Source organism: Glossina fuscipes, unplaced genomic scaffold (genome assembly GCF_014805625.2).
Source record: "Glossina fuscipes isolate IAEA_lab_2018 unplaced genomic scaffold, Yale_Gfus_2 0, whole genome shotgun sequence".
NCBI lineage: Eukaryota > Metazoa > Arthropoda > Insecta > Diptera > Glossinidae > Glossina > Glossina fuscipes.
Window position 1 is genome coordinate 17,025,155 of NW_023998414.1, and position 72,089 is coordinate 17,097,243.

The 72,089-nt window shown below is 34.3% G+C and overlaps 1 long non-coding RNA gene across 3 annotated transcripts; it reads left to right on the forward strand.

Annotated features, from left to right (window-relative positions):
* The first annotated feature begins 9,270 nt into the window (after window positions 1-9,270).
* LOC119636059 lies at window positions 9,271-51,419 on the forward strand. 3 transcript variants are annotated; one of them, XR_005247118.1, is made up of 5 exons: window positions 47,258-48,122; window positions 50,085-50,188; window positions 50,299-50,495; window positions 50,574-50,663; window positions 50,944-51,419. It is a non-coding gene; the product is annotated as an uncharacterized LOC119636059 (long non-coding RNA). The 3 variants fall into 3 exon arrangements; XR_005247117.1 differs by lacking the exon at window positions 47,258-48,122 and adding an exon at window positions 9,271-9,753 and having other exon boundaries at window positions 50,085-50,495; XR_005247116.1 differs by having other exon boundaries at window positions 50,085-50,495.
* The last annotated feature ends 20,670 nt before the right edge of the window (window positions 51,420-72,089 follow it).

Consider the following 72,089-nt stretch of genomic DNA (forward strand, 5'->3'; position numbering starts at 1 on the left):
GGGTTGCTATGGAGATCTGCGCAAAAACCGCTTTTATAACAAAAGTTTTTGCATATTTTTCGTTAATACATAGAAGCGGTTTGGTCGATAAACAAATTTAATTGAAATGCCTCGATGCACGGACGGACAGACAGACAGACAGACAGATAGACAGTTAAAGGACATTTGGTATATGTGGTTGAAGGTATGCTTGCTTGCTTGCTTGCATATATAGTATATTTAGAAAACCAGAATATACAGGAAAAAAAACCGTGATGATAATGGGTGGTGGTGGTCAGGTGACGAGCAATATCACCGTTCGCACAGCGCACAGCAAAGTACAGCGTACAGGTGCAAAGTTATAACATTCGTATGATTGAATAAACAAATTTTATGCCGGGTAAGAGTATGTGTAACTTATAGTATGGATTTTTGTGATGGGTTCGGTAAGTAAGTAAGTAAGTAAGTAAGTAAGTAAGTAAGTAAGTAAGTACCGTAAGTACGTAAAGTAAATGAGTGATTGTCAAGGTAACGAATACACAAATATTCCACTGAGGTGTTGGTTAAAAATTATAGATAATAGCGTGACATACATGCATATAGCACAAATATATTGTTATTATCAAATTAGGTAACTAACTAACTAACTAACTATCTAAGCATATAAACATATATAAACATACATATATATATATACAAAATACGTTAACGTAAAATTGTTAAAAAAGACAGCACATACATGGCTTTTTTCATATCTGAAATTATTTAACAGAAAACAAATTAATTGAAGTTCTAGTTGGGTTCGGCTATCTCAAAAGCAATTGTTAGGGTCTTTTTCTTAACGGGTCCCACTTTTCACTTATGTTACAAATACCAAACAAATTGTAATTCCTGGTGCAAACAACAAAGATACGATAAGGCAACGCAGCTAAGTAAACAGCAAACACATGCATATATATATATATATATATATATATATATATATATATATACACAAACACACATGTAAACATACACGCGCGCTCGCATCTTACAAACAAACGCACATTAACAAACAAATGTATCTTTGCTTAGAAGAACAAAATAAAAATAAAAAAAAAAAATAAAAAAAAATTTATAAAAAAAAAAAAAACACAACTTGAGTAAACACAACCAATAAATGAGCATAAAATTTGTTGTTGGACCGACTGACAGACAAACAATGGATAAAGTGAAAATAATTAAATCATAAGTCGTAAGGTGTTCTAATGTTTTTGGTTCTTTTGTTTTTTGTTTTTTCTTTTATATATAGATATATATATATATGCATACATATATATATATACATATACATTAGGTGTTTGTTTTCTTGTTTATGTATTTGTGTAACGTTTATTTCTTATAGTTTTTTTTATTTTTTTTTATTTTCGCTTTTTCTTCTATTTATTTATTTACTTTTTTTTTTTCTTCATTCTTTTTATTATACTTTTAGCGACAAATTGCTTAGCGCTCTGAGTTTATCATAAAAGGAAGATAGAAACATCAACATTAGCACTCATGCTCGCACTCGCTCACACACAATTTCGTCTTTAATATGTTTTCCAAAATAACTTTGATTTCTAATGCAGGTAAACAATAACAACAAAGCGAACAAATATGTAACATGTCGTCGAGAAAGTACAATTTGTTGAATTGTTAGTTCTCATTGCCATTGTTAACCGCAACGGTAATAACAATACCGCACGTTACTACGAACGTTTCAATTTAGTTTAAAACGCACAAAACACACACACACACACACACACACATACACACATAAACAGACGTTCACACAAACGCTAACAAATATCTACACTGATAAGATTCAATTCATTTCAAAGAATTAAGGGCCAATTTTATCATATACACATCTGTATATAAAAAAGTGGATTTCCGCTTATGGCAAGACAAATAAAAAACGAAAATTTGAATGTCCACCATCTAGGGCCATCTAATTACATACATACATATAAGTATATATATATATACATATATATATATACAGTATAGATAGAGAAGATACAGAAGATATATATGTACGTGTATTTATAAACACATACAAAAAATAGTGAGTTTTTCAATAGAATTTTCATTAGCATTTTATTTCGTCAAAAATATCCGTGCATTTGAGTATGAATTTAGTTAACTATAAATTTGATATTTCCCCACATCACGTGCAGTTAAGCGTTAAATGACTAAAATGAATGTAGAATGTATTTTCATATTTTCAAAGCTCAACACTTTTTAGATTATTTCTCAAACTTACATGACGATACATATATATAGATTTTGATAGACTTCTAACAAACACTGGGACTTTTTAAGGAAATCTGTACGATTTAAATGAAAGAACGAAATGAATATCACAGGAGTTTCACACTTTGAAAAAGCTCAGCGCTGTTTACTTAAACAAATGAAATAAATATAAAGACTTTGGCACTCTATTGAAGTCGAGTAAACTTTCATCAGATATATAAACATAAGGGACCTTTCGAAGGATGATCGTTGTTATCACTTGCTTCCTTTGAGATTATGTCGTGATATTTTTCCTAACTTTTTTCTTATTCATAATCCCCGTAAACACTTTTCTAACGTTTTAAAGAACATGTTTTCCATACTTTTTATGAAAATTCGTTAGCAAGAAAAAAAAAAATCATTTATTGCAATAAAAACTCGATGGCGATATGATTAGGTCAAAATGGAAATGGAATTTGTAGAAGTTCAGCTCCTGTTAAGCTTTGCACGAGTGACTGCTTGCTCATACCAGCAGGATTTCGATCCCTAGGAGGGAGGAGAGTAAAACGAAATCTTCCTTATATTGTAAAAGAATATCCGAAAAGTATCCGAAAACCATCCGGAATTACTATTATCATCATCCATTGATTTATTTAGTGTATCTCATCAATTAATTTATAGTACATATGTATATAGAGTCTTTCGGCGAAACATCACAAACTATATTTCGCTCGATTTTTGAACTGTCAGCAAATAACTGTGATTACAATGACATTGCATTGCAAAGGAAAAACAGAAGCTATTTGAGTTACGCAGGTTCGAGCATTGGCTGATTTCAAACAAGAAATGCGTGGAGAAGATTATCATATTTTAGTCAAAATTATCGTCAGCGAAAATGTCTACTTTTATCTTGCCGGCTGGGTCTGGGTAAAGAAGCAAAACTCTCATATCTTGGGGGCCTTAAAAACTCAAAAGAAATACTTGGTCCGTTAATGCGTGCATTTTCCAAATACTGCTGACTCTACCGTTACAAGGAATAAATTGCGTCATTGAAAGATTGTTGGCCCGAAATTGAAGCTGTATGGAGGCGAATGGAGGCGAATGGGCGACGCCATTTGAGTATTTAAAAAATTACGACTCTTGCTAAAGGTATATCCTGTATATATAAGATTAGGTAATAAGGGCCGTGGCTACTATACTATATGAAATCATCTAATGTGTATTAGTCAGGATGCTGCACTTTTTTGCCTAGTTGCATACATTGTTTACGATAAGCAAGAAAAACATATTTTTCTTTCTCTCAGCGCCTAACGCAACTATATGACAAAAGTCATTACTATTCTCTACCTACCGAGCTCGAGATGCACTCATTGTTGATCACTTTTATACGAAGTAAATGTTTGTTAATGGTTGTGTTAATGCGCAGAGAACTATCTTGAAGCTATCGGTTACCAAATGTTTACCTAGGCTTTTAGGAAATATTTATGTATATTTATTTTGATCATTTCGCAAAGACCGAGAACTTGCATACGAGAAGACAGATGAACTTGTAGAACAAAATGAAATGGCATTACGAAATTATAAATTTGTGCCATCCCCTACTATTGCGTAATTCAATGAATTATTTTTCCACAACATATAATTGCATTTTTGCATTTTCGATTAACGAAAATGAGAGACCTATCGTGGACATAGTAGGCGCAAAGTGCGTAGTTCGCATTAGAATCAAGCGCGAACTGATAAGAATAGAAGAAGCAAAGTTGGTAATGCATCTAAATTGAGAAAAGACATTAAAAGGTCAATTATTCGGCCGCCCATCGGCGAGCGGATGGTAATTTACTTCTTTGACTTCTTTAAATCTCGTCGGTTTTTAATGTCTAGACACAGGCTTAGTTCAAAACTAATAAAAAGTTCATTAATTTGATTCGATTGATAATCTCTGGTAAGGTTTCTTTTCCATTTTAGATGTCTGTTACTTGGCTAATCTCAAATTTTTGAAAAGTTTCACTTTACTCGTTGTCTCAAGGTTAGCTTTCAACCATAGAACGACGTTTTAAATAATATTGTTAATAATAAACTTGAAGCTGTAACACAGTCTGTCTTCAAGTTTATTATATACATTTTTATAGGTGTATGGATATATAGATTAGTGTTCGCAATAGGTCTCAAAATCAAAAAAGAAAACTTTGTGATTCCATGCTTCAGGGCGACTACAGTTTTCTACTTTCTTCTTTCTTCAAATAGATATCTTATGTCGCTGGAGTAAGGAAACAGTGTACGCAACAATGCTTGGGAATAAAACTTTTTCTTACTTTTTTTTTTTTTTTGCTTTTTTCGCACGTGTAACTTAACTGGGAGAATGAAGGAAGCCATAGGCTCCACAATGTTCACCATTAGAAAGTTAAACTGCGCTTATCCAACATGTAATAAATTATATCTTATCATCTTTGGCCAATGCACAGTTCAGGATTGAATTCATCAAAGATTTAATAAACCATTACGAATCGTTACCTAGTTACGAGTAGCATTTGAATTTTTCAAAATTGTCTAATTCGAGCGAATTCAAGCCCGTACGCCAAGAAGAAAAACATTAAAAGAAATCAGTTTTACTTATTAGAATTTTGTGCTTAAACAGGATGACTGCACTCGTGTATAATTTGAAAAAAGTTTAAGAAGTCTATCCTCAAAGAAAACCTATTTGAATGTTTATAAATAATTTATGCTAACACGAACTGATTTATCACGCATATACTATATATATAAAAAGTGTAACATATATTAAACAAAACACTTAAAATAATTGAAATATTGAAAATTTAAAACAAATAAACTTTGGCCACCGTAACGATGAACGGCCCATTGTGCCGGATGCCGTTAAAGCAATTTATATATACAATTTTAATTCTTAAGCTTCATGAAGGCGGGCAAAAAGGATTAGGCAAAATGTGTATGACATTTGTGTGATGTCAAGAAGAAAACGCATATGGCATTACGTCTTCCAATGCTATGTAATTTGTGTGAAACGTTCCCTATGAAAAGAACAAATTCACATAAAAAAGCTATCCTGGCGCCTAATGATAATCGATAAAACGTCTACATCGCCGTTCAGGTGGTAATTTGATAAAGACAAACTTAAGTTGAAGATAATCCAAAAAGTGAACACGAATGCAATGCGCTTCTTAAGAAACTGCAATCAAATTCAGTGCAGTTGAAATAAAAACACTTTAAATCAATCAATCGACAGTTGAAGCCTTGTGTAGTTTCACTTAATTCATCTCAGAATACTCCAGTAATTGTTTTACATCTTCTTTGGAAATTAGAGACGAGAAAAACGGAAAAGCCTTTGCTTTCTAATATATGCGCTCGTAGTCGAAATCGATTATCATGCATTATTGCTGGTTTTTAATGATTGAACTTAACACCACATTTAAGTCATATTAAATTAGAATCCTAGATAATGCTTAATATTTGCACGTAACCTTTGAACTATTGCTGCATTTTTTCAATAATATGCAAGACACACTTTCAATTAGCAAGTTTTGAAGAAGAGATGCTGTCACGAAATATTTCGATATGAATTCATTATCTCAGCTGAGATGTGAAACTGTAAACAGTATTGATGGGAAAAGGGACTCCAACTGCTATATTAACTCGTGCGTTTTCTACATGCATACTTTTTCAATTTCTCACTTTCAGTTAGTTATTCTTTATATATGTATATACCGTCGGCAGAGTCTCTTGAAATATCTTCGTTTTTGTTTAGTTTAGTGGTACGCGAAACACAAATAGTGAAAAATAGTGTTATTCACATACAAAACGTAATGAATTATTTAATTAAATTGTTAATATTTTTCACACATAGACTCACGCATACACACGCACGTAGACACACACACACACACAAATACACACACACACAAATACACACATATATATATATATATATATATATATATATACGCGCGTACGCACGCATACACACACTTTGTACTCATACCGGGAAATGGCGATAAAGGCCAGAGAAGAAAACAAAAAATGAAAACACAAAAAACAAAAGACAAAAAAAAAAGAAAAAAAGAAGCAACAATAACAAAAAAAAAAAAAAACAAAAAACCAAACGAATTAAAAGAAAAATTACTAACCTTGCGCAATTCTAACTGCAGGCATTTTAATTCGCATTTTTGGTCCAAATTTAAATTTGTCCAAAAGTTCCTCTCGTGTCTCGCTTCAATTATTTTGGAGGATCTGAGGGTGAGGGTGAGGGTGAAGCACCCTCCGAAAATTTCCGCTCCTTCAACAGTGCGTTTTCTTCGTCGTCCTTTTTCCTATAGTTTGCGGTTTTCTTCAATGCAATGATAATGACGATGATTTTGTTTATCTTCACGCTATGTACGTGAGACCGGGGAGGGAGAGGATATTATGCCAGGACGGGAATGAGAAGCAAATAAATGCCGTACACACTTCACGGCGAGGTGTAAAATTTTACTTTCCGTCTTGCTTGATGGTCGCCGTTCTACTGATTATATATTTTGTATTAATAAATAAAACACAGCTTGTCACGCAATGCATTCAATGCATCCGGATTGCACTTAATTCCGAGTAATTGTAGTTTCGTTAGTTTAAAAACAAAAAGCAAATTTCTATTCGAATGAGTGTCGTTTCTATTTTCCTTATATTTATTTGGTTTCTCTTCTTAAAAAATGAATTTCTTTGCGGATTTTTGCATATTCGATGTTGTTTATTTGGTTTTCTTTTTTCTTTTTTTTTTGCAAGTTGTTTTTAATTTTTTAAAAACGATAGGAACCTTGTACACTTGATTTTTTATTTTTATTTTTATTTTAATTTATTTTAATTTTTTTACTTCAATGCAAATCCAAATACTGGACTTTCACAACAATTTTTATATATCGCTATACGTATGCATGTGTGTGAGCGCATACATGTTTTGTGTTTTCGTTTCCTTTAATTTTTGGCAAAGCATCTGCCCTCATCACACTTATTTCCCTAAATTGCCACAAATTTGAAGTCATCACTAGTTTGGACAAGGAAAATCCTTCAGAGATTGTATTAATTGTTACTCTGAGGAAGGATGTACATATATATATTTATTTATATATATTCATATATATATATAATTATATATATATATATATATGTCTCTCTCTCTCACTCTGTATACACACACACACACACACACATATATATATATATATATATATATATATATATATAAATATATCTGTATGTATATATGTGTGAACGTATGTAGATATATGCATGCAATACCTACAAGAATATGTTATGTTATGTTATTTTTATATTATATTATGTTAACATTGCGATTTATTTGCTATTATTAGTGATGTTGTTTTTGTTTCATTTTCGATGTAATTGTTAAATGTCCACAAGAAGAAGCGCACACGTCCAAACACGTCGATATCCTTTGAGTGACTGTGGACACATACGTGGAGATAATTCAATTTTATTTTCGGCGTTTGCACATTGATGCCAATTTCGAGATTTGAATTTGGCGTTTTGTGTGTTGGTTACGATAACGGTAGGCAATTGTGGGCCAGGAAGAGGAGGATTTGAGTTTAGAAAGCGAATTAGCGGGGAGAGGGTTACGTTAACATCCTCCCTACACAATGGTAGCAATCAGGCAAGCAGGCAGGCAGACAGGCAGGCATGCAGGTGGGTTTCTAATCTTCGTTATATATACACGCGTACTATCTGTTTATCAATTGTTGTTATTGTCGTTGTTGTTGTGGGTGGACATACACTCGCGTTCGCGACTACTCCACTTGGCGTTTAGAAAACGAATGTTATTTGTTGACGGCCAATGTGTCGGTGGAGATACGTTGACTCCACATACGCAACGGTGTGCAGTAGCAGCGTTAACCAACACCAGCACAGCGTAAGCAAGCATTCAAAGCACTAATAATAGCAACAACAGCAATCGCAACATAAACATTAAGTTATTTGGTAGCAACAGCGTCAGTGAAGAGCACGCGCTTCAAACAAAAGTTACCGTTATGCGTAAAGTCAACCACAACCAGCAGCCCAACATATGTATAAATATATGTATGTATATATATGTATGTATATATATATATATATATATATATATATGTATTTGTATTGAAGTTACGTGCATATACAAAACAATCATATATACAAGTCCCTCTCTATATGTATGCGTATGTTTGTGTGTCTATTAGTATGTCTATTAGTATGCCTATGTATTGGTGTTTATAAATGTGTGTTGATGTGTACACATGTGCTAAGGCTCTCCGATTGTGTTTGACAGTTAGTTTTTGTTATTGTTGTTGTTGGTGGTATTATTCAAATTCCGGCATAGATCGCTGTTGTTTGTTTTGTTGTCAATTTTTTTTTTTTTTTTTTCTTCATTTGCTATTATTAATTTTTCTCTCTCCTGATAACTTCACAAATCATGTAAAACTGATTGGCTGAGTGATTAACTGACTAACTTGACGTTCCTTTTTAGCCGTGTTATTAAACGTAAACATTTACACGTTGTCATAACAAAAGCAAGCAACAAAAATAAAACTGCTTATAAATACAACAACAATAATAGCAGTGATATTTAAATAATACACAAATTATTCTACCGTTAGGGTGTAAAAAAAACACGTTTTACGTCCTCACAACGCGACAGTCTGTATGCATCTAATAAACTCACAGTTGTCCAGTCAGCCAAACCATCCAGCCATCCAACAACACACAACAACAACCATTCTTCTTCGCTTCACTATATTGTGATGCGAATTACCAGCACTAGCTTTCGGTCGGTCGGTTGGTTGGTTACTTGCTCTGCTTTATTTTGGCTTTAGTACAGAGATATAGAGAAGGTTTGTTTCTTAAATTTACTCTCATGCATACATAAGCGTATACATACGTGCATACATACATACATGCATAAATATATACACACATTCACACACACACACACACACGCGCGCGGATCCATGCATATATTCTCGGTACTGTTTTTGTTTTGTTTAGTTTAGTTTCGGTTTGATTTCAACTTGATTCGCGTGCGCCGCGCTCACATAGCCAGAGGATGATGATTGTTAGTTAAATGAATGAGTGCGGATAAATGTACATGTGTACAACATACATATATAATGTATTATAGATGGATACATGTGTCCATATGTGATTATTGTGCATACACATACAAACGAATTCACATAAACACACTCGCACACGCAGTTATACATGCATGCATGGAAAATATGTTACATTGGATACAAGCAGAAGCTCAATATACAAGCCCATACACACAGCTACTGATTTTATATAAGGCTGCAGTCAACGACGTTGGCGACAACGACGGCAGTGACGATAGCGATGGCGGTGACGGCGTTGCTGATGTTTTAACCACAAGTTGACATCTTAATGCTCTCACATGTGTATCAGTTCAGCCATACTTGCTCTCTTGCTCATATTTGTTCTCTCAGTCGGCTTACTGCCTAAATTATATGTAAGCAAATTGGTGGGGTGAGTGTTGTTAAATTGTTTTGTTTAGTTGAAATTTGTAGCTACTCATATATGTACATGATATAAAAATAAAATCGACGACAACGTTTTTCCTCGTACGCTGCTCAGCTTATCGAGTGTGGGTGCTGGCAGCAGCGATATCGGCGACACATACCAATCTTAAGCGAGCGATGGCGGTTATTTGTTGAAGAAAATTGTATAGAATTTCAAATCATACAAGCACATTAGTACGTACGACTCTCTCTATGATTATCAACCAACTCAAAACAACATCATACCAAACAGTGTCATAAAACAATTCAGTAACACATATGACCGCATTCTAAAACACGCATACAAAGACGCGCAAGTATACCGTTAACTCTTTGAATTCGACTGCTTAAAATTCTCTCACCGCGTAACAGCAGCGTCCATCATTCTACTCGCATTTGTTTAGTTACACATATATACAAATAGACATATATATATATATATATATATGTAAACGCGCGCACACACACGCGCACACCGTATTGTATTCTTATCGCATTTTCTTGATAGGAAATAAAAACTTTACGTAGTGGACCAACATCCATATATTACACACATCTCTTCGATGCTCTTACAACCCTAAAAGCAATTTAACTCTACGACCATCTCCATTCCATTTCCCTAATGTTATCATACTATCCCACCACCATCACCACCACCACCAACACCATCACCATCGCCATCGCCATCGCCAACATCACTGCCGTCGCCACCAGCACCGCTACTACCATTACCACCGTCGGTAGCCACTTTATGGCTATTATGGCAACACATCACAATCTTATCAATTATGTACAAAGTAAAATATATATAAACTTATTTATATTCGCCCTCTTTTTCTCTCGTGCTCTCGCATACTCTCAGCAATGGTTTTAAGCTCTCTGAGAGCGCACTTTCTCACTGCTATTACTAACTCATTGAAAGGTACAAAACAATACAAAAGTATATCAAAACTGATGACCACATACTGACGGAGACCTCTACACAAATACAAATACACGACAATAAGAAAGCTTCCGCAACAAAGTTTAGATCCGCTCACAATATAGCACGCGGTGAAGAAGTCATAAGAATGAGAAAATGCCGCCTCATGCACACTCCTCAGAAAATTACGTGCATATATATGTATATATATATATATATATATGTTGTGTGTGTATATATATTTATATATATATATATATATATATATATATATATATATATATTCATATGTATGTATCCATGTGTCTGTATTTCGTTTTGTTTTGATTCTGTTGTTTTTAAACTCCATGCCATCCTACTGACATATTCCAGGTGGCATTTGTGAACAGCGACGTCGGTGTTCGACAGAATACGCGCAGCAAAGCATTTGCGATGATTGTTGGCTGGCTGGTTGTTAGTTGTTTAGTTCATGTCAAGATGTTGTTGAGGTGTCGATGTTGTGTATGGTATCGTGTAAACGTACTCTCGTGTTCAGCTTGTATGCAAATTTTGTAGAGTGTAATAGATGTACTCTTGTTCTCGTTGCTGTAATAAGTGGCATGACAAAGATTGCAGCAACCATGAGTTAACTTGAATGTCCGATTAATCGAGATGTTATGTTAGACATGTTTAATTGTTTTTGTTAGACGGACACGTGAGTAAACAACGAGGACTTTTAAGTAAATGACGGTCGATGAAACAGTACCGATGAGTGAGTAGGTGTGTGAAAATTATTCAAAACAAAGATGCCTTTATAAATACATTCTGCTTTCTACTTGTACATGCAACTAAGGCCAATTGTTTTCTCAATCTTTTATAGAAATGCATTAGATCAAGTAAACGAGGCCCGCGTATAACTTCCCTTTCCCACTTAAATATAATTCTGAACTTGGACCAAGGCACATTCTCGCTCTAGTTACCTCAATAATATCTTCTGAACATCTTTTGAATCGATTACACAAAAAAAAAAAAAAAAAAAATGGACAGTGGAACTTTTTATTAAACAATTATAAACAAAAAAAAGAAGAAAAGATAACACAATTTTCATTGAAGTCAATTACAATTATATTCATCCCTTAACCACCTACGCCTATTTGCAATATTACGTAATCGTTCAGAATTTTTTTTTTTTTTTGTCATTGAAATGTCTTTCTTGTTGATGAAAAGTAAACAAGAATTTTAAACTCACATAAAATCGAATTTAAGACTCCATTGTAAGTTCATTCGATCAGTTTTCCAAGTCCCTTTGCTCGAAAACCGCCATCATGTTGATGGGTATTTGAAAATTATTCAATGTGATTTACGTTGTGTTTCGGAAGGTTAAGGCACAGTAAAGCAGCCTTAATGCATATGCTCTATCTCTTAATATTCGGCGATTTTTCTGAATTTAACTTTTGTTTCGCGATGTTTAACAGGTGCCTGGACGTTTCTCTTCTGCTTACTATTGCGCCGTGTTGGCCTCCTTGCACGAGGATTGTTAGATGGCAAACCCATGCGGTAATGCTTACCTTGAATATGTTGTTATTCTCTTTATCGGCTAAGTCGCCAGCTTCGTATTCAATTCGACTTAAGTAAGCCAGTGGTGTTAATTTTCTCTGGCCGAGGTATGAATTATGGCATTAAACGTCACCATGGTAACAGATTGTGATATCATCACTTTTTGGTAAATTGTGTTCGTTTCTCGACTCTCTTGCATCAGTTCTTACAATGCCTTATCATATCTCCAATACCTGTAAAAAATAAAAAATCGCTATGGGTATTCCTCAATTTTTAGCTACACTCTCGATCACAGTGGCGATAGTTTCATTTGACCTGGCCGAACATATGTGAAAGACATCACCATTTATTGATTCAATTTAGTGCAGATGAGTCAAAAGGGCACTTGACGATGACGAAAGTCTTGATTATCATTTTTATAGTGAATTTTGAAATATATCAGTGCAAAAGACGAATTGTGTGTCAATCGATAGTCGAAGTTTTCTTAATCTTCAGTTATTAAATGTCAGTGCAACGGCACTTTAGAAATACCGCTAACCTTAAACGGACACTTCTCGATCAAAAACTCCGCATGCGTGTTGCCGAGTGTACTGAACATCTTCCCGGTATTTTAAGAGAGTTGTTGAGAATTTTTTTTTTTTTGCACTCGATCGAATAGTTTTCCTAATGTTTCCTAACGCTTCTGCTTCATACCGAAGAGAAGATAAATAGTTTTGTATTTAATTAAGTTAAGTTAAGTTTAATTAAGTCACAACTCGAGCAATATCTCCCGGAGTAGAGAGGCAGAGAAAATTGCTTTACATTTATTAGCATTTTCTGAATTTAAAGTAATAGTTAGGCTGGTTGTATGGCATGCGTGTGTGCAAGAATTAAACTTAGCTTTTTGACACCAGAATTATTAACAGCCTCACTTGTTCAAAATTATCTGATCTGCCTGAGTCTGTAATATACCAGTAAATACAAGGCGATCTTTGATTTAGAACCGCTATGCTTTAGAATGTCGTTTCTGAAATTGAATTTCGGGTTTATGATGGTTTGTAATGCAATGCAAGCCTAATCAACGGTTAGCCGTACTCGTCCAGTATACAGTGAGTATGATCAGCTTTTTCTTTCCCTTATATACCAGAATATTTTCAATTCAAAAGGCGTATTAATGATATGCTCTAGATATTCCTTTTCCAGATCAGGCCCAGGAAAAAATCGATAAAGTGATGTTTTCAAATTCCGGCGGCCGATGGATGATAGCTTTCAATAACCACCGATAAAACGAGATTTGCAGATTGTATTTTTTCCACGCTCCCGCATACACAAGCATAAGTGTTATAAGCATTGCTGCTAATAAAAAAGATGACTTAACGCAAACTTTTCCTATTACGTGCGCGGTATTACACACGCCACCCCTTATATGCATTCTATACATGTATAACGCGTTGTAAGGAAATGATGTGAAAGAAAGAAAAGCTAGTGGTTAGCACATTAGACAGAATTAGACGAGAATGAATCAAAATTTGGTTTTAAATCCGTCAAATCCGTCTGTTCACAACAATATTCGCATATCCGCATTGTCTGTGTTTTCGTAGAGAAAAAAAATAAAAAAAATAAAGGCAAAATAATGAATCAGACATTTTGGACGCTTAATAAATAAATTAAATGCTTCAATGCGTGCATGCGACACATGCATAGCCAAAAAATTGAAATTCACAATCGGAAAAATGCAGGTTCATGAGCACTTAAAGGAAAAGTGGCCGTAATTTTGGTTAGCGTTAAAAGCTTGTGTGTAAAGCCACGTAAAATAAACGCTCGATCAGTAAAGATATATAACTTACGTATATGACATATACCTCCCGCAGCCTCATCGTATCCCCCTTTCTATACTTTTCTTCTCGCTGACCATCACTGCTGCCTTCTTATACAAATACAAGAGACATCCCCTTAGTGATCTTTTGTAAAAAAAAAAAAAAAGAAAGACGACCTACGCGGTCGAATGCTATTTATTTTTAGATTTATGTGTGTAAATAAAATGTTCGTTATCTCTAGCAAAGACGTAGAAGATTTCTGAACCACTGCGACTGAGTTTTTAATGCTTCTTTTTTTTTTTTTGTCAGCTCTGATTCTAGCATCGCTGTCTTTTCTTCGAACAATTGTTAAAATATACGAATTTTTCATAGTCTTTCGGCGATCAGAATCTATTGAACGAATCGATTGATATATTAGTTTGGAGAAAAAGAAATCCATTATTTTTATATGAACATCCGGACTTTATTTAACATGCTTCAGATTGTCCGATTTGGGTCAAATATGCACCGTTTTGTTGTACGATTTGTTGCCATTTTAAAGGTAACTTCAAAATGCCTCTCTTATGGAAGTCCTGGCCTCTATTTGCAAAAAACTCTAGTAGTCGATTTTCACAATCCTCCCTAGATTCCAATTTTTTATCATTAAAGAAATTTTGCAATGCAAGAAAAAGATGATAATCGCTTGGTGTCAAGTCCGGACTGTATGGCGGATGCCTTGAAACTTCCCAACCAAACTCCCGAAGTTTCTGGCGAGTCACTGTAGATGTGTGTGACCTAGCGTTGTCCTGGTGGAACACGACACCTTTCCTGTTGGCCAATTCTGGCCGTTTCTGGTCAATCGCTATCTTCAAACGGTCCAGTTGTTGACAGTAGAGATCAGAATTTAGCGTTTGGCCATATGGAAGCAACTCATAATAAATAATCCCGTTTCAGTCCCACCAAATGCATAGCAAAATCTTCCTGGCCGTTTGAGGTGCTTCACCGCTCTTTGACCACGATCGTTTTCGCACAGGGTTATCGTATGTGATCCATTTCTCATTTCCAGTCACCATCCGTTTAAGAAATGGGTCTATCTCATTCCGTTTGGCCAAGGCTTCGCAGATGGAAATTCGATCCATTATGTTTTTTTCTGTTAATTGGTGTGGCACCCAAACATCGAGCTTCTTTTTGAATCCAGCTTTGTGTAAATGGTTTAAAACTGTTTTATGGTCGATTTTTAGCACCTGGGCGATGTTACGACTGCTAACATGCCGGTCAACTTCGATCATTTCTCCGATTTTATCGACATTTTCGACGACCGGTCTACCTGTGCGAGGTGCATCTTTAACATCAAAAATTCCTGAACGGAATCTACGAAACCAAAATTGCACATAATTGGCTGTTACAGTATCGGAACCATAAACACCATTCACAATTTTAGCCGCCTGGCTTGCATTTTCGCCTTTGTCAAAGAAAAACTGTAAAATGTACCGAATTCTCTCTTTGTTCATTTCCATTTTTAACACGCTGTAACTCACAACTGAATGCACCAAACAAAAAACAGCAAAGGAATTTTTTTTACTGCGAAATGTACAGTATGTAAATGTACAGTATCGGAAATTGTTTGATCGATACTTTACGAGAAATCTATCAGTGCAGCCATCTACCGAAAAAATAATGGATTTCTTTTTCCCCAAATTAATATTAGTTATGAAAAGTTCTTCTATTCTTTTCGTATAGGGTAACTTTAAGGAGATAACGATAACACTTTATTGACGAGCTCGTTATTATTTATTTGCTTTAATTCAAGCTTAGTAGCTGCAGTACAAAATTGAGCTAATGTCAGAGAAGAAAAAAGAAGAAAACAAAACGGGTGTAATATTACCGGTATCCTGATAAGATCAGAGGGGAGCAATAATAATATATGAGATGCGAATAAATGATTAATTAATATTTAATTATCAATTATAAATAAATTTTGAATGAATTAATTATTCTATTAATATAACCAAGAGCTAAGTTTGACCACACGTCACTCCATATAATGCATTTATTGGGATAGCATGGCAATCAGAACTATGGCCAGATAAATAATAATAACAATCGGTCGATGAGATAGTTGCCACAAATGGTATGTGCACAACATTTATAACAGTAACAGTAACAGTAACACTTGTAAATATATTTGTCGTAAATCAGTGAAACATGTTAGTATGAATAATGAGTTATTAAGTGCCAGTTAGTTACTGCCAACAAATGTGATCGCGTCAATACTATAATCGGAAAAGGATAACCTTGAGTCTGTGGATTGAATCCGAACCTTGATCAAACCATGGGTACGACCGATGGTATTGGGTAATTTGAAAAGAACAGCCAAAGATTACTGTAACTTATTATATGTGCGGCTTCGAGAGCCAAGCTTAATCGGGTCGTAGTTTCTTGGGCGCCTGTTAGAGACGTGGAAATCCATCAGACCAAACAGAACTGGCGAATTCACCTAGCAATTCTGAATTCTTTGCGTCTTGTTTGCACAAATGGTAGATCAATTAGTTTAAGCCTGTCCTTATATGGCGACAGGGTAACCGACATATCCCAACTCAATTCATGAAGAGAAAATAATAAAAATTGTTTTTGTACCGGCTCTACTAAGTCGGCGGTTGACTTGGAAGTCAATAACCAAACCATGACTGAATATCCTAATGCAGGTCTGACAAGCGAGGTAAATAAGCGTTTATTACCGTACCACCCAACGTTCCCTAGAACACAACGACTTTGTTTTATTAAAGCAGGCCTCAATGTGAAGATGAAATCGCAACTTAGGATCCAATAAAACACCAAGGTTTATAAAGAACTGCACGTTAACCTGCTCGTAGTTAGCATTAACATAATGAATAGGCAATTGGTTACACCAAGCAAATGAAAGCATACTATATTTATTTATATTAAGTGGCATGCCATTAGTGGCATACGTGCCGTACAATGCGTTTAAGCCCAACTAAGCTGCACACTGACATTTTCATTTTAATTAACTAAGCGGAAAATTTTTACATCGCCCGCGAACATGAGAATGTGCAAGTATTCAATACACGTCGATAAATCATGCATAAGTAAGATGAAAAGGATTGAACCACGATAACTTTCCTGAGGAATTCCCGAAGATACATGGATTTTGCGCGAATATTCTGCATTGTACATTGGACAAAATGCCTTTGTTCCTTTAGATACGAGTGAAGTCGGTCCACTAGGCTGCTAGGAAACCTAATTTTACCTAATTTATAGAGAAGGAGAGAGTGATCAATCCTTTCAAAAGTTCTCGATAGATCCATGCAGATAACATCTGCACTGTTTGTTTATGGCCAGCAAAATCTTGACAACTATGACAGGTTAGCTCAAGGAGGTCAATGGAAGTAGAAAGACCAATAACAAATCCATGTCGCGCAGGATTTAGAATTATATTAATTGGCGAAGCAAGTTTTTTCGATGTGCCAGTAACTTTGGCTATACATCTGCAGTTTTCTTACAAAGTCTCCTCATTAATGGAAATTCACTTCCTTTCCAGCTTTCAATAAAAATAAATATAAGCGGCGTAATATTGAAGTATGCATTCGGGGGATTCATCGCAAGTTTGTAAATTTGTTATCGCGCGAGTGTTCTCCCGCGAGTGTCATTTTTTTTTTTTGCTTAATTGATACTTTAAACTTTTCCGAATGCGTGCAAAACATTGTATTACCGGCAATGCATTTGAAGTTTTTTTGGTTTTCCGTCCCCATCCTCCGTTCCCTTTTTAAGCGTTCTGGTGTGCAAGGGGAAATTGCATAAACTTCTATTTGAAATACTGAGAGAGTATGTTTCGGCGCCACAGGCCACATATAATAGTCTTGGTTTCGCCATTTTCTAGTTTCGAACCATCAGAGTACCATTTTTGCGCTGCTACTTCACATTCAGAGATGTGACCGTCCCATCCACCTTTCTCCGGTGGGATAGTGTAGGCCTTACGGTGCAGTAGTTCAGTACTTTGACAGCAGCCTCGCCTAGAAAGCCGGCCGATAAGATTATCCGATTTAAGTTTGTTAAGATTTGCCAATGTACACTCTATCTCGATTTCTCAAACTTTTTCATTGAAATGGTTGCCAGTCATTCAAACATGAATATATTTTAAGAGTCCTACGCCCTGCTCTAGCTGTAGATACGTAGATTAAATCTTTTTTTTTTCCTTCTTCTTTTAAATGCAAATTTTCGCCAAAATAGATCCAGGTCGCAGAGCTTCCTTAATTGAAGATGCCTCGAGATGAGATGTTTTCTAATATATTTTCAAAATAATTATTTTTCCTAATACTTAAAGGTAATACTTTCCACTCTATCTGATCCAATTATTTAATTCGATATTGTTTTTGTTCTTTTTGTAACTAAAACTAAATTTTTACAGCGTACGATTCCGTAGTTCCGAATTTCGAGAGTGACCCAACGTACGCCACACGAGGGAACTGTGAGTTGATAGTTTGCTTAAAGCTTCTTCTTGTTATAAAAAGTATTTTATTTAAAATTTTTTGAATCCCAGAATTAAAGTATAAAACTATAATATATACATATATATTAATTGTTCTAAATGTAAATGAATCGCCTTTGCATATGATTATTAAAGCTAGAGACCAACAAGCAATATTTCGTTAGATTTCGCCGAACTAATATAAATGTATGCAAAATTTCATTTTATTTCACATATATTCATATGTAGTATATATTAATGATGGAAATTAAGCAACTGACTCAGCGGAAGTTAAATCAAAGCAGCTGTTAAATTGTTTCATATTTATATGTAGATATATATATATATATATTTATATATATTTATGTAAGCATATAATTGCACTCGATGCTGTCGGCATCTTTTTTGAAGAAATCTTAGTTTGTGCATGTATTGCATAAAAGACTGTTACAGAATTACGGTTCTCTATAAACATGCATACATGTGTAAAGTGGGACCTTATAAGAGGTTACAATAAATATACAAAACAGTAAGTGCCCTCTTACAGTAATTTCCAAAGGCACACACAAACGTACCCAATTACTAATCGGTATATACAAGAAAACCGAAAGTGCAATGTTATTTTGTGCATGCACTTACACTTACACAAAGATAGATCTGTGTAACTATGCGAAAAAAACAAATAGTTGCAAGAAATTAATGCAGATTGGGATTATTCAGTAAAATTATTTGAAAGTTTTCCGTTTGATATTCGTAAGCTTAAGAAAAAAAAAATAAAAAATAATAATAATAAAAAAAAAAAAAATAAGAAAACAAAAAAAAAAATACATAACAGATCTATTGTCTATTTCTCTTATCTCATCCATCCCAAAAAGGAAACCTTTAAGCAAAAAAAAAAAAAAATAAACAAAAATGCATGCAACCAAAATGAAGTAAACACATTATAATCAGACAAAGCCGACCATTAAATGCCCTACACCGTTTCACCTTCTTTTTTTTTTAAAATACTAAAAATCATGCCTCGTTACTCCGTAAATGTTTACGTTCCCTGCGAACCATACCATGGGCAAGGCGTTCCAAGACCTCAATCATCGTTGCCTAATTTTTACAATGTAAAGCGTTGTAAGCGAGGAGTTACGCTCGAATCGGTCAAATCTAATCTATTTTGAATAGTTTTTCGTTCTTGGGCCGAATTTCATTAAAATATCTCAAAATTTGAATTAGAAGCACCAGACAAACCAACCGATGAACGGTCTGACAAGCTTAAATCGTCCGAGAAAATAATTAATATGCAAATTAATCGATATAAAAATGGTGCAACAATATCAAGCCCTTTTCACTGGTTTCATATATCCGTATAAACTTAACCTATACGCTGCATCACAAGTGATATAAACTGTAAATATAATTACGATTTATTTCGCACGCAATTTTTTCTGCTTTTATTTTTATTTGATCGAAAGTAGATGAGATTGATTTCCAATTTCATCAAATGTAAGCATTTTTATGCAACGAACATTGAGGTCATCGAAGGTGGGGGCTACTTACCTTCGCAATATGGTTGTTAAATCGATAAAGGCGATAAGCGCCACTGGATAGAACGGAATATTAAGTGCTTGCATGTATTTTGACTATTGTTTCACTTGCAAAAGGTATTTAATGAGCAAAATTGATACGAAATATATTAATCAAAATATTTTCCATTATTTTCTACAGCTTTTTCCCATCTTTCTGCAACGACCCGTTTTCCTACTTCTTAGGCCCATCAAAACTGCGTGCCAGCCAAGCCATGTTGCATCGATCTGAGAAAGTGATAATCAGAAGGCGTTATATTTGGTGAGCGCGCCGCGATAGGATGACTTCTCGTCACAAACTATTGTTCAATTTATTCAGTTGACATTGGTAGATAATGCATCGCAGCAACAGTTTCGTTCGATTTTAGCAGCTCGTAATACACCACATCTAGCTGATCCCACCATATGCACAGCAAAACGTTATGCCCATGAATATGACGTTTCAATGTCAAAGTGGATTGCTCTCCTGAACTAGCCAAGGACTTTTTGCCCTTGCTATTGCCGCATTAAACCCAATTTTCGTCGCCAGTCATAATACTCTACATGGTTTTTTGCCTGCCAATTATCCTGCTTCTGGATCTTTCCCATCGCATGTAAAGGTCTTGAGCCAGTAGATTAATCAACTGCTAAGCTGTTCGAAAGCTCTTTGAGAATTTGGCTGGGTTTTCATCAAAATCATGCAATTCATTGGCTTGGCACTTTTCAGCCCTCCAGGTCGTTCTTCGCCAGCGTCCTTTGCGTTGCTATGCTGCTACTGAATAACTCAATAATACTAAATGATAAAATAATTATATAGAGAGAAGGCAAAACCATCAAATTTAACCGTTTTGTACACAAATGTCTCGCATTACTTTGTCATTGTCACTAATAGGCGTAGTCGATCAAAATACATGCCAGAATATTGCTAGAGGCGTCAGTAAGCATATTGATTGAAAGAGAAAGTAACTGTATAGGTAGTAAGACGAATCTTGTAGCATTCACAATTTTAAGAATTCAAAGGTCTTGTCTTCACTTTACTATAACTATCAGCTATGGATTGGATACAATAGGATGATAGGTAACTGCATCAAGTTTATTCCATATTCGATATCAATATCTGATATACTTTGTAAAATAAATTATTGAATTATTGGCTGCCTGAGATCTCTTTCGTTTATCTTTTACGTTGCTGGCTTGTGTGCAGGAGCCTTGTGCCGTTTTCTTGTCTTGATTTTCACAAATCTAACCAAATAAAAAAAAAAACACGCGCTCAGTTTTTTGATTTAAATTTCGGTTACTTTCTCTGACAACTGGAGAAGACTCCAGTTAATCAGTTATTACAAATATCAGATAGTTTAGCATGTAATTGACAGGAATATTTTAAATTTTCCCAATATTTCTTTTAAAAGTTGTTTCAGTTTTTCAGCTGCTTTGCATCGCTATCTCGGTATCGTTCTTGATCTGTGCAAATGGTATAAAGTTTAATTTTTCTGTTTAAATTTTTACGACTTTGAATGTTCATATAATAGACAGGCAGACGAAAGGTCAAACAAACGGCAACAGTTAAATCGATTCTAAATATCACTGTAGTTAAGCGCATATCCTCTTAACAAGTTGTACTACGAATTAATGCACGAAGCCACTATTTGTTCTTAAGTTACTAAAACTTTAGTAGACGTCTACGTTTAAATTCATCAACATTTGTGGACCTTTAACTTGTATGCAGCTACTGTTTGTTCAAAGCGATGTTAATATTGTTTTCGATTCTTTAACTTTTAGTTTTAAGCATATTTTTCATGCGCCTCGTAAAGCGTTGTACATTAGAATCTCATCATCATGTGATGTTCTTTATAAAGATTGAACAATTTATAGTCTTTAGAGCAATTCGTTTCCTTCCCAACCTTTTCTCATATTCATAAATTTTTTGTATAAGTCGTAATTAGAAGCATTTCATGTCTAATATTTATATATATATATATATATTTATATTTTATATATATATATATACATAATATTTATATTTTATATATATATATATACGTAGATATGTATTGAATATCTTTAGGCACTTGACTCAACTTATATATGTGTATATATATAAACTGTATATTCTACTAGCAACCGTTTTGATGGACCACATGACGATCTACTGGAATAATTTTTCACATTTTATTGGTATTTTTTTGCCAGTGTTTTATGCGGGAAGACGCTCAGAATGCCGTAAAGTGTTTTAATACATTTTTTGCAATTTTTTTACCCTACGTCACCTGTCATATATATAAATATGTATATTGCTTATTTATGTTGTATGGATCAATTTAAATCCATCTGTCCGTCTGTACATCTATTTGTCTGTCCGATAACTTTACATGTACACTACCATGTTTTAGCCTAAAGAAAACCCCTATTGAGTACGGATTTGATCAAAGCGATTTTATAACCATTTCGCATATAAGACCGTAAATAAATGTGAATGGCACTATTTTTCTGACATCCCCTCATCTAAATGTACTTAAGAAATATATATAAATTTTTTATGGCAACAAAACTTACCTTTTTTACATTTATCAGATGTTTAATATCTCACCCGTCGTATATTAGGGTGAAAATTAGACTCATATACTCGTATACGGAAAATATGTAATGTCTGATAATAATATTACGAAGATGGGAGTGGAACGAAATGGTGTTAGACGAAATGGTGTAGGGTATTTAATGTGGTGTGGTGTAGGGTATTTTGACGGGCCATAAAATTTTAATTCAATAAAATCTGAAATATGAAATGAAATGCATTCTCATATTGTTTGATCAGACTGTATACTTACTACTTTTCTAGGTTTCCACAAAATGAATACCAAAATGAATTCTCCTCTTCCAATGGCGGATGTAAATAAGACCTCGCTTTCAAATTGCATTCATTTATATTAACCATCAACGGCCATGTAATACTTATGTCCCAGTATTGTATACAGTACTTTTTACTTAAGAGACCTCTGTATCAAAGCGATCAAATATGAGGAGTTTCTTCTTTAATACAATAAAAAATACTTTCTGATTCCATCACAATTGGTGCAAGATATATTAAGTTTGTTCTTGGACTTATGCAATATCCAGACGAACTTGCGGTGCATACAACTTTTATTATATCGATCGATTCAGATTCGTTTTTTCAATTGATTTAGGATTGATTGTCCGTCTTTTTAATGTTTGACCATACATTTGTCTTTCCAAGTGACAGATCACAATTTCTGACATGTGTTTTGGCCCAAGCACGAATACGAATAGGATGAAGAGTCCCCATAGAGAATTTCTTCTATTATATGAGAAAAATTTGTAGTCTCCAAAATTATCCAACAAAATCACTTAATAATAGTAATTTCGAAATGTAAAATTGATGAGCAAAATTTGGATGGAATGGACTAATGTTTGGAGCTCATATAATCATATAACCCTTTCTACAAAAGGTAAACCTTTGTATGGCAACAAGATTACATTTTTAATATGATATGATGACAAGCGATCGATAATAGTAGGTTGATATAAGAATTAACTGTGGACCATTTCATATAACAAAAAAATGTAGTTTTTTAAAAATTTATGATAAAAACAGATGAAGAATAATAAGAACTTTGGCAAGAGCGTGAATTTGGAATAAGTCGGTTCAAGTTTGACGCCAATATTTTTTCGCTGAATCAATTGGAAATTGCAATAGACGACGTGGTATGATGTATTCGAAAATCGGCTCCACCCAATCGTACATTTAGGTGTCTCTAAATTAATTAAAAATTAAAATCGAATGTGAAAATCGTATGATGCATTTCGGCTAATTAAAGGGTACTGTACTGTAAATGCAAAATTATTCTATGACAAAAGGATCAAGTTTTATTTTGTTGCGCTTCTTTTTTCCTTTTTCTTCTTTTTTGTTTGAGAAAAGTTTTATCGATCACAATCACATTAAACATTGGCATTGGAAATTTGTGCCAGTATACCATACCGTCTATTTTGGGCCAGCAATAGGAGAAAAATATTTTGTTTGTCGAATAATGTGACCATAATCGATCTAACAAAATTGTTTGTTAGTACAATTAATTGCTAAGCTGCGCAACCAAGCAGCCGGTCTATAGTGTTATTATTGTTATTGTACTAGAGCGACAATCAACTCCACAAGCATATATATATAAATATATATATATATATATATAAATAGATATATATATATAAATAGATATATATATATATATATATATATATAGATACCTATAATGATGGCAATAAGCAGGAACGTAGACCCAGTAAGGCACCAGCAGCATTCGCGATATATAACGTCAATGCCAGCAATAACAACAACATCAACAACAATAACAACATATCTATGAGAGTGTTTGTTAACATGCATACAAATTCATTTTGGCGGCCAGCAGTGATTGGTACAGTGCAGTCAACGGAAAATAAAATAATAATAAGTATTTGTAAATGTATTCGCGCGTTTGACTCGTGACCGAATGCCGCACTAAACACCAACTGCAGTAGCAACAACAATAGCGTTTACAATGACTTTGGCGTCTTAAATGATGTCTTCAATGCAGCACGCATTTACCAACATATATAGAAATTTAAATGCACACACACACACACACACACATACATACATGTGTATTCTACGTTCATTCCTTGATTCGATGAATTCATTGTAAGGGTAATACGGGCCGCCGCATGTGGCCGTAGCATTTGTGTGATGGAAATTGAACTGATAGTACGAGGCGATGATGTTTGATAGAGATCGCGCTTTCATGATCTCAAATTATACACCACACAGACGTTAAGTGAGAGCGAGAACATAAGAACAATTTAAGCACCTATCGCCTACAGTTTATACATTTCATTTTATGTAAGTAAGCAAAAAGGTGTATGGCCGCGTGCCGATAGCAAGCCAACTAACTATTGCATAGCAAAGCAATCGAACGGCTAGAAAGTCAAGCAGACAAGCAGGCAAACAAAATCTAAACTGCCAATTTATCGACACTTGCAATGCCGGACTTTGCAAGACAATACACTTGAAATAAAAGAAATAAAACAACAAAAACAAAACAAAAAAAAACAAAAACAAAAAAACATTGAAATGCGTACAAAGAAGGCAGTAAAAGAAATACTTAATTACAACTTTTACATAGCAAAAAAAAAAAGAAAAAAAGATCTGAATAATTTCTCAAATTAATATGAAATATATTAAATATAAAATATAGGTTTTGCGTATGGCCATCATCAGGTTGTTAAATCGGCAATCGCTTACCATATCGCTTTTTACAAGTGTACTTTGCAGCACCTTCGACAAGGCAGCGTATATAAAGTTTTTAAACTACTGGCGATTGATCGATCAATCGCTGGTTTGCTTTATCGCTTACAATATTGAAGAGAGTGAACAGCGTAAGCATTTTCATTAGCATGAATATCATGCAATGCCCTTGGCCGTATAATCACTATACAATGAAGGATGCTGCCATCCATTGATTCATTCATGCCAAGCACCGTTCGTGATTGTTGAACTTCGTCAGCTTCTGCAGCAGCATTTACGCAAATAGCTGTGATTCTTAAAATTACAGTTTATTTCAGTTCGGTGTGGCGATTCCGTAATAGCCCTAGTTCAACGCCACATTAAACCATTACATAAGATCGTTAAACGGTAGATATTTAAAATCTATTCAACATAAGCGCAAAAATGGGTGAAATGTTTATTCCTTATATTTTATTCTAATCTTTTTTTTTGTATTTTCCTTTTCTAAGCTTTCCTCCTTTTTTACACCATTTCCATCTAATTAAAATGTTAATACCGCAAAAATGTAACACATCATTGCACCTTATAAAAAAACATGCGGGAAAGAAAAAACTATTGAAGTTTTGAACACTGTGTCATTTTGCATCAAGAGCCCTTGTTCCAGGATCCGCATGACAAGTGACATCGCTCTTCTGAAAGCGAACGTCATTCGTATTCATAACATCAACTTTGGGGCAAAGAAAAGTCTGTGAACATTCTTTGGCATGATTTTACAACAATTCCCAAACTGATCCAATATAGTATTTGCTGTACAGTTGAAAAGAATTCTCAAAGCAACTTTTATTGTTATTCATATTGACTTGCGCGTTGAACGCAAAATCGTATTCACTCGATCCATAAGGAAATTGTATCTTATTTCACAACCATATGACCTTGAGTATTCATATATATATTTATATATAAAGTAAAGTGTAAACTGGTATGAGAACAACTCTCACGAAAGGACCTTCACTAGCGATTGGAAAGTTTCTCGAAACGTTTTGAACGCAATTATGGTTAATTCACCAGAAATAGGACTTCACATCCTATTGTATTCATGTCTATATTTTATAAATTTCTTTAGTAATAGTAACAAGACCGCGACCGCGACCGCATCCTTTATACTCATCACCGTAATCCCAAAAGAAAAAAAAATCGCTTAATTTTTTTACTTGATATGTTGTACTCTATGACGGACACATAAGTGCTCACAGTGCTCCTTGTTACATGGACTAGTGGACTTTGTAAGTATGTTCTTTGGAAAGTCAAAGGCCCATTTTACAGATATAAAATAAATTAAACTATGACACACTGTAAGATTGACTATGCGTTGGCCATTTTTTTCCATTCATCCTTCGGTGATGGATGTAAAAAGGAAAAGGAAAAAGAAACGAGTACAAATGTAGTACAGAGGCACACTCCTAACTGGACTATGGTTGCAAGTAGGGACTAAAACTCTGAACCCAACATACAGAAGCTTGGCAATCAATTACAGTAAACATATTTAGTTCTATCTACGAACCACACGTTAGTTAGCTCAAATACGACATAGATAGAGTTCACTCATTATAGAGGCGATGATAGAGCTTAACGAATCGGATATTGAGATTAAGTTATAGATATTATTTAAATTCTTGCAAAGACACCTATATGAGTTGTTATAGCTATATCGGCGTTGACTGAGCTCTATGAAAATAAAGCAGAAGGACTAGTAGAATTGAGGTTTATAATAGGCCCGCCGACTCAATAGTATCATTGATTAACTTAACGAAACGTTTTTCTAAAGGATGCAAGGCCAAAAAAATCAGTCGATTCCGATAAGGAGGCAAAGAGGAAGAATTTTGTAGGATAAAAAGCAAAAATTGTTTTTGACTCGATTGAGGCAATAATCTGGAAAGGAAAACCCATAGCTTGAACTTTAACTAATTTATGGGTATTTATCACAAAAAATCAAAAACTTGACTGAAATTTGTATATACAACATCAATGTGAGAGCCATTGGATAAAGCTTTGAGTATGTGACAAGTAAGCCCTAACACGGTCGTAGCGGTTGATCTGCCTTTTAAGAACCAATACTGATATGGAGAGAAAGAACACTTGATAGCGACAGCTATTTGCAGAGTAATAATTCGTTCGAACAGATTAGGCAAGGCACTCAACTTGGCAGTGCTTCTATAGTTCTCGATAAGATGTCTGTTTCCATTTTTAATGAATAGGAATTAGAAAGCTGCTCTTCTAACACGAAAGGTAACCCCTGTCTTCAAAGGAAGATTAAACATCTGCGCGATAACATCACATTGTCGTCAGGCCATGATTTCAGTATATATTACGGAACGCCATCAGGTCCTGGCGCATAACTGCATTTTAGCGACCTTAAAAACTTCTAATACGCCGCTTTTAGAAATGATCAAATTTAGTTCACGGTTTCTCCCACTTAAAGTCTCTCTCTATTTGCCTTCGACAAACTATGTGCCATGATAAACGGCTTCCAAGCTACAAGCCTTGACCGCAAAACCAAACGATTTTTTAGGTGCAGTAGTTTGATAAACATCATCCATCTGAATAAATTTCTTCACGAGAGATGTGGCTTATTGTTGCTCGTTGCACCCAAAAGATTTCAACTGGAAGATCAATCTCCATGTGCGTGACTTTTGGCGCTATAAAACGTTTCTGGGTAAATTGGACCTCCTCTTGGACTATTTTCGTACATTTATCGATGCTGAGATTGAAGGCCTTATAAATGTAGAGACATATGCATATACATATAATAAATATTGTGTATATACGTTAGATATTCATATTATAATATTATGTCTATTCCCGGATTCGGTACGTACGTGCGTGTATGCGCGCATACATTAAATCGGCAGACCGAAGACTGCAGCAAATTATCCCTTCTTTGTGGTCAGACGTGCTGTTCGGCTATTCCTTCTCGAATTTTCGTAGCTCCAGTTCTGATAGTTTTGCTACTGTTGCTTGTTAAATGTCATCACGATATCCGTTGAGTATGAACAGTCAAAAAATACGTTAAATTTAAAATGGCAGCTTTTGTTTAAAGACTTACTAGATACATCCATCTCATACACTCAAATACATGCTTGCAACAAACTATATATGGTACTTCTGTTCTATATTCAATTGTGAATATTGTAATAATTTTAGAAAAATCTAGTTGAAGTTTTGCCATTTAAAGATACAAGTGTTTAATGTCTTTCCTTTAAAAGGCGTATTAGGAAAATCTACATTAAAAATAATATTGAAAATCCCAATCAAGTTAAAGCCCGAGCGCACCTCACAAAGTCCAAAGTCGCAGTTCGCAAGTTTTTACACAATTTCAGTATATTCAGTGTTGCAGACGAACCGTGCAGCTCCTACCAGTGGGAGTGAAATCTCAATTTACCTTTCGTCTGCAACTCTACTATCATCGTTACAACTCGCAGCATTCTTGGGTGTATCCTGCTATTCATGTAGTTATTGATCGATTCATTATTGTATTTGAACTCTGGCTTTTCTGCCTGTAATCGTCTGTTATTATAGCTTACTGAGCGACTAAAATATTTTATAGACTGAAATATAGTAAGCGATTAATTTCAGTCAACTGAATTGGTTTTTCTTTGATGCCAACTCGAACATTATTCGGACAGAATCTGCTTCTGCTTTAAGAAAAAAAAAAATAAAAATAAAAAGCCACATGTTTTTGCATAAGTAACTGCAACCTTAGGCTCTTACGATTATTTGAGCGTAATATCTCAACCAGAAATAGCGTTAAACGAGACAATTCGACGAATGTAATGGAGTTTAGCTGCTTAAGATCCGCTTTCAAAGATACGTTCTCGTTAAGAAAACCATATGAACGGGAATATATGCAAGCAAATGGCTGAATGGCGTTATTACCCCCTACATTAGTGGTCACAAGTAAAGTGGAAACAGAGAAATACATTTTTGTTTTTTCGTTCTTAATATGTTTTTCTCGTAGTCAATCACTTAAGTAGAGAACTTTTCAGCCGTCAACGCGAACGGGCATATGATCGTGCGATAAAAGCCCTATGTAATACTTGGAAATATCCTCCGGAGATTATGTAAAAAGCATGAATGTTTTTGATCTCTCCTATTCTGGATTGAGAATAGGTTTTTTTATTACGAGGTTATGACTCTTTTTTATTTCCTTTTCTTTTTTTTTTTTTTTTAATTTGAAAAATCGCAAAATTGATAGTAATTATTTCGATTATTAGCTCGTGTCGTGGTGACGATTGCGGTTGTGGTGGGTATTCGAAATTCGCCCCAAGACAAGCGTATTTGTTTTATATTCGCATGGGCGCTAATTTATACATGCATTGTATGCGCACACATATGAAATGTATTTAAATATTTATGATAACTTTTTTCAGTAATCATGAGACCATAACTTCACACACAGAAGTTCTGATCTACGTACTATGCATATGCGTTGAAATAAAAGCAACAAAAAGTCCACATATGTGCACCATATGCTGTATAAGCCTTGAAAAGTATCTCAATATTCAATATTCTTAAAAATAACCACAACAAGATTGATTCAGGGGAGATTCTCTATCTAGTCGCTGCTATAATGACATTTTTGGACACTCTTGAAACAAGCAATTTTCCCATTAAAGTGAAATGTTTATGTCGGTATCTCCTTTACGATCATTTCGACTACTTTAGCAAGTTGCTACTGATTCCGTTTCATCTTCAATTATTCTCAATAGTTTTGAATTGTGTTTTCTTTTCTCCTTTTTTTTTCTCTTTCAAACATTGCACTGAAAAATAAAACCCATATTTAACATACTGTGTCGGCATTAGGATGATGTTAATTTTAAATAAAACAAAACATTTACGTGCATTTCTTCGCATTATGCATTTCTTCAGATTGTCATTGGATTTATGTTTCTATCCACTTGAGTTCTTTTCGTCTACACTTAATGGAGCAAAAGCGCGTGTGTGTGTGTGTGTGTGTGTGTGTGTGTTTTACAAATAATATTAGATATTTGTGGTTTTCTCCTTTTGTGTCATTCTCAGATATTGTTGCATAACGTAGTAGTACAAGCTGATGACTATTTAAGGTCATTCTAACCCTAATTTATTGAATTAATTTGTTATGGTTACGCTACAGGCCCTTATTGCTTTACAGATGTTGAAGATTGCTTTCGAGTTGTAAGACATGACGTGGTTTGATTTTATTTATTTATTTATTTATTTATTTATTTATTTATTTAGATACACGACACCTTTCAGGCATTAACTCTTCGGACGTTTAACTTTAGTGAGACGTTCGTTAACCTGCTCATTAATTAAAATTATAGGTGTTTGAAGAAAAGCGACTAACTATATAATCCATCATTCAATAAGTTCGTGGGATGGCATACACGTCTCGGACAACTCCATATGACTCCATATGAGACTTTAGATAGTGCGTGCCTTCAAACCTTCAAACAAAACATATCAACATTTCATGACATTCCAAACATGACATAATACTACACACCATATCCAGATCTCTCCAAAACAAAACTACTAACGATTTTGGACCCAAAAAGAACTATACTGAGAACTAGATAAACAAACTTTTGCCTAATTTTGGCTGATTATAGCCTTTATCGCTGTGTCCGTCTGTTTACCTGTCCATGTATCCATCTGTCCGTCTCATTTTCGTACGTCTTGTGACTTACAGTCCGCAATTTTTGGTACAATTTGAAGTAATTTGGTGCAATGACGTGTTCTAGACCAAGGGCGGGTATGGCTTTGATCGAACATTCTCTTCGATCGCTTCCCGTAGAATGAGTTATTTTTAAAATTCGTTATATAAGTAACTGTAGGATGGTATAAAATATGTAATGTTGGGCCCTGGTCTATTATAGTAGTTTTGGTTGTTTTTGGTCTGTAAAAAATATTTAGGCAGCACTGTCTTCATTTTTTAAGCTGCATAACCCATGCGTATTGAGGGCTGCTCTGGGAGTTACGAAGTTGAAAAGATCCATACAATGTCACAGATAGTTAATGGAAAGGATTTCAGACGTCTACGCCTAATCCAACGAACAATTTGCTTAAGAACTTAGAAGCGAGCCGAAAATAAGATAAATTTTTCATTATGCCAAAACTTTTCATCGCCTAGTTCAAGAGACTTTTGACATTAGTACAAATATGCAATATCCCGCTATGGGAAACTAAGTAGGCCTCATGAAATCAACAAAGCCACCAAAAAAGTTCATTATTGTTTTCAACGAGTGAGCAGAGTGAGTTTGACATGCAAATCTGTTAGGGTTTTTAAAACGTTGCTTTTAATATTTGGCATAAAGGTTCGGTTATAGGCAATCACCCGGCACAACCTTAGCCAGGAATATGTAGCATATGTTTTAGATGATTTCGTAAGTAGAGCATAATAAAGTTCGTAGATAGAAAGTTCTTTGCTCTTTTTTTTCATCTTTAAGAAGAGGGAAATACTTTTTGCTCAGATTTATTACATTAACTAGCTTTGACGTTAAGTTTAACCAATCAGAGGACCATTAACTCATCTTTAGCTAAATTGTTACCTTCAAAATCAAGATAAATTGAGTTCACATTTATCAAACTAATTTTAACAAATGATCTTTAATCACTCAACATGCTTCACAGTTTATGTTTATTTGTATAATGGAATGTATATATATATATATGCAACATATGTGTAGATATATAGATATGTTTGTATGATTCATTAGAGTAGATCAGGTAAAGCACATATCAATTACCTAAGATGTTGCTTCACAATATATCAAAAAATTGTTAATAAACTCGTGATCAGCGGAGTTTGGAAAAACGAAAAAGCAAATAAATGAATTAAAAATACTGTCCCGCGCATCCGACTTCGTAAATTTTGGGGTGTTACGTTGCGTCGACGCTATTATCAATTAGTATCAATCGGAATAGAAACTACGTTCAGAAATAAAGAGATTTCTTCTAAATTATTTTTGTTTCCTTTTCAGAAAGTATCCTTCCAGATATACAGAAAGAGAAAATCAAATAACAAACACTTTTTTAATTTTTAAATCAACGTTGGAAACATTTAGCAGCATTCCTTTAAAATCCCTCAGTTACACCGATATGGTAGTGACGTGCGAACATTTTCTATTAATACTTTCTGTGAGACCAAATTTTCAAAACGTGGTAAGATCTTAACTCTCTCTTCTCGGATTATGTACTCTCGATATCAATGAACTTTTTACCTATTTTGTAAGACTTTTTCTTTATACTCTTTATACTCTACTCCACCTATACGAGGGTACAAGTGGCCACTTTCCACACAACGCTTCATTTGGAAAAGTCTTTATATATATAACAGTAACAGAGTAGGCGGTAAGGAATTTTAACAGTGGACCGTCTCCTACTATAAAATTTTTACTTATTTTACTTTTATTATTATGAATATGTCTTACTTTTCATGGTAGAGCTTAAAATGTTAAATGTATTCAATTGACGTTTCGTAGCTTGATTTGAAGTTTTCCAGGTTGGAGTATTAGTAAAAAAGCAAAAATATTTTGAATAGTAAACAGGTGTTTGTGACACGTTGACGTATGCCTCAGAACCGCACAATGCAAGCTGAGCTTGCTTTGCTTTTATGACCAGGTTACAATGCAAGAACATATCTTTGATGTCATTATTAACGAAATTCCTTATACCGGAGCGCTTATGTAAAATTATTCAACAGAAATATTGGCAGACAACTTTTGCTTTTGGCATCTCACACAATGCCAAAGTCTTCTTAGACTTTTTCGCCAGATTTTTGAACCAGAAAATCAACTTACATTATTCTTCGATCTCAACCTATTCGTCCATTTGTGTGCTTTCTGATTCTTGTTGAAGCTCACAAAATTGTTCCTGAGATGTCATTTTGACTCTGTTGAAAACACGAAAAGAACGACAAAATTACTGTAAATGCAATTTTCTTGATTGAGAGTAAACCGACATATGTTGCCATTAACTGCTTTAGAGATCGTTATGAAAATGATTCCATTTTAATGGAAAATGCAATACACATTACACATATTACACATATTAAATGATCAGACTTTTTCTCTGCCCAAATTGCTTGCAACTCATTTGGAAAAATTTTAATTTATGTAGAACAATTTAAAAATCACAAATCACTCCTTCCAATAAGGAATTGAAAAGGACATGTTCCCAGCATATCTTTTGTCCTGATGAAATATTTTTGTTTTAGAACTAAAAAATAGTATGTAAAGCTTTTGTGTGAGATGTTGTGTTAGAGATTGAATAAATTTCATTTTCAGTTTGATTTCAATTTTAATTTTTATTTTTTATAGCGTAATGCAACGTAATGTATAAACAAAGTAACGAAATATTATTTATGCCTGAAGACATGAGCAACTCTAATGAGTGAATAGATATGTATGTATATAAGCTCATCTATACATAAGTATGAAGGTTATGCAAATGTGTCACGTAAAGATTTATGAGGACGTGTGCCACTGATCAACCAAGTCCGTCAGTCATTCATATATAAATATATATGTATCGCATACATGGCATACTTGCGAATATATGTGAGCGTTCGGGTCGGTCATTGAATACAAGTTTACCGATCTGATTTGCGCTGCTCTTGGGATGGGTTGCGGTCACATTTAGGTATATGTGTGTCTGTGTAACGCTCTCTCTTTCTCTCTCCCTCTCTCTATCTCTCTCTCTCCTTCTTTGTCTAACTCCTCATCTCTTTCCCTCTCTCTCTCTCTCTCTCTCTCTGTGGCAATGTATATATGCGTTCATGTCTGTTTGTGTGTGTGTGTGTGTGTGTGCATTTGTAAATAGGAAGGGTAAATAAAAACAAAAACAAATTAATTTTAATATGTTTATGCCTTCTACGTTCAGCTAAATTGTGTCTACCCACGCCTGCAACTTTAAAACTTATTCATATCGAGAAGACAATCACCACACTGAGCAAAACTCATTCGATATTCATTGAGCCAAGTCTTACTTACTTACATATATAGAAATATTTACAAGTAAGTATTTACATATCTTTGGTATGTTTAAAGACAATTGTATATGTGTATGTGCATATAACATACGCTCATATTACTTTTTTTTTATAAAAATTTCATTGAATATTTCTGCAATTTTATTACAATTTATTAAGATGTTAAAAAGCCGGACTAAATATTGTTAAGAGAATAAAAATATTAATTGAAAAAGAAAAAGAAAAAAAACATTAGTTTCCGCTAGAATCGAATTTTTTGATATCTCTATTAGGGTTTTTCTTAGAAAAAATATCATAAGGTTAGGCATGTTTTCGTTGCCTGCTTCACTTTAAGTGTGGCATGTGTGTATTACGCGTTTCTTGTTTATTTTAATTTTTTTTTTTTTTTCATTCAATACAAACAATCATTTAGAGAATGTCATTTTTAAAATGTTACACGCAACAATGCTGAGTGAGGAAAGAGACAAAGAGAAGGAACGTGTCCGAGCCGCTTAGTCTGGTTAAATCGTAGTGGCATTTGCAACCACGAAGACGCACTAGTTAGAATCGTTGCGTTGTCATCAAATGTCTAATCGTTTTCAACTTGTGAATATATATCTGCTCTCTGGCAGAAATGAAAGTCGTATCACTAGCACTTTTCTAGGGGAGCATATTAACAACACAAGGAAGAGGCGAATGTAAAACAGTAAAGATTTGCCATTAACACAAAATCTAGTTACTTTCATCATCCACGTAAAAGATATAAAACATGAATGTATTTCCAATCTACGACATCAAGTTGACCGATCTGTTGGACGCCCATTAATCCATAATTCAGCTTAGAGTATGTGTTAGTGTTTGTCCTATCCATTCTTTCCGACAACGCTTTTGCCAACTTTTGATAAAATAAATCACTTCGTGCAACCGTGTATAAATTGTTATCCTGTTGGCCTTGCTTTACAAATCTTTTATGATTTCACGATCCACGTACAGATAAACAAGAAACGAAATTGTGGAAACGATTTGAAAACTTCCCATTGTAAAATGAAAAACTGTTCAAATTCGCATAATTAAAAGCTCAAAAAAATGAATTTATTTACTTTGGTGTGTTGTCTCCAGCCTGTTGCACCATGGGAAGGCAGTTAACCTATGCTGAGTATGTGATGATTTTGCTTAAATTTTCCAAGGTACGAGTGGAAATGTATTCTTTTACTTGCATACAGTTCGTGCCCACTTAAATAAATCGAAAGCATCAATCCTCTTCTTCTTCTTAAATAATATATAAAGTTGTATATGTATTCGTACTCGTATACCAAAGAAAAACATGTACATGTATATGTTAATATTGGTGCTATTTTTTCTTAAGTGAACAGCCGTGAATAGATCATACGCCTGAAAAGTCAGACTATATCGATCTAATAAAAGATATAATTAAAGTTTTAACTGCATACAGGGACGTGATGATGAGCCCAAAATGCTTAATATAAACTTTTCCCTTCCCATACGCCGATAATGCATGATATTCGACATGTGCCGATGACTTTTGTATGCAAAGGTTACTTTTCAAATTTTGTTAACCGCGTACATTTGATTTTCAGCCATTTTGCATTTTTAGCTTGTTTTGTAAAAAATATAAAATTAGACGTGTTTTGGTTCGCTTCGCAATTTTTTGCAATCGAAAAAAGTCCATCAAAGAATTTTTGTTAAACTTTTTTACTTTAACCAAAGAAATATTTATAAGTGGTACGAGAATTTCGCAGAGGACCTAAGAGGAGGATGCTAATTTGGATGCCCCTGGATGCCCCAGCCCGTCAAAAACCAACAAAAACGGTGAAGTTTGTGTGTTGTGAAAATTGTTATGAAGAACCGTCGAATCACTCGTAGCGTCGTTGCTAAGGATGTGGCAGCGATCCTAGTTTCGAAAATGCAAAATCTTTTCATTGTTTTTGTTTCGTAAGTTTCTGGCCAGAAGCAACGCCATACCTCAAGCACCGCAGTCTTCCACTTGGGCACCTACGCCATTTTCTTGCTATCAAAACTGAAAGGATCCATGAAACGACAGAGTGTTGCCACAATTAGCAAGATAAAGGTCGCAACGATGGAAAAGTTTAATGCCATAACGGAAATCGCATATCAGAAGCATTTCGATGATTGGATAAAGCGATGGCACAAGTGCCTTATATCAAAGGGGGATTACCTTGAAGGGGACAAAACATAGTATTGATGCTTAAGTGAATGTTTTATGAGTAAAACAAAAAGTGAAATTTTTTTGTGAACACACACAATTTTACAAACTCTTATTATTTAATTGTTCGTATGGGAAAGCGAGTAAATAAGTATCGCGATTACCAACTCAGTGTTCGCAGGTGCAAATCTCCCTTGACACATATTTACATCTTTCATCAGTACTTTCTGACCGTTGATTGATTATATTAATTTCGCATACAATTTGTTGCAATTAATTTTTTTTTATATATTTAAAAAACTTGACGTCGCCAAAATGGTAGATCTTTACTTTGACTTAACAATCAAATGAAGGAACTGAGAGCTAAGGAGAACGCGACATGCTGAGTTTTGTCACTCGAAACGAAATATATCGGACGGCAGGACTTAAGGGATTAATTTCTCGTTGCTGAACCCACTTAATGAGGATATCAAATAAACCGGCTTGGAGAACGGAGTGAGAATTATAGTTGAATAAAAATTTAAAGCAAAAGTACAAAAAAAAAAACAAAAAAGAAATTCTTTTAAATAACATTTTATTTTAGTAAAATGATTTCTTGTATATTAAAGCAGCAACCGCCCAAAATTTTTAAGCGCATCTTATGAAAGTCATTTTGGGGATGGGAAAAATACATTTTCCACCTCTTAGTTCATCGAAGCAACACTTTATTTAAAAATTCTGGTCTTTATGTCTCGTCTATATTTCAAATCCTCTCATATTTTGATAGTAAAAAGAATTTGAAAATTTGAAGTGGCCGCAGCATAGCTTTGTCAAACTGGGCTTAACTATATCTTAAAATCGTAAAGAGTCATACAAATAATACCTTATACTGCATTACTCTTGCTTGTCGGCAGCTCCTTTTGGGACATACTATTACGCTGTCAGTTCAATTTTTATTTCAAGGCGCCTTCCTTGTAAATTAGCATAATGCTTGGTTGTAAAATTTTGCAGTTTTTTGCTTATTAGCTGCCCGGAAAACTGGATATGTAATAGAAAAACAAAAACAAGTTCAACATAGATGTTCGTTGATTTTTTATTTATTTGTTAATAATTTTTTGGTAAATGCCATATATTTTATAAAATGTAAATCATATTTTCGAATGATTCCAATATCAGATGAATGAACAAAAAGAATTGTGTAATTTTGTAGGGCAAGCGATAAAGGCAAAAGATATCGCTAGATATCACTAAAATTTTGTTACTAAGCTTTTGTAATGATCAGTATCTGACAGAAACAAAGATTATGTATCAAGATTTCCAATAACAGACAAACAAAAACGCACTATCATATATATAAACCTTTTATATATACACACACACATATATATATATATATATATAGATATATATATATATTTACATATTTACATATACATAGAATAACATCGTTGCCAACGTCAATAATACGTCTCCAACGCCATTACAATCGTTGCGATCATCGTATAAATAGTTTTACTTATTGGAGACGTAAGGCGACCGCGACCAAAAAGTGTCCGTCTTTTGTGTTGGCTTTATTGTATGTTTAGTAAGTAACCTTAACTGTGTGCCTATGTATGTTTATATATATATACATATATATATATATATTGATGAATTATGAAATGTGACACACCTTGAGGCAAACTAACAAACAGCAACAACACCAACAACTCGAAGATAAAATAGCAAAAGACAACGCAATGGAATCGGTATCTGAAGGTGCGTCTCTTCTCTAATTTTATACAATAACAGTTTTATTGAGTATTAAACGTAGAGACGTAAGCATATATGAATACCTCAATGAAGTTGTACAAACATACTTAACCTCTCAAACGTACTCACAAGTCTCTACGATATTTATGTAAATGTTAATAGAAATACATTATACATAATGATCGGAAATATAAAAATTAAATCATTGTGAAAATACATAATACAATCGACAAATTATCGCGGTAATGGGATTCGATCAACTACATTAATACGCTATTATGGGAAACTATGTGATTAAGGAACAAAGAAAACAAAAAAAAAAATATATCCATACTATTCTCCTCATCCCGTTTCATTCAATACATTCGAGATTCCATCTCCCCTAAGCGCTTACTCGTCAAGCTCAAAAATAAGGTAACGAATGATAAAACGATTATTTTAAACTATCCCAAAGTCTTACTATCCGTTCGTGTCCATTTGATTGGAGTTGCGATTTGCGATTAATAGTCACCGAGTCATGGTCATTCCCTTCCGTTTCGATATAATGATCAATTAAATACAATTATTGTTACCGCAATTTTTTCTGCACTGAAAACCTCGGCAAATATTATGATGGCAGTTATGGTATCGCTTGCTCGAATGCTTGCTAAATGCCAAACCCGTTAAGCACCTATGGGGTGAACTGAAAAAAGAGTTAGGGGCGAGAACGGCAGCGGCTGCGACTTACCGCGATTATGAAAGAATGGGATAGCATGTACCTGTCGTGTTCAGCCTACAGGTTGCAATTTTTGAGATATTTTGGCGAAATTTGATGGTGACGTGAAATGGTGACGAACGCTCTTGAAAATGTTTCGGATTGGTCCACATTTTCGACACAGCTACCCAGCAGCTAAAATGATATGAATGAACGAATGAGAAGTTGTTAGGTGGGGAAAAAAATGATATTTTCAATATTTCTCGACAAAAGCCGGAGAGTACATTGGTACATTGCCATTCTAAATTGCTATGTAAATTTTGGTTCGATCGGAGCAAATCGTTTATATGGTAAAATGATCTCTGATGACTCTTCGATTGCTTGGAATTGCGAAATAACAAAGCACACTTACTACTCACTTTCGTTGTTTGTATGTGTGGTGTCACTTAATCGATCGAAATCTTTGCAGTTATTGGTGGCAAGTCGTTGATAATTATTTGCATTAAAATGTACAAGAATGGAAGACTTGCTTTTATTGTGAGCGGAATTTAGGGCACTTATTACGACCATTTTAAAAACTTAATATGTGTCCAATTAAAAAATATCTTAAGAATACCTGGCAATGCTCTGCCTTACCATTCTCCGCAAACTCGCGATCTTGTTATTTTGACTTAATTAATGCTGTGACAGGAAGCTTCCTCGAAAAGATGTCTCGTGAATATTTAATCCTATTCCGGGTGATACTCGTAAAGGGCTTATAACACATATAACAATTAAACAGTCTCCGCCTCTCGACTTCAGTCAACAAGTTTTTCCAGCGAAAAGAAAAACGAAATTACATAACTAATTAATGCCAAGCAGATCTTAAATGAAATAAGGTAAGATTTTTCGACTGATAATCATCGATAAACATTTTGTTGCTTAACTCTCACAATTGCTTGCTTATCTGCCAGATGTTTCGAATGAATTTGACCTGAAAGAATGTAAAAATATATGAAAGTCATCGCGGCAACAAAAGAGTATTTAAAAATTTCACATGACCACTGCAAATTTCTGCAAATAGATTTTGTCCCTTCATCTATATCTGTAAAATCATGCATATTCCCATAGGAAGAATACTATGTTAAATTAATTCTTTACTAAATTAAAGTTTTTCGTAATGTTACTGCGAAGGCGATCAATGCGTGTAATCGGACATCATTTGCTGATTAATGTGTTAAATGACTTTGCATTTTATTTCCGAAGATTTTCACTTTCATATTTGATCTTTTTTTTTTTTTTTCTCTTTTTCTTCTCTTCTTCTTCTTCTTCTTCTTCTTCTTTTTTTTTTTGATTAAATGAATAGAAATAAGTAGAATAGAATAATTAAATATATGAATGTGTATACAAGCGTAGCTCGTTTCAATACGGTTAAGAAGAAATGTTGTAGTTATTACAGCGGCCGTATTGAAGTTATGATAAATGAATTTGGATTGTAATTATCTATCTAATGCCTGCCTGTGTAAAACATTTGAAGTTGACTTCATAAGCATTGTGTAGATACGATTTAATTGATGGACATTCGTCCAGTTAGTGTTAAATAGTGAGTGGTCGTGAGAAGCATACGATGTAATTCGGTGTTAACAGTGTCCGTTCTAAGTCAAAACACGCAAAAATCTCGATCTCCAGGTTGAGCAGAAAATAAATGGACAAACCTCAGATAGATAGGCGAATAAGCAAGATTACGTTAACTCAGAAAATAATTCTGTATTCTGATACTGACACTCCTATTCTACGTGTTTTCGTTACGACTAATTTCTGGAGCAGAAAACATTTCAAAAATTGTGATTTGTAGGTTAAAAGGACAAATACATGGCCAGACATAAGCGAGACAGAAAAGCTTAAATCGACCCAGGAAATGATTCTAGAATGATCGGCAAAATAAAGGATGGGTCGACTGTAAATCCTTGCTAGTGTGCAAAGACCTTTACAATAAATATAATCATATATAATAATCGTATCATATAAGTATCTTTCTTTCTGAAAACGTAGCCGCTAGGTTCAATTACTTTCGCGTTCCTTTTCAAAGCTGTAGAATATAGCGAATTTAGTTGAGTGTTGCATAAGTCACAAAGAAACTCACATCGATAATTAGCCCGAAATTATTAGGGGTGAGTCCTTAGGCATGGTGAACCAGCACAAGTTCCATTGAAAGCCGCATTGTATCAGTAAAGTGGGAAAAAGAATTTGACATCGGTCTCGTACTTGACTGCTTCCCCTCCCTACATGATAAGCAGGCTTTCTGACAGGAAATGAGGTCGCAACCACATGAGCACCGCACCGTAAAGACTGAAATAGAGAAAATAAATTGATTGTCTCAGCTTGATTGCTTCCGGAGAGTCTAGCATTTTCTTATGTCTTATGTATATCAATATCGATAATTTTCAAACACATGGAACCATTAATTGGGTACAACTAGTTATCTGTTGATGTGTTCTCAGTAGGAGGGGAAAATGTAGTATATTAAAAAATATTATCATTCTCGATATATAGATCATACTTTTTATATACCCACCGTCAAAGGATCTGAGTATATTCGTGTCATTATGTCAAAACATTCGAATTTGATTAAAAGGAGAGATTCAGCGGCCCTATGAAACACATAAATTTTCATTTACCGTAATTTATCTCTTGGCGATATCGCCTTGAAATTTGGTACTTGAATCTTGGATGTTCTTAAACGTCAAAGGGTTCGCCTCGTATACCGAGACACCTCAGGATGTCTCTGTTTTAAGATGGAAGAAATTTGATTTTTTGTTCATTACCCATAAACCTAAACTACCACAGATACGACACTAAAACTGTTTCTTGTCTATGCTATGGATAATCCTACAGTACCTATACAAAAATCGAATGATCAGTCACGTCCATCAAATATTGAAGCGTAACAAAATTTTACTTTCTTGAATTTTTTTTTTTAAGATAAGGATTGTGTAGATATGAATAACTCGACCTTAGCTAAATACAACTCTTGGTTGTAATATATTAACTTTTTAGTTTTTTTTTCTATGTACAAGTGTTATAAGTATTAATACATAAACTTAAACTAAACACTACTAACTAAATATAAACATAAACTAAAAAATTTTTCATATCATCGATATGGTTTTTCATTGCTTCAAAGGCAGTAAGTGGAATATATGAAGCGTTTGCAAAGGAAACGAGATGCACCGAAACGGGATTACCGAACCCCTTAAACAACTGCCTGTGTGTTCATGCGAACTTTTTATCTATCATAGATTACTAAATATAATTGGGGTTACGGGTTCGAAACTGGTCTACGAATTATACTATTTTTAACTTACATAAGAGTAACATATTCTTCTATAAAAGATCATAGTAATCCTTGGTATAAAAAATTTATCCAATTGCAATTGGTCTAGTGCTTAGGGTGTCCGACATATGCGTCGAAGACCCAGGTTGGCCCGTTAACAGCACTTATCTCTTCTAGTTGTTTTTATTCATTAATATACAACAAGTTGTCTTGGAACTATTTGTATTAAACTAGACTCCATCTTATTTACCATTGAACGTATATAATACGTATAATGGTGCAATCCACTTCTTATTCAGGTCAGACATAAGAACATTTAGCTAAGACCATAAGTTAGTTATCTCTTTTTACTCCATACGCATACAATAAATGTGTAGAAAGTCTTATCTTTCTCTACGTTTGTAATTTATGTGGATAATGAGTACTTATTGCAAGAATAGCAAGACGTCATTGGACGAAGCAAAATATTATGACTGATTATAATTATTTGAAAGAACAAAATCGAAATTATTTGTCTATTTCAAGTATCACACAGTAACGGGCCCAATGAATTGTAAATTATTTGATATAAGATCAAACACACACAAAGTGAATGTTTTATTATCCATTTCTTATGGTTTCGGTTCGGAGCCAAAATCAATGCTTTTCCATGCCTGAGCAAAGAAAGTTTTCGATCAACAGGAATCAAGGCAAGGTTCGTTCCTGCCTTTCGATAATCCAATTTCAATGTAATCAAGCTATGAATGTATGACGAAAGCTTCTTTCGCATGTGTAGAATATAAGCGGATGTGTTTATCTTACAATAATAAAGGTTTGCCTATAAAATGTTATTGAACCTATTTAAGCTAAGCTTTTAACTGGGATCTTGTGCCTGAGATTAAGATGCGTATCCAGCAATTAGCATAACAGTGCTTTTATGATTTCACCAGTACCCTGATTGCTATGGTTAAACTCTTTTTAATTGCCGTCATCGTAAAATTCCGCAATGCAACAACGGTTAGGTACGCTTTCCTTACAATTTATACTTAACTTACGTTATTTAGAGTTTTATTTTATTTTTTCACTTGGACTTTAATTTCGTTTCAGTAGCTAACATAAGAAAAGAGAAAAAAACAAAAAAAAAAAAAAAAAGAAGAAAATTAAAGAAATGAATAAACGCATGACATGCGCATTCGCATGCTTTCGCGGGCCCATCTTTATCTTTATTTATAATATTTCTCCGCGAGTGCTTTCGCAAAAAGCGATTTTCCCAGATAATGATCGGTATACCGATGTAAATATGTATGTATGTATGTATGTATGTATGTATGTATGTATATGTATATATAGACAAATGTAGAGGTAACAATAAGTTTCTGTAGCATTCATCAGTGCAATCGTCTTCTTTAGTGTGATTTTGTGGGTAGTAAGCGTGGAAACAGTTTGAAAACAACATGCGACATTTACAGCAGCATCGAGCCGTTGAGTCCATGTGTGGGAAGCACAAAGCGTTACATTTTAGCCGTTTTCTGACATCTCTAATACACGACACAGTGGCGACAATTTGGTTAGAAATAAATCACGAACATTAACATGATGTGTGCGCTCTATAGTTTTCTAAGATAAAGTAATAGAAAACAAACCAATGCACATTCACTCATCTTGCTATCGCCTCTTCCCGTTCCTCCTTACAATTCATCATCAGTTATGATTATTTTCTTATACGTGTCTTTCATGCACATATCACACCAATAACGTATTCTCAGCTACCGGAAGTTTACCGCTACCTTCCTCATTTACGAAAGGTCCGAAATTTATGTTTGGTGGCATTGTCATCGTCATTGTCACAGCACAATCATCACCTCGAGCGTTCGCGTTGGCGTTATCGAAATAATAAATAAATGAATGAATGAAAAAAAAAAAAAAAAAAACAAAAATGATTTACTTTCGACTTTTGCCGAAATCACGAATCCATCCAACGTTATCTTCCTGCACGATCATCGAGTAAGCCAGCCAGGCAGCCAGGCTAACAGCCAACCAACCAGGCATCCAGTCAACCAGCGAGCCAACTAGTCAGCCAAGCAGTCAGCCAGCCAGCCAGCCAGCCAGCTAAACCACATACGAGACAGCGGCTTAACAGCCAATGAAGTGCAACAAAAGTTATCCATTATTCATCCGTCGTTAATATGAACAAATTTAACAACATCTTGATGTTGACAATGGCAAAAGCTGAACGAACAATAATTTCGGTTTTGTTTGTCTCTTTTTGGTATTTGTTTTGTTAAGTTTTTCATTTACCGCACAATTCAAGTCAGCCAACAACCAATTTGAATTTGCCGAGGTGACATCTCCGCACATAATTGGAACATATTTCACTTTCACGCGCGAGCATTCAAACACTTTTTGACAATAATTGTTGTTTTCATTCGTTTTGCAAAATAAACCACGGATCGCTCTGCCAAATAACTGATATGATGAAGAGACGCAAATATCAACCCAAGTATCTGTGTACGGGGATGCATATACGTATACATCGTGTGGGTATTTTTATAAGTTAGTTGATCGTGATATATTTCAGTTTTTGTTATTTTAAATCTTTACTTTAACTTCTTTTTTTTTCTTCTTTTCGTAATACTCCAAGAGTACAATTTGACGACAATAAAGTTATTTGAGGGCATAACCGAATAATTGGCTGACACTGTTGTCAAGTTTTTTGTGATTGAAAACTCTCTAAACTCATTTAAAAAGAACCAAATGCCAGGCTGGTTGTATGCATCATACCAATACATAAATATATATATATTTATATATATATATATATATATATATATATATATATATATACACACGCATTGAAATAAGTATATTGACTGGCTTGTTTGAGAAGTTTCTTACGCAAGCGTATACAACCATATAAATGCCTATAACTTTACTATTTGATCTGGTATTCGATAACACGAACAGCCTTCGGTAAGCCTTTCAATACAATAAAAGTTTTTTGTATACCAAATGTCTGTCTTGCCCCGAAGACGGTACTGTACTACGGCATTACTTTGTCTATCATCTATCCTGAGAGAATGTCGACAGACGAATAGAGCCCCTAGACTGACAATTGATATTTTGAAAAGCAAAAAATTCAAAGCCATTACAATAACATTAAGCAGTGTTTGAGCAATGGACAAAACTATGAAAATAAGGGGAAAGCTTATGACTGCAATCGCTGCCAAGCCTGGCTGTCATTGTTTTCGAATGTCTTCCTATACGTACATAAATAGTGGAGATCAGTTTCACCATTAGAATATAGGGTGAATAAAAGTTGCTCGGAATCCTTAGTTTCTGTTTACCGAATCCATCACCGAATAATAAACGAAATGATATCATATGAACGTGGTAAGAATATATGAAGTTTATGTGGATGCACGAAACAGCGGCTTGAACGACTTGAGATAAACCCAAATTTTACTATGCTCTACGCTGCCTACCTGTCTGTGTATATATTTATATTCAACCTCACAAGTCGTAACTTTCGAAACATTTTGATTAAGTTTAAGTGCATTGACTAGTTTTGAACCAACAGCGAATCCTATTGTGTATGCTTCGAATCGAATCGTTTCTCCACCATTTCGCACATAGTACCCCATTTCGAAAAAGGCACTTCTCAATAATTCTCAATTTAATTCGATAAAAGATAGGAGTTAGTTGCACCAAAGAGAGTTGAAAAAGTTTAGATGAGATAAGATGCATCTTTTGAAAGCCTCCATATAAATCGTGTTTTGGAATGTTTGGAACCTTAATTCGACAAGAGTGAGTTGACATATAAATGTGCTGTGGGAAGCTTAGATTGTATAAGTCTATTTTTCGGACTCCTCTTCCTGTGAGAAGGCAGCCTTTACAGCGACATAGACTTTAATTTCAATCAAAACTTAACTCATTCACTCAAATTCAATATACAGACATCCTAACTTAAGCAAATTGGTTTACAATTCATACAAAGAAAGTCGAGAGTTAAAATAACGCCTGTCACGTAAACGTAGTTTTGTATTAATAAAACCGAATTTTGTCTATTGGCATCGATTTGAAAATTTCGGAAGTGAAATTTACGGAAATATCGTATGTAGAAGCGGCAACGTTTTACCGGAATTAGGAATGCTTTAGATATATGAAGTGTTTATGCAGGAGATATTGGAAATTCGACAATGCGTTCATTACCCCCCTACACTACTTATTGTGTAAGAGTATATTAAGTTTGTGCGAATATATGCAACACTCAGAAAGATTTGAAATAGACCACGTGTTATTATATCGATCGATTCAGAGTTACTTTCGGAAACGTACTCAGCTGCTTTGTACGCCTGGTCGCCTTGTTTTCGTGCTTTCAGCCTACGCATCGCAATTTTCAAGATATTTTGATAAAATTTGGTATGCCTACGTGTTTGCGCCCACGAAAGAGCGCTATTGCAAATGGGATGGATCGAATCACTTTTTCGATCACTTGCAATACAACGCTCTATTTTGAAAACTAATTATATGAATAACTATCTGTATGTATTACGTGAAATTGTGTAATGTGTTTAATAATGGGCCGTGTCACACTATAGGGTTTGCCCTTGTTTTAAGCTCATTGCTGCTGCTTTCAAAGCGACAGATTTTTCACATTGTATGTGGGTATTATAGCTCAATTTAAAATCTATTGAATTTATTGTATAGGGAATGGTCAACTGAAGATTTCCGCTCGTCTTAAGTCGCCATTGGCTTGATAACCAATTCAATGTTATTTAATATATCACATTTGTGCGTAAGTGTGGATGTTATATATGCAAAAATATCTGTCCGCCTAAGAACAGCTAATTGACCGTGACAAAATTGATGTCAATTATTGATATACGGTTGAATATATCTGTACACTTACTTACATTTGCACATCCATATGGTATGTGGGTGCTGCAAATGTGCTACAAATGTACGGTTTTCTTAACCATAACACAATGTATTTCAAATGTCGACTCGAGTCGAAACTGTAATAAGCGTCTGGCTATGCGTATTATTTGGTAAATGAATTCTTTTTTGATTTATAATACAACGAAGCGAAGAAACTTGAAAGTGTTTTACTTTTTTAAACGATTTCCAGTAGATAGATGATAATGAGGTGTTTCAAAATGTGCCCTTTATTGATTTACTTTTTTGTTGATTAGGTGTAAACACTGTAACACATTACAGGTATATTACTTACGCTAGACTTCCCGCCTAATTGGATTTGCAATAAGTATAGCTTTGATGCTAAAAAATTGTATTTGCATTTGTTTCTCTCGCTCTCATTAAAACATGTAACCGTTTTATGGCCATCAATTGATAATCGATTAAACGTCCTCTTTACTAACATTTGGAAAAAAAAAAAAAATTAACAATTTTTTGGCAAACGTGTATAATGAATGAGAACGAATGTTCGAAATTGTAATTGGAATTGTGTAAGCGGTTGCTAATGAAATGACAAATTTAATATAACTTAAGGGATTGCGCATGCAATAAACCGAATGAATCCATGAAAGCATAGACCCATGCATTCAGTGTGTAATTTTATTGTTGATAAACATCATAAAACGAAATCATTGTCCGCAACGAATACGAAAGCTGAACAATTGCTACAACAATAATAATGACGCGTGCTTACAATCGAATGTCAACCAGCATATCATTCTGAGGTGCTTTACTATACTTACTAGAGATGTTGGGTTCGCATTGCACTACCATACTATGGACAATTGCCAGCCTGTCTGTCACTCTGTCTGCCTGCGTTTACTGTTCGTTTCTTCGTTGTTCATACAAAGTCACAGTAGCTAAGTTAACTGGGCTGAAGACAACAATAACGAAAATAATGTACAACAAAGTGAGTATAAGTAATAAAATGTCTTGCATATAAGTAAACGAACATTTACAGAAGGATACATGTATATATATGTATGTATATACAATATGCTATGCTTATATGTATATATTTAAATGCAGAAATTTTTTATTTATATGTATTTGTCATTGGAATCTGCCTAATACTAGAAGCAGCGCGCTTTTGCATTTTATTTTATGAAACAAAAAAGAGAAATAAAAATGTAAGACAAACAATAACAACAACAACAAAAACAAGTATATGCTCCCAGCACGTTAACGATTGACTTCTTTAATGTCAAACACTTATGTCGATTCGGTCTGAATAACCATAATTTTCTTAGTGGTTGATTGTTGTTGTGCCCATTTCACGCATTAAAAGAAGTGCCGAGAGCTTTTCCTATATGCGCTTAACTAGCGCCACTGACCGTAACACCGACTTTAAGCGCAGATAAACGTATTCAAACAATTAAGAAAATAACATATATATCATATAATAAAAAGTAGTAACAGCTCACGTAGCATTTAAACGTGAAAAGCGCATCGGGCATCGGGCATCGGGTATAGGGCACGGGCGAGAAATTGTTTGTCTGGCCACAAATTCTATTAATTGCGTATTGGGCTTACTTTTGTTGTTGTTGTTGTTGTTGTTGTTGCTGTTGTTTTATTTGCTAAATTTAAGTTGATTATTGACACATTACGGTCCCTCGATTGCTAACGCAAGCACAGCCCACATATCATATATGATACACTAAATCCTTTAGTTATCCCGTTCGCCCGTCATTTAAGCGTTGTTCCACATCTAAGCGTTTATAGTGCAGTGCAGTGCATTACGTGTAAATCAATTTGTTTGATGAATGAGTCATAATTAGAGACGGTTACACGGCACACAATATTTCTTCATTATCTAACGCAGCAGCGATTTTAGAATTTACGACTTGAAATAATGTGGAATTAGCGAAATTTCGTGGGATGCTTTCTCAAGTGCATGCATATGCATGTGCATATGCACGTACAGTCTATATGTAAGTATATATATATATATCCGCGCTATCCACTTGGTAAACTAACAGGTTGAATTCGTGAATCATTATTATGTGTATAATCATTTGTGTAGCATACGAGCATAGGTACAAAATATTTATGTTGATGCACACGCATTCAATCTTAAATAACATATCCATGCACACATGCTTCAAAGCATTGGATAGAGGTTCGAATATGTGTACCTGTTAGATTTGTTCAATTTATGTCAGCCGGCACATCACGATACCGTTTGGACGCATTACAATCGCCCCACAGGCAGAGGCTTAAATGCACTGAAAGAAAAATAAACAGAGAGCTTTCTAAATTTTCCCTATCATAACGGGAAACATATAAGAAAGCTAGCTATCCTGAGGCAACGAACAAAATTAGAAAAATTTGAATCAAGCGAACCATCGAGCTTTCCATAATTCCCAGTTTAAGTCCAAGCCGTACATGTATTTTTTTATAACGAATCATGCGCAGCATGCGCTTCATAGGGTCACAGACGGCGGGTAGTCCCTCACCTTGAACTACCTTGAAGAACTTGTTCGACCCGCAATTTTGACAGATATGCATAACAGAGAGGCAGAGGTGCACAGCATTTCAGAACTATAAACCAGATATCACATTTAATAACTTGTTTATAATCTGTAAGCGGAACAAAAGTCTATGCAGAAAGAACTCTTGCATCGATTAATAGACTTTTTCTGATCTTTTGAAGGTTTTTTTTAATTTCCATATAATAAACTTATTGGATAAGGATTAGAATTAAAATTAAAATAAATAGGGATGAAATTATGTAAGAAGCTGTAAGGCTGATGCGCGCTGATCTGTACATATTCACAAAAAACTTATTCGGCCGTATCTTTAAAATGTTAATAAAAAAATTTTTAAATTCCGATTTCCAGCTATAGAAAGATTATTCTTGACTCAATTGCAGGGCATTTTGAACTGGACATATAATATATTACCAATATACCAACCAATAAGCTCCGTTTGACTCTTTATTTATTCGAATATTGAACAAGCAACTTAAGATTAGCGGTATAAATACTTTACTTCGGCCTTCTCTAGTGATGGGCTTAAAAATTTAATTTTAATTTAGAAATATCAGAATTTGGGAAAACCTAACTGATCTTTAGAATAATTCGTAGGTTTCCTTTTGTATCCACTACTGAAGGATGCGGGCACATACATTATAAAGTGTATATATTTTTGATGAGTATGAAATTCTGAATCTCTGCTCGCAAAAATGAAGATGTCAAATTCAAATTCGGTAGAAACATTAGAAATTCTTGCATGCAAGTCAATATTTAAAACGGGACAACTTGATATAGTGATACGCAGCCGGGTAAATGAAGAGGGATTTGATTTGGCCTCAACCGAATTTAATTTTTGTACTTATTTTTTTACTTATTTTTTTCAATAGCACGTAACGCTGTGACAGGCAAAAAGGAGTCACGGAAGAGAGAAAGAGATAGGAAAAGTGACCGCATCACAGTGGGTGCGCGCCCAATCGGTAAGTATTTTGCTTTTGTCAAGTGAGGCCTTATTATAGCTACAACCACAAACGCTTTCTCGCACTGAGATTTGAACGTGCGAACAAAGAATATAGCAACTCCTGCATTCGTCCAATATTTGTCCCACATCGACTATATTTTGCTTATTCGCTTCGATTTTCATATAAATAAACTTACAGTTTCGGCCTTAATTGTTCCGACTTTTAAATTTCTCATACGCAAGGGCAAATATTAATGTCATTTATCGTTTGTTTTTTTTTTGTTTTTTTTTATTTTCAGTCTATAGAATATTTTGCCTTCAAGAAGTAGCCAACCCACCCTATACTAAATTTTAGAGTTGGTCTTCGTGGCAGACATCGTTTGACGATCATCCACTTTAATCGCAACGCTGACTGCCTAACAGATAATATAACGAACTTCTACGTGGATTACCTATATTTCATATTGGATTTCTCTTTACGTTCATAGTGCACTTAATCATGTATTCGAAGTTGCTGAATGAACAACGTAAGACTGTACGTCGATTAAGCTTGTTCACCAACTCTGCTGTCCGTCGCTCGATGGCAAGGGAAAGGTTAGATGAGGAATTTGAAGCAAATAAATTTTTCAACGTGTATGCTTACATATGTGCATCTGAATGAACTCTTCGAGATCACTATGATGTTGTTCAACTGGCAATATATGAATGGCTGAGTTGTAAATCATCAGACGTGCATATGTGCGTTTTATATAACTCTTAAAACAAAAAAAAAACAAAAAAAAAAAAAAAAAAAAAAAAAAGAATTAAGGCATAAAGCAATTGGCTATTTTTCAATGTTTTATTTTTTGATCTATGGCGCTCCTAATTTTCTTGAAAATTTTATGTTTTTCTCCCAACTTTTATTTTAATATCATTCATAAAAACAACGTTAAAAACGATTACTTTTTTCAACGATTAAAATCAATAATACAACAACAACAACAACAATAACAACAACAATAAATAAAAAATAGAAAAATAAAAAATAGTTTCGTTAACATAAATTTGCACACACAACGTTTCCAAGAATTTCTGACAATACGAAAATATTTTCATTTGTAACATTTAAAGTTTGCAAAGTTGACTCTCTGTTTGATACTCTGACCATTTTAAACAGAGCTATCACACGATTTCAGACACGGCTTAAAAATATATATATATATATATTAAAGGAAAAACAAAAGCTTAGGTAAAGCGTAGAAAAAAAATGCACTTTCCTCCGTATGATGCCCAGTTAGTATTAAACTAATATTACATTAATACGTACAAATAAAGTGATGGTCACCCGAGGTCACCTACAAATCACGAAATAAATGTTGCATTATTTTGAAAATTGTGTCGATGATGCTCTTAACTCGAGTGCAAATAAAAATAACAATGAAATTATATTTAGCTGATATCGAATATTTTAATACCCGACTCGAGCTTCTTTTACTCGTTTCTCTTTACTGACACGGAATATAACAAAAGATGACAAAAATGCATTCATTGAAAATTATTACCTTTTGATTGTATTCACAAATTTGCAAAAAAAAAAAAAAAAAATGAATAAATATTCTCCAAGACAACTGCAATGTAGAATAATTACGTAATATAGGGATGAGTGGTCGTCTGTATGCCATTTCACACCTAAGCCTAGACATAGACACAAATGCATTTTTATAAATTATATCAACAACATAGCGTACATACTCTTTGAACATAGCTACAGCGTAATATTATATCATGTATAAAAAGTACTGAGCTCTTCTAAACTCACAACACTTCGAGTCGAATATCATTTCATAGTCCACTTATAACATTAACAAATGAGCAAAAAGTGTTCAAATTCTTGTACTTCACGTAGTAAAATGTTGAAGATGTGAGACTTAAAGATCAACGAACTCTATCCAAAGTAAAACTACATTTCTATAAAAAGACATATATATTACTTTAGCACCTAAGAAGTTTTGTAGTACAGTGAATGTTTCAGCTCAGTTGCACGAACTATCTCCGTTTGGTGAGGTCTAGCCGGCCAAGGCGTTAAATAATCAAAACTAGCCATAAAAAGAAACAAGTAGAAGATCCGGTGTCTTACTCTACCCAATTGATTCCATTTAACAATACTTACGAAAGCCTGATAACGCGTAATAGAAACAACGTGCAACGAAGATCTTTGGCAAAGTGAAAGGAAAAACCGCAGTTTACAATAAAAGTTCGCTTAAACTCGCAAAAAATTGGTTTTATGTGTTCGATAATATAATAAAGATTTTTTGCTTGATCAGTTGCGCGAAATAGCCTGGCGGCAATTACGGCAATTGGGAATGGTAACGCCTGCTGCTAGTTGACAAAAAAGGGATTTATGGACCTATACCGTAACGCCACAACAAATATGTAATTGACAGTATCTCGACATGGGGTTATTTCATCCCTTATATCGTTCGCTTGTTTGTTTTGCTACCCCCTCTGCTGTCTTTGTCTAACATTTCTGGTTTCGAATAAGAGCTTTTTCAAAATCGATAACTTATTATCTATTTGCATAGCGCGTCCATTCTGCTAACCCAACCATTCTGTAACCAAAAATTCATACCTTATTTCATAGGCTCCAAAGAGCAGAAATCGCTTCAATACGGAAGACATTTTAGTCAAACAGTTTTTTACTATTCTATTGGTCGGCATTGACTAAGCCAAAAGAAAAGTAAAAATCAAAATTTTTAGAATACACACAATGGACAGAGAGACGGACATTTACAGATATATATAATATATCTGTATACATTTTATTTGCAGCCATTCTCGTTGTTGGTCAGAGTTTATATGCAAGAGTGCGATACTCTACGCCTTGCGTTCGAGAAATTCAATATGCCCGCGAATGAAAGGCTAATATAACGCCAAGGCGAGAAAGGTAAAAAAAGTGATGAAACCTACGTGAAATTCGTAAAATTTTCTGCTTTTTTTTTTTTTTTTTTTTGGTCTTTTGTATATATATGCCGATAGGGTGCACAGAATCAGTTTTAAATTTGACATGTATATATTTAGTAATTAATTAAAGGCAAGTCATCAGCTCGTTTGATTAAGTGCGGTGAATAGGGCATTGACTGTTAGAATTGTAATCGCTAATCTCTCGATATCTTTACATAAGATATATATATGTATATGTAAAATTTGCTTTATTGTTGTGTGAAAGTTTCTTTTTTTTTTTTTTTTTTTTTTTTTGTCTCAGTTGTGAACAAGGTTCCTTTGAGCTCTAATTTCTAGTAAATACTTCCGTATATGACAATATCAAGAAACAATTACTGAGTTACCAAAGTCAAATTGTTATACACCGCATAAGTGTATACGTAGTGCACGTAATGGTGAACAACATAATGCTTAAATTTAAACTGTTTATTAATCGAATGAAGTACAACAATAACAGTTGTGGAATTGCAAAGCTTTGAATGCAAACAGCAAAACATAAATTATGACTGTTGGTGTGACGGTGTTTTCCATTTGTTACATGTAATATGCAAATTTCGTATTGTTCACCTGGAGTTAACAGATTTACACTTCTATTACAATAAGATGACACTACAGGCAGACGAACTAAATTTGAATTTCTACGCTCAATAGACGGACGGGCGGCCTTGTCTGGTCTTGGATGAGATTGTATAGCCGTCTAAGCTGCATAATATAAACACATGAATGCATGAACATAAACAAAAACATTTTAAGCACTCACAACACAATCGTGTAACTGCATCACACAATATGTTGATGCTGCTGCCGCAGGTCGATGTAGTTTTTTGCTTTTTGTTTCTAGTTTTTCGGTTTTTCTTTTGCCTGCTTCGAAAGTATTTAGTGTTGCCAAGCCATTAATCTGAACTCAAATTAGTTAAGTAGATTTAGTAGAAACGTCATTTACTTTTCTCACACACAAAGATTACGAAAATATAAAAATACAAAAACAAAATTCGAAAAGGAAAAACTTCAGTCTGTTTACCCAAAATTTCTTGGATCCCTTTTTATTTATATTTCTTTGGGCTTATTCCGTTATAAGTACACCGTACTACTTTTGTGGAGGCATTTTGGAGGCCGATTGTGTCCCGTAGCGAGCATAAAGGGGAACTTTTTTTTATGTACAATCTCAGCGCCGCCTGGAAACGGTGCCGTTAATTTACTCGGCTTTATTTACTTGGATTTCAATATAGGGTTCAATTCATGGAGTCGAGCAACGTATCTGAACGAATTGCACAGTCCTCGCAAATTAATCACGAAGGAGTCTATCGTTAAACTCGATCCTTACTTGTGGAATTTCCGTAAGAACACGGAATGAAAAAGTTAGTCCAATCATATTGAAGTCTTATCGGGTTTTTTTTTCACTAAAACGTCGTACGTACAAAAGACTTTGTCTTGATATTAAAGCATTTAGTAGATGAAAGATTTTTCGAATTCTTGTTGTTAAAATGGATACCATCTTCGTATATACTAATATGCTAGTCTCAATAACCGCAAGCGCAATTTTGTTAGTTAGTCCACTGGCTAATCGGTACCATCTTTTGTCAAATTTTACCTTCGTGCCTACTAATAGCGTAATCAGTTCAATTTTTCAGACATGTGCTCTCAGCATTTATGGGCGATAGAAACCGTGAGAGAATACTTAATTAAGGTGGAGTCAGGAGGAGGACGTGCAATCTGACTCAAATCTAAATTTTATGTTTTAAAATTCCGCATATTAAGATTCTCAATACTTTCCTGCTACGACAAAAAATGTACCAATTCTTCATCTTGCATTGACCATTGCAAGAATACTCTTTACGGTTTTTGTAAAGTTTTTAGTGCGTACTTCCAAGCGATATATATTTCGTAATAATAGACCCAATCGAACTTCATTCTTCCACGCTACATATATTTCAAGTCTTTCAAATGACTGATTGCGACTATTTTTGTATGTATATAGAAACATTTCATGTTTGTACTAACGGATACATTACTATAAGTTTTATATTGTTGGCAGAAATTGAACTTTCCCTTATTCTAAGGAGACCGAACGTGCTTGATGCCGGGCTGGAGTTATTTGCAAATTTAATTGACGCTAAGCTCTGAGAAGCGCTGCAAAACTAGGCCCATCTCAAAGCAAATAGTCATCAATTTCTAACAAGTCAGTCAATAATTCCCGGGACTGACACATGAATAGTGTTTTTAACATATAATCATCTATATAATTTCTGAAAGCTGCCATTACGCAAACATTCAGCTCATTTCGATCATCTGTTAATGAGTTACTGGTGGTTCTAATGACACGTCTTTAGTTAATTTCAACCCGAATTAAGAGCAAAAGTCCCAGTTTCGCTTGCTAACTAAATATTGCCTGTTAATGAGCAAAAAAAAGCGCGTCCAATGTGAAAATTTCGGCATAATTTGATCGGCGCAAGATAGAACTTGAAGCAATTAGATATCAATCGGTTTCCAGAATTACCCATGCATCCACATTCTCAAAAGAATTATTTAAATTTTTTCCGAGATGAGTGCAATCCTCTATACACTCGTTTTTTATATTCATTTTACATAAATAATTGGTAAAGCGAGAGAGAGAGAGAGAGAGAGAGAGAGAGAGAGAGAATTATCTCTTTCTTCATTACTTATTCGTCACAAATTCACATCTAGTTCATGAATTCCGAATAGAAGAAGCGTGAAGACGTTTATAGCATCCATAAATTGGTCCAGAAAGGTGGAAAAAGTATAGGCACCGGGACCGACAATATTTCATTCACATAGTACATCATTTCGCATATATTTCCCATAAAAAAATTCCGTTTTCAATCACGTAACGGACCTGTTGTTCCACAGGAACCAATTTCAGGCCAAAAAGGAATGAGTTAAGATAGTCCGGAATTGTCGAAGACGCGTAGCTGATCGTAGCAAATTATCGCACGTTGTTGCTTGATTGCTATTTCTCTTGGGTTTGCACAGACACCGTGACAGGAACAGAGGAATGAAAATGAGATCCTGCACTGGGAATGATTTTGTTGAAAACTTTCATAATAAATTTATTTAATTTTTTTTTTTTTTTTGGAAAGGTTTTTGTCTTTTAATGTAGAAACCGTCAACAGCCATAGCCCGCAAGCAAAAGTTGGTTACCCTAATTCCATTCCGTAGGAGAATGTTATCTGTAAACATGAGCGCCAAGCAAGGTTTTCGCTTTTTGTCACTTTAAAATCTGGCAAATTGCGCCGAACATTAAACATCTGTAATAACTCACATGCAAACAAGCAGTTCAGCAAGCGGAGCAGGCAGCAAAACTGAGAAGCACTCGAATGCCATCAAATATAAATAACATGTGTGTTTGGGTGTGTGTGTGTGTGTGTGTGTGTGTGTGTGTGTGTATGTATGTATGTCTATATATGCATCGGATTGTGTAGATATAAGGATGTGAATAGTTATTTTGAGTTTCTGGACTTAACGCTTCTATACGTTACGATACTTTGTGAACGTAAGTATATGCGTGAGTTTATTAGAGATTTTGATTGAAAGCAAACTTGAAACATTAGTAAGCGTAAAACAGCGAATATCGCACATCTGTTTCTCCGCTATCCAAATACTAAAAATTCATTTGTATCGAATACGAATGGAGATCAGTTTTGAAATTTCAAGGTTTTTCATTGCTCGCTGAAAAATATTGCACAGTTAATGAATTCTTTTTTCAATTTCAATTTCGATTTTTCGATAATTCATTTTTTTCAGTTTTCTCGCTCGCGATGTTTAGATGTTAGTCGCTTCATCGGTATTATTATGAAATGTATTTAGCACGACAACCAGATATCGTTTGTATTTATGTAAAAATTAAAGAAAAAAAAAAAAAAAAGAAACAGCAGTAGTACCATCACCCTTCCCATACATCCATCTATCCAGTATTGAGCAATAAGTGGTGACTGGCAAAAATCCTTACATCGTCATAATCATTTTGCAGGCATCAGCAGCACTAGTGGAATTTTAAACCTTTTTTTTCGCGAGTACAACAGCCAAACGGCCAGTGAGCCAGGCAGCCAAAAATTTTTTATTTTACCACAACACGATCATCATCAACTCCGAAAAGGTATTCATCTCAAAATGTATTTAAAATGTCTCAAACATCGGTTAGCTGTAATATCGTTGTACGTACTTGAATATATATATATATATATATATATATATGTTCATTTATGTATGTATTTGCGTTGCGGCGGTAGTTTTCGCGAGTATTTTTTATGGATGTACAAAGATACGTTAGAACTGGCGTTAGATGTTATCTGCTGGCATTATGCACATGTGTACATACTTGCGAACACAAATCAACAAATTTCGTTTGTAGTAGTGGTGCAAAACAAATATCCAAACATTCAAATTCACACAAATACCTATACAAATATACACAATATATATATATATATATATATATATATATATACATGTTTAAGCATAAGCGCATATATATATATATATATATATATATATATATATGATCGCATTTAAACTAAGCGATCGTTAGACAATTTGGAAAATTTAGTCATGATTATGTTGTTTACGCTATGTACGTATGTACGTATGTGTGTGTGTATGCTTATATGTACACACATATGTGTTCATGTTTATGCGGATAGATGGATGTTTGTTTAACCTTCTCTCTTCAATCCATTCATTACTTAATTTTTGGACACATCTCGTTTTTGTTGATGTTACTATTTTTCATTGCTGTTAATGTTATTTGTTGTTGGTTTTGTTGCTGTGTTGCAACTGTGCCACTGATCCCAAAGTAAAGAGGAGCACTGAACACTAAATGTCGGCGTACTGGGGCTAAATAACGCTAGGGCTAAATTTGATGCAGAAAAAGAAGAAGAAGATACATGCTTGACGTGCACAGCATCACAACAACTCACAAATGTCTCGACATGAACACAATTTTTAAGCGATCGTGAGTAATTCACAACCATGTGATGTGATGGTCTGTCGTCGGCGTCAGCGTCCCATTCACTCACATAACTATCATATATATTTATATATATATATATATATATATTTATATACATATAGATATGAGTGTGTATATATCTTATATGCATGTGTGTGCAGATATACATATCTATAGATGCACATGAACATAAACAACTATTCTTTAGTTATAACTGTAATAGACGTAAATTTTAGGTCACGAATACATACAAACAGGCATGAATGTTGTCACAGGAGCAAAAGTCACATTCGATCATCATTTACTGTAAAATTTAACAATTACTGCATAATTTTTTGAAATCGAAATTATCCCAACATGCATTCATATGTTCATATGTTGTAATATGTGTGAATATGTAGATAAGCACTTTCTTCGTTTAAATTCTGTTAACTGAAAAGTATAGTGCATTGTTGCGTGTTTGGACCTTAAATCAAATTCACCTTCATTTTATGTTTGTTTACACTTAAAACTTCCGCCTACGACCAGGACGGCGAAATTTCCTGCTAACTATAGTAAGCAATAAATTTTCGTTTAATATTTCAATCGATTTCTAACATTGATAATAATTGTTGCTATCCCGCTTGTAATATTCATCTCGCATTGCATATGTTAGACTCAATTTGCTAATTCGAGGGGTACAACTCGCAAAAAATGCTTGTAATTGACACAACGGATTTTTTTCTGCCTCCATCACTAGCTGCCATGGAAAGATTTTTTGCAACAGTTCCCCGTTGTATGTATTTTATCTACGAAAGAGATATATTCTCTTTCTCCACTATAACCAAAAATTTTCTTTCGTACTTTCGATGTCCAAATAGGTGAAACTTGTATACAGAGGCTCTTCTAATGTATTCTCTTTCTCAACCTCACGTCAATACATAAAATATTATGAAGAATTTTTTCTAATTGTGGCTGTAGCCGTAAGAAATTTAAACGGCCCGTAAGTAAAAAATTTTTAGATAATGTTAACATCGCTGAGGGCAGATTATGCTCACGTTTCAATTGGATTAATGGCCGTTAATTAAATGTATATATGTTAGAAGTGTCATCCATGTATCTCAACCTTTGTGAGAAGCAGACGAGAGATCGGCACGCACGCCGACGGATGAGCGAACATAGAGACGGACATGACCCACTTTATGTGGCCCATCTGGAAATACTGAAACCATAAACGTTTCGTAATCAGGAGATATCCTCTATTCGTGTAACGTTGCGAGTGTCAGAAAGAAGTGCACAAATAAAAAGGTGCATGTGTGTCTGTGTTGAAATCGACGACTGTTATGCTTTCACCAACTGAACACTCACTATATTTTCAACCGATTATGATAAACGACACTGATACTTGAAGGCGCGAACATCGAGTTACTAGTCGCGACTCTTATCTACTCGATAACAACAATGTCCTTCAAAATTTTTTTCAAAGCCAATTCTTTATTATTTACAATCATGTCATGCACAGTTTTAATCAAATCCTCTTGTATTGTAGTTCACTTCAGTCGTCCTCAGTACATTGAAAATTATCGTGATTTGCCTGCATACTCAGCAGAAAAAAAAAAAAGAAGAAAATGTGAACATTTTGTTATACTCTCGTCAATATCGTAAAACGATGAGCATTTTTCGGTCCGAATTCAAATTTGAACTTAACGATCGATCATTTGACTTAATTGTACACATCATCGTTTGTTTATATCCCCGTAGAAAAGTTCGCCTCAACTGAATCACTTTAGCACACTTAGTCTAGCCAAGGAAAGTAAATTTTATAAATAAATTTTAAAGCATTTGCTGAGGACGTTTCATCAATGGGTAACATGCTCATGTTAATCCTCCGAATAGACCTTCGAAGTAACGGCACACAGTTTTAAGCCAATATATGCTACAAATCCTGCCGGAGAATTTCCCGCTTAATTAAGATCAGCTTCTGAATTGATCAAGCTATGAATTATATTTAATTTCTAGATAGCCCCGTCTCAAGTTTTAGATCACATTGTATATCGTTTGCTGCTATGAATTGTTTGCTTGTTATCTTCGGCCTTGTGGACGGATCATGCCTTTTTAATCCTATATTTGCTAGATTTCATCTTTCTTTCGTTAGCCATCGAACACCAAACCACAACAGAACAAACGAAATCACCGAAATATCCATAGACCGTAACAAAAAATATGTATAGCTCAAGGTTTCTTTCACATGTATTTCTATTAGTTTATAAATGCTAGAACAAACCCATATGCAACACAATTAAAGATATTATAGTCGGACAAGACCGACCATTGAAGGCACCTCCTACAAATCTTTATTTATTTTGCTGATTACATACTAAAAACTATACATTGTTTCTGTCTAAAGGTATACTTTTCACGGAGGGCCCTTATGTGGGAAGGAGCCCAAAACGTTAACTGATTTGGTGCAAAATTGTATTTCTTTTAAAAAATCGCATTTTTCGTCGTCGTATTTTCGCGATTAAAAGCCCTAATATAGACTTTGTCGCCATATGAAAGTTTACCTTTCATGAGAAGTCTTGTATAAAATGGAGTATAAAAAATAGGTGCATATAGTTGACTTGTGGTAGCAAATTACTGCGATGGATCAATTTTCATCACAAAATGTGGAAAATTAGATCTTTTAGCCATATAAAGGCTTCCCTTTTGCGGTCACGATTCTAAGTCCGCCAAAAAACTCTTACTGAGCGACTTTTAGTGAGAAAATAAATTTGAAAGTTCGAAATTTTAATTAACGACTGCATTCATATGTTGACAGGAGGCAGTCCAATTAAGTTTCACCATCGTCTGTTCTTGTGTCTTCCATGTAACTTGCGTTGTCTGTTCGTATGTCAAAGAACATCAGTGTAATAAATTTCATCAAAATATTCAAATTCATGCACAGACATTACACACAGGCATACGGACAGACAGATCTGTTGACAGACTTATCGATACAGTAACTGATTTTGCATTGATCGCTGCAATAAAAAGTGAGTCTATCGATCGGAGTTATTCTGGGTGATATATATATCTGTACAAATTTGCAGTACAAACGATATACGGTAAAACAATTCCAGTTAGTCGATTATCGTCACCACAATTTACGCTTTTCATTGAATTTGCTTCAGTTATTGGGTATCCAAGTTGCTCTTTTCAGTATATGCCGTATATGCTGTCCCGGTAGGGACTGAAGAATTAGGTTCGATTCCTGCTGCCGTAGACCGTAAATTGTACTCTGCTCGGGCATGTGTGGAGCTTCCATGTTAAATACCCCTTGTTCATCGTGGTATCAACAATGTAAGGCTGACCTGCTAACATGATTACAATAAGTCAAACGAAATTCTGAACATCGGTACTTAGTCAACTACTTACCTCATTAATTGAAAGTATCACAGAGAAGGTCATCAACAGATTTTAATTCTAGATTCGCATATCCAGAAGGCCTTCTACTCGTTTTCTGATGGATCGCCTATTCGAGAAACAGCATTTTATATTATAGAATGGAATCGCTGCAAGGAAAACCAAGAATTGACATTTCGAACAATAATGTTGTGCCTTGTAGATTAGGCTCAATACATTTTCGATAGCTTGATATGATCCTCTCATAATGACATATATGATTCTTTCATAATGCATGGATTAAAGGACTAAAGCTCAAAACTTTTTCGACTTTTCAATATATACAAATTTTATCAAATAAACAAAAAAATGGCAAAAATTAATTAGTTCCTCATAAAGGGACGAAAAGAATGACATAATATATCGGTGGACCTAATAATAAATTTTAACGAAATGTAAAAAATTGATGTTACATACATACAAACACATACATACATACATACACAAACTTCTACTATGGCGCCTTTAGAATTCGTTGGCAAAGCCCAATAATACGTAAACTTTAGAATGAACGTGCATATATATATATATATATATATATATAAGTATATATATTGTATATATATACATGAATTCATGTATAAAAATATTTGTTTACAAAAGTATACTGCATATCTAGTTAAAAGCATGGAATAATTTTGTTGAGGGTCAACTAGATGTCGTGTCACAACCCACACTTGTACATGTACGAGTTCACCATCTCAAAATGTTGAGTAAAACAAAGAATAAGAAAGACTCAATATTTATGTAGTTATGTTTATACGGTTTGCTCTTGCGGAAGCCGTTTCCCAAGAAAGAGGAATAGCCACAGATGACAAGACCAATCGAGACATTCATTCAAAGATTTAAGGAGTGGATCGCCAAGTGTTGCTTTGTACGAGTATTGTGCAGTGCGCTGCTTCGTTTTGGTTTGTGTTAAGTTGTGTTGTATTTTGTTGTGTGTTATGTGCTGTGGTGTTGCCACGATCGCATCATTTCTTATTGTCTTGGTTGCGATTCTGTTCCTTTGTTTGTTAGTTTGTTTGTTTATTTTTGAACGCCCGTTTTATATAAATGTCTATAAACATACATAGATGTGTTTATAAATGCAAATCAACATTAGCATGAGCATAAGCAGCATTTATTCAAGCAACGACAGCAGCAACTTGAAAACTGCTAACAAATCGTTCAAAAACTTACAAAGACCTAGTCTAGCGCGGTTAAACGCTGCTTATACTATTCGTTTCGGTTTGAGAGAATATTTAAGTTTTGCGTGAAATGGCAAGTTAAGCTTGCCACATGGACGCTCGATGGACTTTAATGGTGTAAATTTCTAACGACATCTCTTTCGTTGTCGTCAATTCTTTTCTTTTTTTTTTCATTCCTCCCGTTTGTTTGTAAACTTTTGATTCACGTTCACATAATACAAAGCAAGCAAGCAAGCAAGCAAGCATTTTCCGTAAGAAGACAATAGACTGACTGACCGATAACATTCAAATTTGAATGTGTAATGCGAGGAGCGAGAGAGCTAGAGAAAAAAAAGACAGAGAGACATTCTGTGAGAAAAAAAAAAAACAAAGGGAGAGAGAAAGAGAGATAAGGGCATTAATTGTTAATTCGTCTTGATTTCTAAATGGAATTATGGCATAGTCTAGTAAAGGAATTGCATTCTTATTGTAACAATATATGATAAATAAAATATTAAACGAACAAGACGAGCGAGTTAGTGGCTGACTTACCTGACTGACTGACTGACTGACTGACTGAATGTCTACAGTGAATGACGACACTTTGAATATTTCTTTTCTATGTCTTTTTTTTTATTGCATTCTGGCAGAAAGTTCAAAGAGGTTGAACTTTATTCACACACAGAGAGTGTCCCTTTTCTAGTGAAAACGGCCAAAGACCACTTACCAATCGCCGTCGTTGTCAGTGCATTCAAAAGAGCACAAATCACGTTAAATAGCAGCAACGACAACACCAACAATAACAACAACAACAACAACAACAATAATAATAATAGCGATAAAAAAAAAAAAAACGCCAACATTTAAAATTGACTTTAGCTAGCGAACGGCCGTTAGTTGCACTTTGTGCATTTTTAGAAGTGTGTTGTTTGTTAGTGGTTCAATGATTGTGAGTCTTCCGATATTTCTTGAATTTGTATGTTCAGTTCTTATGGTGAGCTCCAGCGGTTTGTGACTGCCATAGATAGATAGTAAATATTCTGTAACGTTTTTATTTTTTTTTTTTTGTTTTTGTTTGGTTTTTACTTTTTTTTTTTGGTTTTTTTGTTTTATTTATTTATTTATTTTTATTTTTTTTTTTTGAAGTAAGAAAATTTTCGCTTTAGATTTTCTACGTCTAATCAAAAGTCAAAATCTCAGGTGGCTAACAGAAACGTGAGGTAGTAGGAAATGACGATGACGACAGCGACAAATACAACAATAACATCATCAAACAAGCTGCGGTTGTGCTGATGATGACGATGATGATGATGAGTCTTGCTTTAAGCTCATCTTGGCATTTAAGGCAAACGAAACAAAATGAGATGGTTTTAAACCCAAAAGCGAAAAAAATAAAACAACGCCAAACGTCCAAACGAGCGAACAATCGACCAACCTCAAGTCAAGCAAGCAACTAGCAAGCAACATGCCTACATACGTATACAACAGTAGAAAAAATGCTACTGAAAGCAATAGCAAATGCAATAGCGGTGCAATAATCCATAGCGATAGCATACCACGCTATTTTGCAGCATTTAGGAGAGGCGACAACTCCGGAGCCCAAGAGGAGCGGCGACATCCATTTGGTACATCAGCTCGTCTCAGAAAGTCAACGTGGACCTTAGCCATTATTTTACACAAATGGCAAAAATTTGTTTAGCAAGCGCGACCGCTCCCGTTGACAAGCTGAATATTATTAACATTTATGCCAAGTTTATTACTTCGGTTGTTAACCGTTGCCTTCATAAGTTTATATTTGGAACTTCAATTGCATGCTTTATATATATATATATATATATGTATGTTTATACATATGTTTGTTCTTGTTTCGTTTTATTTATGTATTTATTTATTTTTTTTATTTTATTTCATTTAAATATTGAGTCGATTAAAAACTAACGGAGGCGTTTGTTTCAATATTTGACACTGTGCAGTCAGTCAGTCATTTACGTAAGTATTTCATACATATGCAAACATGTGTATTAATGTATGTTAATCACCATCTCACAAACTATATGTAAAAATGTAGAAAAAGTCTTATTTTATTTATTTCATGTACATTTCCCTAAACTTAATTACACCCAAACAAGTTAATGAACCAACCAATCACTTAATATAATAAAAAAAATTGCATAATATTTCCTGAGCTCTTATGGCGAGCTTGGAAGAGAGAAATATTCGACTTAACGCGCATGTGCAGACACATGCACTTCGAATCAGTGTTTGTTTTTGCAAAGAAATTGATTTAATTTATTTAATAATTTGTTTGTATTTCTCTCTTCAATTATCAATTTTCTTTTATTTCGCTTTTCTGATAATCACTACAGACTTGGCCCTTCAAAGTAGTTTCGATTGGATTAGCAAGGACAAGTTATTTGAGAAAGTTTATTTTCTTTTCGAGTAATACCTTCTTGCATTCACTGATTGCGCCAAGTTTCACATTTAGTAACTTGTTACAAGTTGACTTATGCTGCATTTGAAAGGTAAGTCTTCTTGCTGCAATGTTTACAGTATGCGTCAAATAAACTCAGCTTCAATGTCCTGATCAGTCACATTTGTTTAATTATACCTTAATATAATAGAATATTGGCTCTCCAGATTTACTTCGCGCGAGTTCAAACGCTTCATTATACCTCACATCAGCCTAGGTGCAGGGAGAGAGGTACATATGCATCGAATTCATAAGGATTTAATGAATCGATTTAAGTATATCTGTCCATCCGTTCGTCTGTTTTATGTCTGCTCATCTATTTTTGTGTTCAACTTTTCACCATATTTGAGATTTTTTTCGCCCGAGCTCTCTATTGAAGTCTAAAAATCGCTGAGTAGTAGTAGTAGTAGGTTCACGTTCACATTCCAAACAATTTGAATCGTATGGGCAAACTTTTCTCCCATAATATTTAATAGTTTAGGATGGAAGTCGATTCGTAACGACAACTGCGCATAAAAGTTACTGAACGAAATTTGAAACATATGGGTCTATTTTTTGAACCTCATTCCCTATACACATTCTCATGGAAGGCGACAATAAGTAATTTGCAGCTTTTTAATGATGACAATCGCTGAAGTAAATGAAAATGTTAGAAAAGAAAATTAAATTTCCGAAATTTTGATCACGTTAGTTCACGGCTTAACGATCCGCCAATATAAGGGTGTTCACCTGTACAGTCTACCTTTACATGGAAATTAAATGCAATTTTTGATGTATTATAGGGAAAATAAATGAATACAAGTATATTCATTGATCAACAACAAACAACGTTACTATCTCGTTTAGTGCGAGAATGATCGAAAGTCAGACGTGGTCCTATCATACGTATAATAATAAGTATTGGCGTGACTAGCTGGAAAAACGTTACATTTATTATGTATACCTTGAAATTGAGGAATTTTTATTTGCAAATAAGTTTTCATATGTGGTCCTTGGAGGTGAACGCGATTTGGTCAACATTCATTTGAAAACTTGCAAATTCAGCTGAAGAATAATGAGACTTGGAGAGTTTAAGCTGATTTTAAGCTTCAAAAATTTTCTCACCCTCTGCTGAGGCAAATAGAAATTTTCAAATTACCAAACGTGTAAGCAGTAGTAAGGCTTATTGTAATAACAAGCAGCCTTCTTCTCCTTTGGGCGGTGACGAAAAAAAGCTAAAAAATTGAGGTAAATTAATAAAAGAATTAAAAATGAATCATGACCAAAATAACCAAATGGTGTAGGTATTGGTTGAAGGCCGACTAATTTGTGATGGGGATAATGTTATACAGCGTGCACTATTCTTCATAAATGCAATCACATATATATTCATTGTTGTTGGTATCCTCATATCTCATACATAAGTTACAGCTAGTGTATGACAAGTGGCATAAATTTTCTGAACAGTAGTTTAATGATGTGATGCACTTTTATCTCTTCAGTGCATAAATCAAACTTAACGACCTCTCTGAAATTATTAAAAACATACACTTAATATAGTATATAGTAATATAATTTTCATATATATTTGACTAATTACGTTTCTACTAAATAACGTGCAGTTGATAACTTTTAAATAACTGCATAATCAATTCTAATAAAAAAAATATATATAAAAAATATCCCGATAGGGTTACAAAAAAAAAAAAAAAAACAAATTTTGTCAGTGTATAGGTCGTCTTTTGTTAAATCGTCACTATAGCGACTCCGTTTTTATGTAATTTGCTAAAATAAATATAAGTTTCATTTTTTACCACAAGACAAGTTAAATTTTCATTTTGGTTTGAAATCTCAATACCATCTTATGCAGTGACTGACTGGTAAAACAAAAGAAACAAAATAACAACAAAAAATACATAGCAAACATGAATCTGTGCCCTTATAGGAAAAGAAGCGGTCTTGAGTTAAATCTTTTAATTCTTATTGAATTGGAAAATAAATTATTTCGATAATTTATATAATGGTTCGGTAAAGAAATCCAATACTTGAACCCAACGATAATCGAAGTTTTTCAATTAATTGCAGAACCGTAAGGCACGATGAAAATTGGACGCGACACTATTAATCCTACCTGATGGCATCATAATCTTATGAAAGATAAAAGATGAAGAAAGGTACAATTACTTACAACGCTGAGAGGACTGAAAAGGTATGGTATACGCTTTCGAAGAAAGAAAAGTCGGTCTTATGCAAGCCAACATTCGGTGGTGAAACCCCCTTAATACACTAGACCGACCATTAGATATCCCACATCACTTCGCCTCATACAATTGCTATTATATCAGAACAGGCCCATGTGGTTGAAGATTAGCAAATAAAATTTTCTGCTTAAAGATCTTATTATTACTCAGCTGTTTTCGTCATAACAAGCTGCAAATTAAATTTTGCGGCCGTTAGCAAGCTTAGTTTTCATGAGAGCCCTTGTAAACAGGACATGATTAAAAGTGGGCATAGTGGACCAACGCTCGTCATCAAATATTCAAAGTTAAACCATTTTTACCATATGAAAGTTTAGCTTTTGTTAACATGAGATCGTGTCGAACAAATTGCTCCATTCGGTCGAAATTTTTCACATCAATTCGGAATGAGCAAATACTATTACATAGCAATTTTCATCGGGAACCTTTAAAAACTACAATTACGTCTTTTTCAAAGTACGGGCATTATATAGAAGGTCGTCGACAAACGGTCCGATTCAATTTATTTGCAATGGAGTTGGGATTTGTGAAACAAACTATCTTAAAACTTCTATCATGATCTGACCGGACGGGTAGACGGATAGACAGACAGACAGTCTGACAAGCTTAGATCAATACAGAAATCATCAATTTGAGTCGGTCATTATAACGAAAGGGTGTCTGTCGGGTGCTGCGATCATCTGTACAAACTTTAGTTATCCAGCACCACCCCAGTGATAGGTAAGGTATAAAAGCTGTATACACCTGGAGCTGAATTTGTATGAACTCATCTCCGAAATATGTATAAATATTGCTGATATTGCATGTGTTAGTTAACTAATCGGTTTGATATGAAATGTGTACACAAATGTTAGGTCGGAGATGTATGATGCAACTTCTCGCCGTTCTTGCGGATAACTTCTTGCGTCTTCGACAGACATAGATGAATAAGTTAAGTTCAGTGTTAAGGATTTATAAGCATCCGCCACGTGTTCCTAGGTATCACAGGGAAGCAATTGAATATAAGTAAGAATTGGATTTTAACTAAATCACACGTAGTCCCGCTAAAAGTTTATATAACATAACATGGTATTAATAAGATTCGACTGTTAATCTATTATGGATCTTTGGCACCTTCATTTAAAAGCCATCACATCTTTCTCTTCTTTTCTTTTTTTGGCAGTTTTGTCGGTAGCTTTCACTTTTCCAAGCATACAATCACTGGGGTAACCTGAAACTGAAGTAGATGCTAACGGCCATTATTTTCTACACAATAATAATAATAATAATAATATCAACAACGGTTAGGAATTTTTCTGCAGAAATACTATTAGATAAATACCTGCTGCTCGATTCAAAACACAAAAGGCACACACATACGCATTCTCATCTTAATAATAAAAAAGAAAATAAAATTGAAAAAAAAAAGAAGTATTTGTTTGAAAGGGGCGTAATAATATTACGACACATGGTTGGTAATAATAATCAATTTGAAAGCATCTGATCTAGATTAACAAATTCGACCGTTTCCCAGGATCGCATTTTTGTTTGGATTGATGTATTTGATATTAAAAGGAAAAAACAACAGCAGAAAATATAAGTAACCCAAGTAGAGAAAGACTTCTTTCTACGTCTTGCTTAACAACAACACTGACGAGTGAAATACCGCTAGATTTTCTTTGTTTAATGTCTTTGCATTGAGTGGCTATGTTAAGTCCTTGAACAGTTTACAAATACTTTTTTCTTTCTTTCTTTTTTTTTTTTTTTTGGTTTTTTTATGTAAACGTAAACGTAAACGCAAAAGCAAAAGCAAACACGAACATAATCACACATACCTAAAGTTATCATATACTGTTCTCTTTTAAGCAGTGTTTTTTATTATATGCGTAGGCAGGATGTTGGTACCGCTATAAAATATACTATATAATCTTATATTACAAAATGATCAATTAACAATGAAAAAGAAGACAAAAAAAAAAAAAAATGTACATACAATAAGTATGTGAATATGTGTATACATGTGTGTAGACTGTATTGTTTTAAAATTTTAAAGAGAAGCAAGAAGCACTTCGCAAAGATTTCAAACATTCACTTAAATATAAATTTTTTTTTTTTTTTTTCTAAGGGATTTCTTAGCTATTGTGCCTTAAACACGTAATCGATTATAAATAAATAAAATAATTTCTCCTATATATCTTTGAATGTAAATTTGTATAAAAAATTTTTGAAAAATTTGTGCTTTCAACTGGACAGTCATCATTTTCATAGGCATTGATTGTTTCCAGCACGTTATTTAATTGAGAAACATGTGTTTGACAAATTTCAATTTTTTACGGTTTTGTCTTCGAAAAATCCGTTCATTTCCGCTTGTAACCTAATTCACGTTGCGTTCATTTCTATCTGCCTATCGCCGCACAATAAGCAGTATTCATGATCTATCATTCTATTTGTAACATTAAGCGCACATCAGATACCTTTATACCGGAAAATTTATTATGCTCTCTTCAACAACGTTGTACATGATTCTCACTTAGCCTATTTAGTTCTGGCTGACAGATTCTTTCTCTACCCATCTATTTAGAGAACGTCCGCGATTGAAAGCTTGGCATATGCGCGCTTAGCTCACTTAGCAAAAAGACTGTAACTATCAGCCCGCAATAAACTTTAGTCTGGAGTCCGTTCCACACATTGATGTACATTATCTTAAACCGAAGCCGATATCGCATACGGCCCATACGAATTAAATATATAAAACGTGTTGCAAATATTCCATAAAGATCCAGTATTTAGTGGTGCCCGGTACACTAACCGCGTAAATACTTTGCTAGTCTGACGCGGATCGATTTATGGTGGCGGCTAGTGAAAATTCGCTTTAGCTTGATTTCTAATTTTTTTTTTTTTTAGTTTTACAATATGATGGACTTGGATGTATCCGAATACATGAATGGCCCGTGCATATAGATTTGTAATTCAAGCTAAATGATGTGTTGATGCAACAAGTATAAACATAGGGTCCCGCTGTGTGCGTAATTATAAACAAATTGTTTCTTCGTCTTTTCTTTCCTTCCTCGATCTTCTATTTATGTTATATATACTATATGATAAACAATTTTGATGACCGCATTTCCGTATGCAGGCACACACAGTTACCTGTTTTAAATAAATTTAACTGGACGTTTGCTTCACCGTTTGGTTAATTGATCATTGCACCTTCGATTTTTATTGTATTCGTCGTCAGTCAGTGTTCTTCATAGCGTGTAATTGTTCAGTTTTGTGTTGCGGTCGCTGCTTCGAACGCATTTAAAAAGATTTTTCTTTACTTACTCTATGGGTGTTAAAGTTAGACATCTCAAAGGAAACCGGAAGAGATTAAAGCATTAAGAGCCTTAATTAGTTGCATTAACATCTGACACTCAGACATCATGCAATGGAGTGCAAAAAATCTCTGAAAGTAATCTTTTTAAATATAACCGTATTCTCTTACATGATTCTAATTCCCATAGAATTTTAAGCAGATAATGTTACTTATGCATATGGCCCTCACGTCTACATATACCTACACCGGGTTGGTGTGTGAAGAAAATAATAAAAAATGATTTACTTTTCTCACTCAAATGCTCGCCAATCATGCAAAGATCAATATATCTCAAAAGTCTTATGTCATTCTTTCGAAGTAAAAATTTATTAACTACATTTGGACGCAGTCCAACTGCGTGCTGCAAAGTTCATTGAGCACAATATACCTCTTGACAATGGCTGCAATGTTGCCGCCTTTGAATATATTTCCAAAATAACAATTTTTTTAAACAGCAGTCTAGCAATACTGCTATCTGAAATTTATTGTCGGAAATCGGAAAGTTAAGTTTCAAGTGATAGTTGGTGTGTCAAAGACATCACGAGGCATTGTATACACTTTTTTGCATGGAAATTTGGACGTGAAGGCATTGTCTTCCAAATCTGTAGCGCTTTTACTCACAATCAAGCAATTTTATTACGCCGTTCACATCTGTTCGCCCTATTCTACTATTCTCAAAAAAATGTCCTGCGGAAAAAGATTTCTAACATATGATAAGATAGATTATCGCGGAAATTGCAGCGTATTTTTAAGGTCGTGCAATAAAAGCGACATAACGTTTGAGGTGAACCGGGGTAATGAATAAAGTCGAAAAATAGGTTGTTTCCTTACTTGATCCCGATGTTATTAACGAATGTGTTGTATTTGTGATGC